The following is a 72,089-nucleotide window of genomic DNA, read 5'->3' as shown; positions in this document are numbered from 1 at the left end:
CATGATAATGTCCGAGACTTGTTAAAAGTCATTGATGATCAATTCGTCACTTCAGACAATGCACTCGCAAGTATCCTAATCATAAGGTTCTCATCCCGAAGGCTCACAAGTGTCAAAGGCATACGGGAGCACATCATGCATATAAGGGATATTGCAGCTCAATTAAAAAATCTCGAGGTTGAAATGTCGGAGTCATTTCTGGTGCACTACATTTTGAATACCCTTCCACATCAATACGGGCCCTTCAAAATCTCTTACAACACACATAAAGACAAATGGTCAATTAATGAACTCATGATCATGTGTGTTCAAGATGAAGGGAGACTAGTGATGGAATTGGATAAGAGTGCAATGTTAGCTACGCGAGGAAAGGGCAAATCCCAAACTAATCAAAAAGGAAAAGGTAAAATACATCCCCAAGCTGATTTCAAAAAAAAAATTCAAGTATTTATATTGTAAAAAGACGAGACATATGAAAGAAGGAATGCGTCAAATTTAATAAATGACTTGAGGACAAAGGTAATTTAATCTCGTTAGTTTGTTATGAATCTAATATGGTTAATGCAAATATTAACACATGATGAATTGATTCTGGATCAACAATCCACATTTCGAGTTTCTTGTAGGATTTGGAAAATCTAAGAAAGTCAATGGGAAGTGAACAAAGCATCTTATCTGGAAACAAGATGGGCTCACATGTGGAGACTGTAGGGACATGTTGTTTAACTTTAAGTAGTGGTTTTGTTTTAGAATTAGAAAAGACCTTTTATGTTTCAAGTTTTTCTAGAAACTTGATTTCAGTTTTAAGACTTGTACCTTTTGGATATTCTTTCCACTTTTTAAAAATATTTTTTAATTTATTTTATAAATCTAATTGTGTTGGGAATGGTATTTTGTCTGATGGTCTTTACTATATTAATTTACAAAACAATATCACTCATAATGTTATGTGTAGACACGTGATTTCGCCATTACGATGACCACATCTACAATGGTTTGAAGTCGCCACCATTCATATTATAAATGGGTGTGAATGGTCACCCGATGTGCATTTTTTGAAAAAGTGACATTTTTGACGTTTTAGTGACTCTCGATGGATAGGAACTAATCAAACAATGAGATTCGAGGTAAGTGGTTCGATTGGAGAAAAGGGAAGGTGTTAGGCACCCTTTTCTCCCCACTAAAGAGTGGTAACCTCAACTCAACTCGGTCATTTTTTATTTAAAAAGGTGTGAAAGACAACGTGTCACGTGTTGTGCATTTGTACCCTAGATAGGGGTTCATTTTCGGCTTGATCATAGGGTCATTCCATTGATGGAAATGACCCTTATAGACCTTTAGCCTTGGGGTCCATTCATCCTAAAAAAAAATGAAGGGGAGAGGGTGATAGAAAATGGAGGAGGAGAGGGTGTAGAAGAGAGAGGGGGGGGATTGCCTTGAACCCACCTTGTATCTTCTTTCTTCTTTTCTTCTTCTTGAGTCCTTAGTATTTTATAAAAAATATAATTCTTGTATGGTTGAAGGAGTAAAGAAGAGATGATGAGAGAGATGAGTGGAGTATAATATTTTTTTTTATATGAGGCTTGAGGATGATTGGTGATAGTTGTTAGTAGTGAGAGTTGGAGATAATTTTGTAGTGAAAGTTGGGGGAAATTTTTGGGAAGAGGAGGAGGGTATTTATAGATGTTGGGGAGTTATTTTAGGGATATAATGGGGTGAAGTGAAGAAAAAAGGTAGAATGGTTATGAGTTTGAGAGAGAAGTAAGTGTAATTTAGAGGAGATTAGAGGGTATTTAGGGAAGGGGGGTTAAATGGGTGAGTTTTGACCCAAATGGTTTGGATCCTACCCAACCCATTTTGGTGGAGTATTTGGTGAGGTGAGTTTAAGATGGTGGTTGTGATTAAATGGTATTTGATTTAAGAGAATGGAGGATTTAAAGAGGTGGTTGATGATATTTTGGGACGGTGAGGGAGATGATGCCATGTGTTAAAGTGGGTGGAAATGAAGGGTTGGGATAGGTTGATGGGAGAGGTTGAGTGTTTGACTTGAGAGGATGGTGTAGGTTTAGGTTGTAGATGTGGGTTTTGTAGGGAATGATGAGGGTAGATTAGGGGAGGTATAGGTTAGGGGTGTGGGTAGATGTGTTTGATTGGAGAGAAAAAGTGATGGGTTGATGTGTGGGTAGATGGGATTTAAAGCAAATTAATGGGGTAAGTAGTTGGGTGAGGGAGGTGAGATGGGGTGATGACATGTGTCATCTTTGATTATCAAGATGGTGATTGGTTGATGTGGGTAGTGGTTGATGGGTTAGGGTTGTGGGTTGGATATGAATTGGATATGGATTTGGGCTTAGAGGCTTTGGAGTGTTTTGGGCTTGGGTTATGAAATGGTTTTGGATTTTAGGAATTGGTTGGGGGTTATTTTGGAATGGATTTTGAGGGTATAGGTTGATTTTAGATTTTGGTTGATGTGGATTGATTTTAGGTTAGGGGGGTAAGGTGAGAAATTGATTTAGGAAAGTGTTGAGGGCTTGTGGGCCTTAGGTGGGCCTATGGTTTTTACGGATTCGGAGGCGGAGCGGTGGTAGTAAAGAAGGGGTAGGCATCCCAAGTCTCACATTTTTAATTTTTTAATTTTTTTAGATTTTTGTAATCATTAGTTTGATCAAAAATGCCACGTGTTGGCGAATCGGGCTTTTTAGGCCCGTTGGTGAAATTTATCGAAAATTTGGCGTTTTTGATTTTGGAAGCGGAGCGGTGAATATTGGGAAAGCGTAAGGTAGGCCGAGTCCTTTTGGTGGGCCTCCTAAACCATTGAGAGGTCTTAAGGGCCTCGGTTTGGTAAAAATGTCACTTTTCAATGACTTGGACCTTTAAGGCCCGTTGGCCCATTTATTTGGAAAATCGATATTTTTGGGCCCTTTCGAGAAGTGGCCCGTTCAAATTGAGGTGTCTACATTATGCATTTTAAAACTAGCACTAAAAGATGTGTTATTAATGAGGATTCCTCTATATTATCGCACCGGAGATTAGGTCATATCTCCATAGAAAGAATTAAAAGATTAGTAAATGATGGGGTACTTAGTACTGTGGATTTTATTAATTTTGAGACTTATGTGAATTACATAAAGGGAAAGCAGACCAATAAGTCAAAAAAATGTGATAATAGGAGTTCAACCATATTGGAAATCATACACCCTGATATATGTAGTCCAGACATTGACTCACATAGTCAAAAATATTTCATTTCCTTCGTAGATGATTATTCACGATATATGTATCTCTACATGCTTCATAACAAGAACGAAATATTAGATGCCTTTAAAATCTTTAAAGCTGAGTAGAGAAACAATGCGACAAGCAAATTAAGATCGTGAGATCAGATAGAGGTGGAGAATATTATAGTAGATACATAGAGGATGGACAAGCACCAGGGCCATTTACAAAATTTCTTCAAGAGCATGAGATTGTTGCTCAATACACCATGCCTAGTTCACCGGACCAGAATGGTGTAGCAGAAAGAAGAAACTGAACATTACTAAACATAATGTGGAGTATCCTAAGCAACTCCAATCTTTCTCATTTCTTGTAGGCTGAAACACTTAAGACGACAATGTATATATTAAACCGAGTTCCAACCAAGGTTGTTCCTAAAACACCATTTGAATTATGAAAATGTTAGAAATCGAGTTTGCGACATATACGCATTTGGGGATGCCCGTCTGAAGTAAGAATCTATAATCCACAAGAAAAAAAACTGGAACCAATGACCATTATTGGATATTTCATTGGATATGCTAAAAGAACTAAAGGTTATAGATTTTTTTTCATTTTACAGCGCTGGGATTGTGGAATCAAGAAATGCAAAGTTTCTTGAAAATGACATGATCAGTGGGAACGATCAAATCAGGACTATAGGTTTTGAGAATGATTATTCAGAGTCTCAACCTTCCACTTTAGGTGATAGATTGGTTGTTATTCACAACGCCCCTCAAGTATAAACTGGTGTTGAACAACCAATCATTGAAGTTTCATAAGCTGTTGACAACATTCCGGTAGATCAGGTTGTTCAAAAGTTGCCCGAGACTTCTGAACAACGAGTTGAACCTCATACTTCCGAGGAAGATGATGGTGTGACATAAAGAAGATATACTAGAACTAAGAGGTCAACAATTCCTAATGATTATGTTGTGTATATGCAAAAATCTAACTATAACATTGGAGTCGAAAATGATCCCGAGTCTTTTTCACAAGCCATGAGTTGTAAAGAATCAAAATTATGGTACAATGTCATGGAGGAAGAGATGAATTTTATGAAGAGTAACGGAGTCTAGAACCTTGTTGAGTTGCCTAATAGTGCAAAAAGCCATTAGTTGTAAATAGATCTTTAAGACAAAGAAATACCCATTAGACAATATTGAGAGATACAAGGCAAGACTAGTTGCTAAGGGATTTACTTAGAAAGAAAGAATTGATTACATAGAGACCTTTTCTCATGTATCTAAGAAAGATTCATTGCGCACTATTTTAGCATTAGTAACCTATTTTGACTTAGAGTTATAACAAATGGATGTGAAAACAGCATTTCTTAATAGAGATCTAGAGGAGGAGGTTTACAGGAAACAACCTGAAGGATTTCCCTCTAGTAATGGTGAGCAATTGGTTTGCAAACTCAAGAAATCCATATACAATTTAAAACAAGCATCCCGCCAATGGTATTTAAAATTTCATAATATAATTTCTTCATTTGATTTTGTAAAAAATATTACGGATCAATGTATATACCAGAAGGATAGTAGGAGTAAATTTTTTTTTTCTTATTTTATATGTGGATGACATTTTACTAGCAACCAATGATAAGGGTTTACTGCATGAGGTGAAACAATTCCTCTCTAAAAACTTTGATATGAAGGATATGGGTGAGGTATCTTATGTCATTGGCATTAAGATCCATAGAGACAAATTTTGAGGTATCTTAGGTCTGTCGCAAGAAACCTATATCAATAAGGTTTTAGAGAGATTTCGGATGAAGGATTATTCATCAAGTATTGATCCCATTGTGAAGGGTAATAGGTTCAATTTGAACCAATGCCCGAAGAACAACCTTGAAAGGGAACAAATGAAAAACATTCCATATGCTTCTGCTGTCGGAAGCCTAATGTATGCTCAAGTCTACACAAGACTTGACATTGCATTTGTTGAGGGAATGTTGGGACGATATCAGAGTAATCCAGGTTTAGACCACTGAAGAGCTGCAAAGAAAGTGATGAGGTACCTTCAAGGAACTAAAAATTACATGCTTATGTATAAACGGATAAACAATCTGAAAGTAATTGGCTATTCAAATTCTGACTTTGCTGGCTGTGTTGATTCACGTAAATCAATATCAGGTTACATTTTTATGATGGCCGGTGGAGCTGTGTCATGGAGAAGTGCCAAACAGACCTTGACTGCTACTTCCACTATGAAAGTCGAGTTTGTTTCTTGCTTTGAGGCTACTTCGCATGGTGTATGGCTTAAGAGTTTCATATATGGGCTTAGAATTATGGATTCTATCTCTAGGCCATTGATAATATATTGCGACAATTCAACTGTTGTTTTCATAGTTAAGAACAACAAAAGTAGAAGTTGAAGTAGAAGTAAACATATCGACATTAAGTATTCAACCATAAGGGAACGTGTCAAAGAAAAGAAAGTAGTCATCGAACACGTTAACACTAAATTGATGATTGTTGATCCTTTGATTAAAGGCATGCCACTGTTGAAATTCAAGAATCATGTAGTGAATATGGGACTTAGTTCCATTATGTAGTTTTTCATTGTATATACAATATTATTTAATGAAACTCTTATGATTGTGATGTTTTCTCATATTTATGTGCACTTTAATTTAATTTATTTTGAGAAACCTCATTTGAGTAGGACCAGAATAAACATAGGGTTTATTCATTAAGAAATGTTATCATATAAAGCATAATATTAAGAAATAAATACGTTGTAATACATGAAAGGTAATACTCGTCATTAGAGGACTTATTGCCATGATTCATGTATTTATTACTTAATACAGATTATTGATGGGTTTGAAATAAAACATTTGTACTGTAGACTAAATGGGAGAATGTTAGCTCCAATTTTCAAGGCAAATCTAAAACCCATCTTTTTCAGAGTTGTTGAAGTGGTCCACTTTGTCTTCAACACTTTTCTTGTAGTTAGGAGACGTAACCCACGAAAGGATCAATGTGTGACAACTAACCAAGACGTGAACGAGAACTTGATGTAAGCCTCGATTAAGATTAGTTATTAAAAAAAATCCGTTTGGTCCCTAAAACTACTCACTCTCTCAATCTCCTTCAGTCTTACACCATCTATTAAAGTGAATCAAGGTTTTGGAAGTGCCAACCGAGACAGAAAAACCACAGTGGAAGTGCGTGAGAATCAATAGTTGGAGGTATGTGTTTCATACAATTTTTTGGGGCATTTTTCAGATTTTGATTCTTAGTATTTATTTCCACATTTTCGAGAATCGATTTTCAGCTTTTACCATGCTTCCATGTGTTGATCTGAGATCAATAAAAGGTTGGGGATGTTGATCCGTGCTGATAGTTTGTTAAGTTGTTCCACCAAACTATACTCACTTGGTCTTATTAACTTTGTGATTTCCGCTACTCTTTGTCTATTACTCCGATTTGTTTTCCTTCTTTGATGGTGAATCCTGTTCTTCATTCTCTTCCACTATGCCAACCTTTTCTCAGCTCTATCTAACTTTGAATCATGTTCTCTGTTTCCACGAACTCTTGGTTTTTTTCATTCACTAGCTATTTCCCTATTATCAACAGTCTTTTACTCCACTCTCTTCTCTGGTCCTTTATAGCATCTTCCTAACCTTGTCATGTGACCCATGTCTGCGATCATGGCTTCCTCATTCTACTTTATCTTTTCTAATGCTACTATTCTTGTCTCATAATTCCATGGCCCAGCTTTGTTGGTTTGATAAGGAAATGACTTAGCGGTGATTGGTGGTGGATCAGGTTTAACATGGAGAATTAGTGGCGGTGGGTTTTAAGGTGGAATGGGAGCATGAATGATGAGGGGTTGGATGGGAGTCAGGTTTGATGGTATGACTAGTGGGGAATAAGAAATGGCGTTTTGTGTGTCTAATGGTAGAAGGGTGGGATATCGTTAAGTCAGCTAGTTTGGTTGTCATTAGGGGAACTTGAGGTGTGGAAGCGCTTACCCGGTTCTGATTGGGTAGAGCTCTCACAATGGGAGTTGCAATTTCCTTGGTAAAGTGAACCCTTGTTGTGGATGCAATGGGCACGATAAACTGGAATTGGTCAAATTCCAGTCCATCATTGACAAGGGTATTAACCGTAGGGCCATTTCCCTCACCATTGTGTGTAGGAAGAGGGTTCTGATTGCAGAGTAGGCACAGTGGTTTCCAAGACGATGGGTTTTCAATCAATCATATTCTGTATCTCATGTTTTAGCTTCCAACATTGATCAATAGAATGTCCCTTTTGCCTAGAGTGAAAATCAGAGTAGAGGTTTGGGTTGTACTTTGACCCTTTGTTGGGGTTAAGGTTCTGAGGGAGCCATGTGACGTACTCTTCTCTAAGAAGAGTAGGTATATTTTTAAACATCTACATCGAAAAATGTGTGAAAAAATTCCATTATTCTTTCATTCAATTGGACAGGTATCACCTTGATGATTTTTGACCAATAGTGGAGCTGGCTGGATTGGCTTAGCCGATTGATGATTACCTTGAAAGAGTGTCTGATAAGGTGCTCAGACTGATGATTGAGGAAGAGCCTGGTACGGAACTAGAAAGAGTTTTTGGTATGGTATCGGATATGGAACCTCAAAAGGTGTCTAGAAAGGCACTTGTAGGGGGTGCCTGTTGCACTTGTTGTCTTACATTAGGTGCTTCTGAAGGGAGGATGGTTGGATTCTATGTTGTTGACATGGTTTTTTTCTTTTTCGCTAACTCATTCTGTGGCTTCTTTGGGTTTACCCTCCCGACAAGGCTCCTTGTTGTCCCACCATTGAGAAGTCATGTCTGCAACGAGAAGCTCACTGGTGTATGTCAAATGAGGTTACTATAAAATGTTGACCCAGCATGGAAATGAAAGTAGTATTCATCTGTTGCTCCATCATTGGTGGTTTAACCTGAGAGGCTGTTTCTCTCCATCGCTGAGAATACTCCCTTATGCACTTGTTATGCTTCCTAGTCATGTTGGTGACATCATGTCTATCCATGACCATGTCTATATTGAATTGGTAGTATGTCATGAACATGTCAGCCAAATTCTATGAAGACTTAATTCGAGAGTGTTCGAGCTAAGAAAACCATCTGAGAGTAGATCAAGATAGACTTTTCTAGAACATTTAGACTAAGAGCTTATCGTTGCCTCCATACTGACATATTCACCTATAGAACAATTTGAGGTTAGTGAGTGAGATGCAACCCGTGCCATTGTATTTCTCGAGTCAAGAGCGCTTGAAGTAAAACATTAGTGCAAAGTTGGGATAAAAGCAGTGACCTTTGAATTCTGTCCCTCCTTAAGAATCTGTTCCTATCAGCCTGTGTAACTCTTCGTTCAAAGCATTGATTCTACTACTCAACCTTTCTTCTTCTGGATTTCCCTCTTGATGCCTTACCCAATTTGATTCTTCTTTGGTGACCTCTGGTTGTGGCATGGTAGAGTACTGGAGATAAGTAGGTGCTACTTGGTATTTTGGCTAGGGCTGGAATTGTTCTTAATCCTAGATATGTTGTTGAGCCTTGGGATGTGGGCGTGGTCGGGATGGGAATTGGAACTTACTTGTGTGGCCTAACCAAATCCTGATGCCTGTTGTTATGGCAAAAGTGCAAAATTGGAACTTCGCACTAGTGTTCTCATCAATTCATCAATGCTGGCCTTTTTTCCCTTTTCATAGCCTCGAACTTGACTTGGCTGTGTTTAAGGATGGAAGTGTAGTATAGGTATAACGATTTCTAGAAGCATGATAGGTGTAACTTTCTTCGACGAACTCATTATGCTTTCTTAGATCTAAAAGACTATAGACACTGGATAGTGAGCTTCCTTTTAAGAGAGGGGAGAGGGGGGGTGCCCTCTGTGACTTTGTACCTTGTGTTGAAAATAAAATGAAAATAAATTGTGGTACTATAGTAAAAAAAAGTAACCAATGTATTACATTTTATTAGGTAAGTGCAGATGAAAACTATCAAAAGGAAACTGACTCGTGGAAGAAATCGACTCAGGATCAGGTGGATTAGTGCACAAGAACAATTGACACGGGGTCAGATGTGCGGGGGTGTGGAAAGGTAGTCGACACATGGTTGACTGCAATGCAGGGAGTAGTCGACATGGAGTCAAGTGCATGATTTCTGAAAAGTAACCGACGCAGGGTTGAGTACAATACAGAAAATAGTCAACATGGAATCGAATGCTTGATTGCTTGAAAACGTAGTCAACGTGAGGTTAAGTACAAGTCAACGTGAGGTTAAGTACAATGCTAAAAATAGTCGACATGGAGTCGAATGCATGATTGCTCAAAACAATAATTGATGTAGGGTCGAGTAAAATGCTGAAAATAGTGGACATGGAGTCAAATGCATGATTGCTGAAAAACTAGCCCACACAACACAGGGTCGAGTGAAATGTAGAAAATTGTCGACTTGGAGTCAAATGCACGATTTATTTGAAAGGTAGTTGACACGGGGTCAAGTACAATGCAAAAAAAAAGTAGTCCATATCTACGGGTGTCAATGGATAGTCGAAATCCGAATCCGAATTCGAATTCAAATTCGAAAAATCGGATATTATCCAAAATTTTAGATATCGAATTCGGATTCGGATGTTATTTTAACATTCGAATGAGTTTCGGATACGAATTCAGATGTTAAGAAATCCGAGTTGATAATATCCGTTTCGATTTAAATACATCTGTTATATATTCATTTCATACAACAAAACTCATTTATATATATATATATGGGAAATGTTCAGCACCCTAAGTTTTACCACACACTTTAAACAAACGTTTTTTGTCCTACATGGGTTAGAAGTTTTGGAATGAGCTGATTTTTGGTGAGGATGATCTCTATGATTAGAAGATCATCCTCCCCAAAAATCAGCCATTCCGAAATGTTTAGCCCCATGTTTACACGTTGAAAAATCGTGAACCGTCCATTTTTGTAAATCAATTTTGATGGGGTTAGAAGTTTTGGAATGAGCTGATTTTTGGTGAGGATGATCTCCTCACCATAGAGATCATCCTCACCAAAAATCAGCTCATTCCGAAACTTCTAACCCATGTAAGACAAAACGCGTTTGTTAAAGTGTGTGGTAAAACTAAGGGTGGCGAACGGGACCCTATATATATATATATATATATATGGGTCCCGTTCAGCAACAAACATTTTGGCAAAACATTTTTCAAAACATGGGTTAGAGGTTTTGGAATGGGCTGATTTTTGGTGAGGATGATCTCTATGGTGAGGAGATCATCCTCACCAAAAATCAGCCCATTCCAAAACTTCTAGCCCCAATTTACAAGTTGAAAAATCGTGGACCGTCCATTTTTTGTAAACCATTTTTGATGGGGTTAGATGTTTTGGAATAGGCTGATTTTTGGTGATGATGATCTCCTCACCGTAGAGATCATCCTCACCAAAAATCAGCTCATTCCAAAACCTCTAACCCATGTTTTGAAAAATGTTTTGCCAAAATGTTTGTTGCTGAACATTTCCATACATATATATATAGGGAAATGTTCAGCAACAAACATTTTGACAAACATTTTGGCAAAACATTTTTCAAAATATGGGTTAGAGGTTTTGGAATGGGCTGATTTTTGGTGAGGATGATCTCTACGGTGAGGAGATCATCATCACCAAAAATCAGCCCATTCCAAAACGTCTAACCCATCAAAAATGATTTACAAAAAATGGACGGTCCACAATTTTTCAACTTGTAAACATGGGGCTAGAAGTTTTGGAATGGGCTGATTTTTGATGAGGATGATCTCCTCACCATAGAGATCATCCTCACCAAAAATCAGCCCAATCCAAAACCTCTAACCCATGTTTTGAAAAATGTTTTGCCAAAATGTTTGTTGCTGAAAGGGACCCATATATATATATATATATATATATATATATATATATATATATAGGGTCCCGTTCGCCACAGTTGATATATATCAACTCATTCCAAAACTTCTAACCCATGTAGGACAAAAAACGTTTGTTAAAATGTGTGGTAAAACTTAGGGTGCTGAACATTTCCCATATAGGGTCCCGTTCGCCACCCTTAGTTTTACCACACACTTTAACAAACGCGTTTGTCTTACATGGGTTAGAAGTTTCGGAATGAGCTGATTTTTGGTGAGGATGATCTCTATGGTGAGGAGATCATCCTCACCAAAAATCAGCTCATTCCAAAACTTCTAACCCCATCAAAATTGATTTACAAAAAATGGACGGTCCACGATTTTCCAACGTGTAAACATGGGGCTAAACATTTCGGAATGGGCTGATTTTTGGGGAGGATGATCTTCTAATCATAGAGATCATCCTCACCAAAAATCAACTCATTCCAAAACTTCTAACCCATGTAGGACAAAAACGTTTGTTAAAATGTGTGGTAAAACTTAGGGTGCTGAACATTTCCCATATATATATATATATATATATATGTATGGAAATGTTCAGCAACAAACATTTTGGCAAAACATTTTTCAAAAACATGGGTTAGAGGTTTTGGAATGGGCTGATTTTTGGTGAGGATGATCTCCTCACCGTAGAGATCATCCTCACCAAAAATCAGCCCATTCCAAAACTTCTAACCCATGTTTTGAAAAATGTTTTGCCAAAATGTTTGTTGAACGGGACCTATATATATATATTCTTATGTATTCGTACTATACAATGAAGTTTAAGTTTTATACCTTTATCTTCTCCAAACTCAAACGCAAGAACCGAGGGTGGGTTTTGCCGTTTCGTTGTTTCGACTGGACGATCTCCATGGTCATCGTCTGCTCCGACCGACGAGCACTCAGATAGCATTTCTTTTCTCTCTCTCTCTCTCTCTCTCTCTCTCTCTCTCTCTCTAAGCAAAACCCATTTTTTCACTATGCGAGTTCCATGATTACCATCTTCTTCGGCCGACGAGCTCCATGACTACCATCTTTTCCGGCTGGCGAGCATCCATGATTCCAGCCAGGTAGATACTTCATCTCCCTCTCTCTCTCTCTCTCTCTCAAAGTAAAATCCCATTTTTTCCTTTAAAAATCCATCTGCTTCAACCTCAAACCAAAATGGGAAAATCGATTGGGTTTTTTTACACATTGAAGAAGACGGTAGAGATCGAATCTGATTTTTGTAGATTTTTTATTGGATCGGATATTCGATATATCCGATCGGATTCGAATATTGGTTAGTGATATCCGATCGGATTCGAATATTGGTTAGTGATATCCGATCGGATACCCATCCGTTGACAGCCCTATCCATATGTATGATTGCTGAAAAAGTAGGGGATGTACATTTTACCCGGAACCCAAACCGAAAAACAGACCAAACCGAAACTGAAAAAAATTGGTTTGAGTTTGGTTTTACCCTTGCAAACCCAGACCGAACCCGAATCGATAAAAACTCGATAATTTGAAGAAAAATAAATAAATTGAAATTTTTAAAAAAAATTTTGAATTCCCTCCACGCTCCAATTGTCAATCCGAACTCGTTTTTTTTTTTTTTTTCTTCTTCCCAAGTGAAATCTCAATCAATCTCTATTATTTTTTTATTTTAGTGTTTAATTTGTATATTATGGATCCTCAAAAATTTTATAATCAAGATTTTCAAGATAGTCCTAACCAAATTCCTACTTTTAATAATGATTTTGATTCATATTCTTACGAGGCTAGCAATGAGCCCGAAGTCTCGTATCATTTGGATTATCATCAACTAAATTATCATTAGATGTGCCACATCGGTGGAATTCCACCTATCATATGGTATAACACATATTTCGCTATAAAAATCCATTAAAAATATTTTTAAAAGAAACACGTAGTAAGACAATTATAGAAGAAAATGATTAGAATAATGCATCTAATATTTGTGATTGTGTTCGAAGTTTTGCCGAAATTACAAAAGCTTTTTCAGGATAAAAATTTACTACCTCCACTGAATTTTGTGTGTAATTAACTCAAATTAAAGAATTTTTAAATTTGAATTTGAATAATAATAATAGCACACTAGGGGTATCAATGAGTACCCATTTAATTGAAACTGAATTGAAACCAAAACTGAAACCCCGATTTTGGTTCCCTTTTTACTAGAATCATTTAGTGTCAGATCTAAAATGGAATCGAATCGATAAGAACCGGAACTATTAGGTTATATCCAATGAGTAACTGTGAATACCTAGAACCAATTTATTTTATCATTTCTTTCCATACTATAGATGATTTTAGGTATTTTTTATTTCAAAATAAATGTTTGTTATATAAAATTCTTTATTTTTTTTTTTAAATCATTAATTTGTATCTTTAATATAACAAATTATAACTAAGTTAATAATTTTCTTGATAATATGTTAATTTTTTGAAAAGAAATTTTTTTTTTTTTTATATTGATTTGAAATACTTTTTTTCTCATTTAATTCTTGAGAACCAAAATCGATGGGTACCTGTGATTTTTTGCAGTTCCGATTCTATTTATTATGGAAGTGGACCTGAAACCGACAAGAATCGGAACCGAACTAAATATAATGGTTATTGTTCTAAGTAGAGGTGCAACTTGGTTCGGATTAGAGCAAAATCAAAATCGAACCGACCAAAATCGGTTCCACTATATAAGAACCAGAACCGAACCGAATTGTTCTAGAATCGAACCAACCCAAATTGACCTTAATTCGGTTTGGTTCGGTTCGGTTCCATGAGATTTATGGTTTGGTTATAAATCGCAGTCGCAAAGAGAGAGAGGGGGGAGGAACCTGTCGCAGGTCGTAGCTGGAGGTCACAGTCACAAGTCGCAGCCTTAGGTCATAAATCAAGACATAGGCGCAAAGAGAAAAAGAGAGAGAGAGATGAGTAATGGTAAGAGTTGGCAATAGGTCGTAGAAACGAGAGAGAGACAAGCCGGTGGCATCCACTGGCAGCTACTGGCAGCAGGTCACAGAGAGAGAGAGAAAGACATGAGCCATTGGCACTAGCAGCCGTTGGCGGCAGATTGTAGAGATGAGAGAGACGAGAGAGACGGATGAGGTTTTATAAAAAAATAAAAAATCAAATATATATATTTAATATTTTATTTTAAATTAATTAATTTGATTTTCGGTTTGGTTCAATTTGTTATATTACCTGAACCGATAACCGAATCGAATTCATCGGTTTTTTATTTTTTAAATCTGAAACCGAACCGAATTTAGTCTAAACCAAACCAAACCAATTCAAATCTCACGGTTTGGTTCGGTTCTCGGTTTGAACCGAATTAAGTTGCACCCCTAGTTCTAAGTTCCTTAGGAATTGACCCGTTGTCGCTCCTATGTCACACAAATGAATTACAAATTAAATAAATATTGAAAAACTATTCCATATAACTTAACATATTCTTCAATTATGAACCATATATTTAAAACTAAGGTTTTATAACTTATTTTTATTTTAAATAGTGATTTTGATGTTGAAACAAAAATACAAAAAATTAAAAAATAATTATTTAAACTTTATGAAATTAAGTATGATTTAATTAATACTACTAATAATAAGACTACTCCTCAGGTAGTATCATCATCTTTTGGTTTCAAATCTACTTTTCTTGAACTTTTATCAAGAGTACCTATAATTTCTAGCAATAATAATCTAACTTCTGAATTTCAATGTTATTTGGATTCTAAATTTCACTTGTTATCTATAAAGGCCCACGATCTACTAATTATTCACGTGTATCACTGTGACTTTAGAATCAGTATTTAGTATGGGTGGAAGAATTTTATCTCAAGGTCAAGTTTGAGATTTGAACCTGAGCCTAACCAAAACCTAGAACTTTGTTCCACTTGCACTAAATATGACTCTGAAGCCACAATAAACACATTAATCGTTAGTAGATCGTGTGTCAATATAAATAACATGCGATATTGCATATTATAACTTTTCCACTAATCTAAAATATTATAATGATTCTCATCCCAAATTTCTACGATATTAAAACCCAAATAACGTTGAAATTCGGAAGTTGGATTATTATTGCTAAAAGTTGAAAAGTAACTGACACTGAGTGAAGTGCAATGTAGGAAATAGTCAACACTGAATCGAATGCATGATTTGTAGAAAAGTAAGTGGCACAAAATCGAGTGCTGTGTAGAAAAAGTGGTCAACACAAAATCGAATGCATGATTGAATGTATGAACTGGAACTTGGAAAGACTCCTATTGGTTGGATGGAATAGATTTAAGTAAACCTTTTTGGGTTGAGCCGCGATGAAATGGACGTGAAACCCCTTTTCGTGGGTTAAATTGGGAAGGGTATGGAGACCCAATTTGGGGGTCGAACTTGAATTAGCTTTGATGGATCCCTTCTTGGTAGGACTGTCAACGGATAGGTAATCGATCAGATAGTGCTATATCTGAATTCGAATCCAAAAAAATTTAGTGATATTCGAATCCAATCGGATATAACTGACCAATATTCGAATTCTAATTTGAAAAATATATCGAATATCCGAAAAAAATTCTACAAAAATTAGATTCGATCTCTACCGTCTTCTTCAATGTGTAAAAAAATCCAATCGATTTTCCCATTTTGGTTTGAGGTTGAAGCAGATGGATTTTTAAAGGAAAAAAATGGGATTTTACTTTGAGAGAGAGAGAGGGAGATGAACTATCTACCTGGCTGGAATCATGGTGCTCGCCAGCCGGAGAAGATGGTAGTCATGGAACTCGCATAGTGAAAAAAAGGGTTTTGCTTAGAGAGAGAAGAAATGTTATCTGAATGCTCGTCGGTCGGAGCAGACGATGGCTATGGAGATCGTCCAGTCGAAACGAAGAAACCCACCCTCTATTCTTGCATTTAAGTTTGGAGAAGATAAAGCTATAAAACTAAAACTTCGTTGTATAATACAAATACATAAGAATATATATATATATATATAATGAGTTTTGTTGTATAACAGATGTATTTAAATTGGAACGGATATTATCGAATCGGATTTCTTAACATCTGAATTCGTATCCGAAACTCATTCGAATGTTAAAATAACATCCGATATCCGAAAATTTCGGATAATATCCGATTTTTCAAATTTAGATTCGATTTCGGCTATCCATTGACACCCCTACTCTTGGTGGGCTAACTTGAATGAAGGTGTGGTCTACTAGGACAAGAACTGAAGTAAAGACAAAGGATGAAATGTAAATGTGTTTGTGGAAGCGGCTATTTATAAGATTTGAATTAAGGTGATATTTGTTTGCGCTAATTTTTTAGCGTTTATTGCTAGAAATAAAATTTCAGCACTTTTTGTCAAAATAGCATATTTGTTTACTCCATATTTTCAATGCTTATTACTGAAAATAAATGAAAATTTCAGCACTATTTTAATGCTGAAAAAAGTGTTGAAACAGTAAGTACTTCGCTTTTTTCGGCACAGATAAGTATGCCCTTCATTTTTTTCGGCACGGACAAGTATGCCCTTATACTTAAAAGGATATTACCTCTTATATCTCATAGATAAGTATATAAGCACCCCACAAATTAATAAACCCACACCATGGATAAATTGTTTTGTCCTATATGGGTTAAAAGTTCTGGAATGAATTGATTTTTGGTGAGGATGATCTCTACAATGAAGAGATCATCCTCACCAAAAATCAACCTATCCCGAAACTTCTAGCTCCATCAAAACAAGTTAAAGAATTGTAAATCGTCCATTTTTTTTTTAAACTAATTTTGACGTGGTTAGAAATTTTAGAATTGGCTGATTTTTTATGAGTATGATCTCTAGATCATATAGATCATCCTCATCAAAAATTGGTTCATTCCAAAAACTTTAACTTATATAAGACAAAAAAAATCGACTATCGTGTGAGTTGCCCTTATTAATTCGTGGGGTACTTTTATAATTACACATCCTTCATTTCCATCGAAAATTATTCATCTCAAATTAAGTTCTTTCAATGTTGATTTCAAATTTTGATGACTTGTATGATTATTGTTTTTAATTTAAAATTTGTGGACTTTAGAAATAAAATTTATTATTTATAAATTGAAAATTTGAGTATTACTTATTATTTAAAAATGAATTGTATTTTAATTTTACAAGAAATAATATATTTTATTGTATTTAATAAGAAATAGGCGTTTGAAACATGCAAACAACGTATAATACGATTGTAAGGGTAAAAAAGACAATTTATTAATTTCAACTGTGTAACAAACATGATTTTGCATCTAAACAAACAATTTTTTCAACACTTAAATTTAGCGCTTACAAGTTTCAACACTTCATGCTATTCATCACTTACTTTTTTCAGTTTAACAATCAACACTTAAGTGGTTTTATTGATTAGTATTTAACAAGAGAATTTAGTGAAGAAAGGATTTTTGAAAATGGTTTCATTTCCAAATGAGTGAATGGAGAGCAAAATCTTCCATCTCCAAAGTTGGAAAAAGTGAGAATTACCAAAAAGGCACAACAAAATTGAAAATTTACCAAATCGACATACTATTCTCTTTAATTCTGAAAATGGTAAATGACCATTTCAGAATTAAATTTTTTACCAAAATGATAAATTTCTGAAATGAGTAGTTAAAAAATTCCTATTCTATGAAATAATAAATACTTTCCCTGTTTTAATTTCAATAAAACAGTTTAAAAATATTTCTATTCTATAAACTGAATTTTTTCCCCAATTTATCGAAAAGTTTTAATTCCGAAAATGGTACATTACTGGTTTTGGAATAAAAATAAACATTGCCATTTGGTAATTTATCAATTTTCAGTGCATGTTTTGGTAAATCACCCTTAGAAAAAAGAGTTGCATGAAAACTGGGCTTTAAAAATCACCCTTTAGACAATGGTCCAACGGCCAAAATCATTCAAAATTTGTAACATTGGTTACATGACAGTACCAGCAACCACCTCTCCAAGAATAGAATATCCAACGACAACTTCGTTAAACGAAGACTTACATCAATGTGTTAATTTTCCATGGAGAATCTTGCAGAACTGTGGATTGTGTTGAAATGTGAAATCAAAATGTCCTAACCTAATTGCCAGGGCAAGTAAATGAATCCTCTAAGCTCCTTTTGAAGGGTCATTGTTGCAGTTTCAACCCAGATTCAAGCCAAAGGCAACATGCCCAAAATCTGCCAAGAATTTCTTTGGAGAAAAAAATGGAGGTTGTGTTTAAGGTTTTGGTTCCATTTTATTTAGGATGGACCAAATCATGGAAAACTGGACCCTTCTTGCACCAAACCCACGGGCGGCGTAAAGAGAAACCTTTGTAAATGCAGTAAACCAAGAACCTCCAGAAAATTTTAAATTTCCCTCTCTGAATGCAAGGTAAAGATAATTGATGTCAGTCATCATTGCTGAGCCTTGAACAAATCAGATGGAACCTGCATCAGGGTAGAATGTTAGTAGAAGACCAGGTGAGGTGAAAAAGTTCTAAAGAGTTGGCACAATAAGAAGGTTATTCCAATAAACCTTCTTTTTTCTTATAATTATAAATTTTATTGAAGAAAAAAGTGGCCGAGGTGGGCCCCTGATACAAGAAGAAGATGAAAGATAATAATGCCCTAACTTCTGAAATGATTACAATGAGGGAATCTGATTTATTGGACGAAAAACCCATGATTCTGTCCTCACAAAGTTGTTTATATATGACTTGTGCATGGACACTCAAGAAGATATCATGCTTGCTTAGGACTGCAATTAAAAATTAGTAGGTTATATAATCCATGAAAATATGCACAGAATTAGTATGATACATGTCACAATAAAAGACTACAATAGCATTATTCAAATAGAATATTATGAGATTTCTATCCTACAAAGGTGTTCATTTGCATTGCTTTGGACCATCCCATTAATCAGATCCCACTCAAAAGTACTAGACTGATAAAATTTTCCTAAACATCAGATTAATGATGTTCTCTAGGAAAGTAGATCAAGATAAGATACGTCCTAGTATTATTATGGTTACGTTCTAATACTATCCATCATTTTTTCTCAAACATAAATCACAAAAAGGGATTAATTGATTTCAAGGATATAAAGCAAAGATGATTGTAAGTATAATCACTCATCCATGACAATGTCTATGCAGGAAGCATTGAATCTACCTTCACGTGATGTGGCATGATCTTAATATCAAAGGGAACACGAAGCCATGCTTCAAGTGAATATAGCAAGAAGTTCTCTGGCTTACTGGTGTACACATCTGCATACTGATGGATGTTGTAGGCAAAAGCTGATTCTTGGCCAGTGTCAGTGAGGAAAGTAGCACCAAAAGAGCTATTAAACATGTTCTTCATCATGGATCGGGCTGTCTGCCTCTCTTCATTCAGCTCCTTCAGAAGTAAATTGTATGTTTCTCCATTTCGAATGTTGGCTACAGTTGCATGGAGTTTCCCAAGCAGTTCTTGTAATATGTGAAATTTTGCCTGGATTCAGAAATAAGATTTAGAGTAAGGAAGAGATTTCATGATTCCAAATCCAAAATCAAGAATTTATTTGAATGGTGGTATAATAAGCATTCTCTTGAATTCACTACTTCATCTCTCTCTTCCAAATGATACCAAAAAGGTTTTAAAGAAAGCTAATGAACCCATCTAGAATTGGAGCTTTGTTTGCCTCTAACTCTCCTATTGATGCTGACATCTCTAATTCATCAAATTACCTCACCAACCAATTTTACTAGGTATTCAAACCTTCAAAATGAAGCCCACCCAAAGATGCTTATAGGATATATGTTCTTTATAGAAGTTCTCAAAGCAAGTACGGACTCCAATTTCCTTTTCATCTTCCATAACCAAACAACATTTTTAAACCAAGAGAGTCAATGTCTCTTCTTCTACCATGACCATTCCATAATTGGTAACCTTCATCAACCTTGATATAAAACTTTAAAATAAACAAAAATATGCACGTGACTTGGTCATACAACCGTTTTTTCAGAAGTACATGAGCCCACAACCTCACCCATAATTAGATCCAACCTACAAACAAAGAGTCCTCAAGAAACAAACCTCTCAACTCTTTTAAGAGACTATACCAGAATAAGGTAAGGACTGAAAGGCTAATGATGACTATCTAATAAGGCTCCTTTCATTTTTCATTTAAGATCCTCTTGTTTCCGTCAAGAGACTCCCAACAGACCATTAATCAAACCCAAATAGAATTCTCTTTTTTGAAAGCTAAGACATGCAAACTTTCAAATAGAGAAAAAGCATATTTAGAAGGATCCACGAGATGTCTAGAAGATGAAGAAAAAAAAATGAGACCAAATATGATGAGTGTGGATGATGCTATTTTGCTAGGGCAACGTGGCATTGATTACTTGGAAAAGGGGCCACATTGCATCACTTTGAGGGTTCCATCTGGAGAAACGTCGCATGACTTGTACGGCACACAAGGACGGCTCAAGGGGGATGTGCATCTCCAGGACATGCACACATAGACGGCTCAAGAGGGATGTTCCAAGACGTGCACACATGGATGGCTCAAAAGGGATGTGCACCTCCAGGACGTGCGCACATGGATGGCTCAAAAGGGATGTGCACCTCCTAGACATGCACACATGGACGACTCAAAAGGGATGTGCACCTCCAAGAAGTGCGCACATGGATGGCTCAAGGGGGATGTGTACCTCCAAAATGTGCACACATGGACAACTCAAAAGGGATGGGCACCTCCAAGACATGCACACATGGACTGCTTAAGGGGGATGTCCACCTCGAGGACATGCGCACATGAACGACTAAAAAAGGATGTGCACCTCTAGGATGTGTGCACATGGATGGCTCAAGGGGGGTGTGCACCTACAAGACATGCGCACATGGACGGCTCAAGGGGGATGTGCACCTCCAGGACTTACGTACATGGATTGCTCAAGAAGGATGTGCACCTCCAGGACATGCGCACATAGAAGAACGGGATCTAGTCAGAATAGGTCCTCCTCTTGCATGCCCAATGGGATGCTCGAAGGCTAGGGCGGACGTGGTACTCGTTCGGATGCAACCTCCAAGATACACGTGGACGAATCAAGGGTTGTCCATACGTTGAAAGGGATGTTTGAAGCCTATAAATACCCCGTGAGAATATTGTTGTAGAGACGAATTTTGAGACAAAAAAGACCTTTTCCACACTTGTAATCTTTATGTATTTTGGACCCAATATAATGAGCAAGATTATAGTAAAGTTGATTGACGAATTCACCATTGGCATAGCAAATACAATGATCAACAACACCAGACCCCACAAAATAAGGTGATCAACAACCAAAAGCTTGTCCAAGACAACTATCCAAATGAAAAAATTAGCTCCGAGTGAACTTTGGAACCCTAAATTATAGAAGCTAGGAAATCATTACAAGAAGGGTCATGAAAAATGCATAAAATACAATATTAAAAACAACCCATTTCGATTTTTCTTCCAAATCCACCTGTCTTCATTCATAAGAACTGAGGTACCAGATGGTCATTTGACTCGCAGAAGCACCAGGAAATTTGTAAAATAAATACCATGAATCTGTGCAAGTTTGTAGCATAGACTAAACCTTAGTTACCAGAACCACTAGGAAGTGGCTCTATTTTGGAAGTGGGGCATCCCCAAAATTAAAAATTAAAGTATTTATAACCGGAAGCAGGAATGGGAGTGGCATGCTAAGTAGAAGTTTCCTGCTACTAGAGACTGGATGGATGTTGGTACCGAACATTGATTTGAAACTACAACAAAACTGATGCACAGCACTTCCATGAGTAAATTTCGTAAATTAAGATTCATTTTTCCAAGTACTTAAGGTTGTTTCTAGTGTATAATATTAGATGGATTCTGAGAAACTGAAATGTTTTAAAACCATATGAACAATAAATAAATAATAGCTGAAAAGTAAAATATGGGAATAAACCAATGCTTTTTTTTTTTTAAGTGGGAGTGTGATTGGCAGAACAAATTTTCGAAAAGGAGCGCTCCTGTTGCATGACCTTCAACAAATATGAAAAAAAAAAAAAAGGCAGATGAAAGTTTTAGAAGCATACCTGTTGATAACGGTAACTGTCTTCATTTTGTGTTCGTATTTCACTCTGTATCGATTAAGAAATGCCTTATAAGAACACACATCTTCTTATCAAAAAACTCTAATAAGAACTAATCATAAAAAACTAAAAGTAAGAAAATAAAAAACTGTGATACACTTGTACTAAGTGTAGACCACAATGGAAAATAACTTGAACAAACAATTGAAGAGGGTGTGGAGATCAAAGCACAATTTCTCCATGAAAATAACTTCATGTACATGCATTTCTTGTTGTCGTTGGTAAATCGTATAAAAGTTCTTGTCTTTGTTACATAGATCCCGACACTGTAATGAAAATAAGGTTTGGAGTTTATTTTGTCTTTCCAGGATTCATGATTTGCACCCAGAATTTATGTGGATATTATTTAGAGACTCACCTTGTGCATGAACTTTCGGGGTTTGATACAGAATTTTAGAAGAAATGGATGGTGAATTGATTCAGCATTCAAATTTTCCACTTAGTATGAAAAGTAAGGTACCTGTTAATTGATTAAGAATAGATAACATTCAAAGGTGCAAGCTTGGATTACGGAGAATATGTTTGCATAATGAAGTTGACAGTTACTATGTGGGGCAAAACTTATATGTGGGATCCACAAGGTGCTAGTTATGCAAATGATGAAACGTTTGACCAAAGGCTCCGTGATGTGTTGTACATTTTTGAGTAATTTCACCAACCAAACGATAGAGTTCACCTTGGGAGTTGCAGCAAAGATTTAAAACTCCAACTCCAACTCACCTCCAATGCTCACTAGTGGCATACCCTTCATGTTACCAGATCTCTTTCTCAACCACCTTTTTTTTCTTAGTTTATCGTGGGTATCCCCACTCTCTGCGTGAGACTAATCCCATGATAATATGCACCGCCCCCTCAGAAAGTCCTACGTGCAACTGATTGAGTCGAGGGTCAACCGATTCTCAATTCATGCCTCTAGCTTATCTCTTCCATAATGGAAGTCCCGTCCAACATAATGAAATCTTTCTCAACCAACTGATTCTCAATTCATGCCCTATAGACATGAATGATTCCAGAAACAGCAAGGATACTTCTAGATTAAAAATTCCCCACTATCAGACTATTAGTTATTCTTTTAACTCCTAACATATTTCTAGATTAAAAATTCCACACCATCAGAATAATAGATGGGTAATCCATGTCCATACCTGTGTCTTGGATTTTATAAGACAAGTAGTATCCCTATTTGTCATACAAGTGCCTATATCTGAGCATCTTACATTGCATTAATAATTCCTCCTAACATTAAGCCTTGAGACCCTTCTCAAGACAAGGCACTCAAAAATTCCTCAAGAATTCAAGGAGAAGTCCTATTTCCTAAAAGCCTAACAACTTATTCAAGGAGATATTGGAAAAGCTTATTCAAGGAGACATGAATGAACACACATTACAACTTATTTAGGAAACATATATGAACAGGCATTTCTTCTTGTCATTGGTAAATTATGTAAAAGTTTTTGTGTTTGTTAAATAGATCCTGACACAATAATGAAAAGAAGGTTTGGAGTTCATTTAATTTTAGAACTTATTGAAGTTTATTCCACATTGATATTTTTCTCCCTATCCCAAACTTACTCCTTTGCTTCTTCAAGTCCTAGTGTAGTGTCATTCTACTTTTAGTAAGAGTGATTATGAAATTCCAGTGTTTTTAGTTTGAGGGGAAAATAGAAAGTTAAAAATATGAAATTATTGATGTGGTTCAGTTTTAATTTGATTTCAATGAATTTGTAATTTTGGTTGTGACATTAACCTTTGGAATGTAAACTTGTGAATTCTTTTTCTCTTAATTCTCTTTTATTGAAATTTTTGCTATTTATGTATTTGCATACTTGACAATTTATCTATTTAAGAAGTGCACACCCATGAGGTTTATGCTCTACACCTCAAGGTCTTGGATAGTGAAACACCTCGCCTCATGCCGCAACATTTAAAAACTTTGGGTTTAATTACAAACTTTTTATATAAATATTTCAATAAAAAATAGCAAGGTTTGGTAGGACCCGGAGGGGGTCCCACCAAACCCCAGTTTACGAAAAAAAAAATGCTAAAAAATCTCAACGCAGGTATTATTGGATGTAAGCAGCGGGCAACAGAAATAACTTATGAAACCAAGATGTGTAGGATATAATTCATACTTCTAGTTCATGAATGATGGCAGCAGTACGCCAACCAGCTTTTGAAGGACCTCTTAGGTCACTAAACAGATGATCCCCAAAATATATCACCTAATGAAGAAAAACAAAACAATGTGTTAAAGACACATTTAGGGGCTAATCTTATAAAACCAAGGATACATTAAGAGAGGAAAATGTCTGAAGCCAAGCTCTTTCCCAAAGTTCATAAATTTCTCACTATCACTTTATTTTGGGGATCCCCAATTCCTGCTAATCTGGCATTTTCATGTGGGTGGCATCCAAAAAATTCCCATGATTAATCACCTGATTAGCAGAAAGAAGCAAATCCCCAAAATGTGTTTCATGTGAAAGTCATTAGCAATTCAACAGACCATTTGTCTATCCATTGCAAGTTCACAAGAGAATGTGAAGTCATTTACAAATTTTGGGATATGATGGGTGCCTAAAGTAATGGTGTCTGCTTTTGTGGCTTGTATGGTGTTAATGGGAAGGCTCTTGGGAAAATTATTGTGTTGGGACCTATAAAAGGAAATAAGCATATAAACCTTTAATGGCATATCTAGACAGACATCGAGGTTTACAACTAAATATGGAGGTCTCATGTAAAGTTTTGCTTGTTTTGGCCTGCCAAAGCTAAAAGTAATTAAAAGTCCGTTATTGAAAATCACACCCAAAATACAAATTGGAAGAAGCACTATCAAACTCAATTTATTAAATAAATTAAAAAAAGCTATTTTGGTAACCCAGGTTTGACAGTTATACAAGGGAAAGGAGCTAAATATAGTATGAAATGAGATCAACACTCCAATTGCACGCTCCAATTCAACCAAGGTTAGATGCATCTTTTAAGACAACTTCTCAAGTCCTTTGGAAGTGGAGGCAGACTCAACCAGCACAACTATATGGGTAAAAATGAAGAGACCTATCTTTGCAGATTGGAGAACTTTGTGGAAGAGCATACGAAATTGGCTAGAGGACAAATAATCTTCATTCATACATATGAAAAATAAATAAATAAAATGAAAACTACATCACAATAACAAGGGCACTAACAATTGGAGTACCTCAGTGCCATTCCACTTCGTAATTTGAAGGAAAGATTTAAGGCATCCATGGTAATAAACTTGCTTTGGAAGAAATGCATCCACCTTTGAGAAAGCTAAAGTGTCCTTCTCAATGTCATAGCAACTACAGGAATGTTTTTAAGGGAACAACAAATAGAAGACAAACACCAACAAAGTATTAGTATAATAAAGAATGGTTACCTTTTCATAGCTATGTTGTACTCAAAAATTTTAAACATATTATAAGTGATGAAACCTTATACTACCAACGGTTCATCAGCTAATTTCATTGAAGCCAACAACAGTGGGGTGCATATGACTTCAAGAACAAAATGGTGCACCATCGCAAAAACTAATCTATGACTAGGTACTTTTCTCTAGCAACAAAATATATGGCTCTAGACTCTCAGTTGCTTGGATAACAGAATTCAACACATTTAAGAGCAAAGGGTCCAAGAAGTACATTGTATAAGCAAAACATGAGGCTACAACACTAGTACCACCCAGAACCCGATACTTATGTTGATCTTGAAAAGAGTTAGACCTCAGAAACCCAATAGTTAAAAAAACCAACCATGGTCATCACGTTGTGACCTATAATAGCATGAAGTGCAATCCCCACAAACATAACCCACTCTAAGTAAATGCAAGCTAAAGAATAAGGTAAGAAAATACAACTCAAATTATGGAGGCTTTGTGACAAGCCTTATTGCTTCCCAGTTCCCAATTTGTCAAATTATATACAAAATTTCTCAGACGACTACAAAGTATAGAGATATTCCCAAATAACTCCATTACATGTTATTTGAGGACTTGAATAAAAAAAAGGCTACATAGTTCAATCCAATCATCAAGATCATACAAAACATTTTTTGAATCCCAAAAGAAATTGTGAAGGGGTTCCAACACAGACAGTAGAACTTAAAAATATCACAATTTGACTAAATGAAAACCGATGTTTCCAAATAGCATATGCTGTCAGCATATGATATGTGCATATGTTATTGCATAATAGCATATGCAATCTCATATCACTAAAAAATGGGGGAAAAATTACAATTTCTACCAAAAAAAAGATAGGTAAAGAGTTAGTGGTTTGCAAGGTGAAGTTGGGTTCAAGGGGTTTTAAACCTAGGACGTGGGAATAACACTCCATACGTCTTACCAACTTAGCTAGGTTGGCACACAGAATATATTTGGATTTTCAATTTCACTATAATTTATTATATTTGAAGGTTTATTTAGTTTGTAAGAATGCATAAACTCAAAAAGAAGGGGAAAAAATGAAAAAACCATGAAATATCGATTCTTGAATGTTGCAAAAATCCTTCAATTTTGATTCTTGCTTCTAGGCCTTAATGTGGATGATTTAGAGAGTAGAAGGCATAGAGAATGTAGTTAGATTATATGTGTGTATATATATATATGGGGACAGTTCGAGGGACGTGTTAGAAAACATATGAGAAGCCTATGTTTCTCGTGCGTTAGATATTTGAGAAAACAACGGTTGAGATCTACACTTGTAATTAAAAGAGACTTTACAGCTGGTTTGGACGATCAGACTGAATGACTGCATATTTCGAGACTGCATATTTCAGTATAATTCGGTCTTCATCCCTCTAAAAGTTTTTATTTAAAAAAAAATAAAAAGTAAATTTAAAAACAAAACATCACGTTTACTCTTTCATTTTCGTTCTCTCTTCTCCAAAGCTTTGACCTGTACATACATATATTTTTTATCCAAATTCAGTTTGATTCACTATCAAATGGGGAACTTTTTGGAAACCCAAATCCTTGATCTGGATCCTGAGCAATTAGATCAGGATGGATTGGATTTTGGGACTGATCTAAACCATTGACAGCCTAGAAAACCCTCCTTAAAAACCCACTCATTCACTGAATTTTGACATAGTTGAACTACTTTTTAAATCTTTATTTCCAGTATAACAAATCAAATACGTGATGTACTATGAACTAAAAGCATCAAATCTGTTACAAATTTATGATAAATGCATTGAATGTTTAGAGTTCGTCCTTAAGAGGAAGACGATCCTTTGGGAGAGCACTTGATGAAAAAAAAATGTCTCCATAGCTATCCCACACAACCCCTCTTTAGCAAAGATGTCATAGTTCATCCTTTATGATTTACTTTGTGAAAATTTATAAACAATTTGTCTCTCCATGGCTATCCCACACAGCCCCTCTTTGGGTTTTCTGTCGAGACGAATGGGTTGGGTTTTCTGTCGAGACTCAAGAGAAAGAGAGAGAGAGAGAGAGAGTTTAGTCGATCGAGAGAGAAGAGAGATGGTTTTCAGTCGTTCTGTCGAGACGAAGGGTTGGGTTCTCTGTCAAGAGAGAGAGAGATGATGTTAATTGAAACAGTGAGTTTATTTTTAAAAAAAAATAAAACGAGGGAGTTTTCTCTAAAATTCTATAACTTAAATTTTAATTTGGACAGCTGTAAAGTCTCTTTTAATTACAAGTGTAGATCTCAACCGTTGTTTTCTCAATATCTAACGCACGAGAAACATAGGCTTCTCATATGTTTTCTAACACGTCCCTCAAACTGTCCCTATATATATATATATATATAGGGTCCCGTTCAGCACCCTAAGCTTTACCACACATTTTAACAAACGTGTTTTGTCTTACATGGGTTAGAAGTTTTGGAATGGGCTGATTTTTGGTGAGGATGATCTCTATGGTGAGGAGATCATCTTCACCAAAAATCAGCTCATTCAAAACTTCTAACCTCATCAAAATGGTTTACAAAAAATGGACGGTCCACGATTTTTCAACGTGTAAACATGGGGCTAAACATTTTAGAATGGGCTGATTTTTGGGAGGATGATCTTCTAATCATAGAGATCATCCTCACCAAAAATCAGCCCATTCCAAAACTTCTAACCCATGTAGGACAAAAAACGTTTGTTAAAGTGTGTGGTAAAACTTAGGGTGCTGAACATTTCCCATATATATATATATATATATATATATATATATATATATCTGTTCAAGGGACAATAATTGTGACAATAATGGTGACAATGGTTTTTGTAAACCAATTTTGATGGATTAGAAGTTTCAGAATGGACTGATTTTTGGTGAGTATGATCTCTAAATCGGCCTATTCCGAAACTTCTAACCCATATAAGACAAAAACTGTTGTCACCATTGTTGTCACAATTGTTGTCCCTTGAACTGCCCCGATGTATACATATATATAGGGAATGCTAACGTCTAAGAACTCATGGGGACGTTAGCATTCTCCACCACATTCACTTTCCAATAATATCCTTGTCCATTTTGTCTATTAGTGAAAAAGACAAGGCATTGATTGTCAAAGCAGTTATTACAAATAAGGCATTTAAATCGAAAGACTAAAATGCCCTTAGTATTATTATGTAAAAGATAAGCATTTTTTATGTAAACAAACATTTAATATGTAAAAGACCAACATACCCTTGTTTTTTCAATAAAAGGCCATGGATTATTATTGAAAATTAAATGTAGTAGAGAATGGTAACGTCCCCATGAGATCTTGCTCATACAATGTGTTTTATATGATGGAGAAAGCCCCAAAAAATTTGATATACAACACCAAGCATATGACTGACATGGGAGGAAAAGGCTATAAAGGAGGAGAAACCGGTGTCATACCAATACCTCTTCTTTGTGTGGGGCTCAGCTAAGAGAGGGTAGGGACTTAATGCCCTTACCCAACGTTTCGATAAATATTCAACATGTTGGTCAATATTCACAGGACTTACGTACAACCTTTGATAACTGAGATAGGGGAGATTTATTAGGAAGCCATTGAAAATACAAAGGGGTTATTGACCTTTCGAAAGGTTGCAAAGGTAAGATGTTGTACAGTATGATTTGCAAGTCTGGAAATAATGATGTCTCTTGAATTAAAAAGAGTGGGTGAAAAGATTGATTTCCTTTTAGTATGTCTCTTAAGGAGGTTTGACAAAGAGATGGTGGATGTAAAGGTCGTTTTGCAAAGGGCTAACAAAGTTTTGAGAATGAATATTAGTGCTCATGTAAGCAAGCTCTCTAAAGATTTTTTTATGTTCTTGTTCTTATCTAAAAACAAGGCCTTGAAGACTTTAAGAGAGGAACACAAGACATAGTAATGTAGGACAACCTAGGTTTTATTAGGTTTAGGTTTGTTTCACTTTAGGAAGAGTGGGGAACACTAATTACATGGTGATCAAGAAGAAAGAAAAATTATAAAAAGGGTTTTATGCCTAAAAGGTTTTATTTGACCTTGTAAAAGATTTCAAAAAGGGCAATTGAGTATGTGAAATACAAAGTTTGGCAATAGGGTATTGTAATTAAATTTAAGAGTATAAAATTGGGTGGTTTGATGGAGGCAGAGTTTGAAGGTTGTAACTTAGGTTGTGGGTTTAAAATCTAAGTTTAGAATGAGTTTGGAAAGGTTTTGTCTCTACTAGAGTAGGTTTGGGTGGTTTCTTGTGACCCAAGAAGAGTTTGGTTGAACTGTTCTATAGGGCTCAAAAAGGGGGGGAAAAACAAGATTAAAAAGAAGATGATAGACTTACTATGAAATCACACCAATGATTTCCAGGGCATCACCAAGTCAGATTCTTCCCAAATCCAAGTAAAAAAGAAAAAACAAAAACTTCTTTAAAAAATTTATTCAATGTCTTCCTAAAACAATCTATTTCATTAGTTAAATAGAAAATATTAATCGCTAACAACCTAAAAGGACTTCAAACTTGTACTCGGAGGTAATTTTCCCGAAATAGAAATTTTCTAAAAATAGTAAAATTTTAAATTCAACAAAAACACTTCTACGAAACTTAAAATACCTAATATTAAACTTTTAAAACTAGTAAGCCTCAAAATAACCTAAAGACACATAAAAAAGACTCTTATATCCCTAAAACTCGTCCAACTCATTAATGGTTATAAAATCTACTTAATGACGGCCTATGATCTCTGATGATCCCTTGAATTAGACTGTTGACTTGATGTTCATCCCGCATTACATAGGTATTGTGTTTTTGGTGCTAGGCATCTAGAGCCTTGGGAAGAATGCTCTTTGGTAATAGAAAATAGTGTGCGGCAGTCTAGGGTGTTTAGCCCCCCATTCCATCCTTGGAGCTTACCTACCTTCCATTTTAGTAAAAACTTCCACGGGGGCACTTCGATGGTTGAAAGTACTTTGATGGCAGGAAATGCCTGGTTGTTGGGGGATGAGGGGGTCATTTTTTCTCAAAGATAAAGAGGATTCCTGTTGGATTAACCAACCTAGATTACTTTGTAATTTAAAGCTAATCAGTTTAAATATTACAAAGGTCAAACTTGCTCCATGAGTTTTCAAATGTAAGAGTTGATAAAAAGTAAGTAGATATGATGATGCAGTGCATAAGTTTGTTGTCTTCTAATCTAGACTTAGTGTTGCGTGTTAGTTTTCATTTGTTTGTTATTTTTGTTATAGTCAATTGTTGGAGTTAGCTAGTTAATAATTTTTTATTTCTGTTAGCAACAACGTGAAATAGTTAGTTGTCGGAGTTAGTTAATTAGTCTTGTTAGTTTCTCTTTAGTTTTCTTTTTATTACTTTAACTGTTCATGTAAGGGTAGTGTAGTCATTTCACTTGGGCTGTTACGTTTTTGTTTTGCCTATAAATAGTCCATCGAATGTAGTTGTAAATCAGTTTTTAGTTGAATGGATTCTAGAGAGAGAGAGTTTTCTCTTCCTACTTAACTTCTCTTGAAGTTTTCACACAAACTAATCCAAATTTTCAGATCTGATTGCATCATTTGGTATCCGAACAAAGAGAATTCAATCTAATTTAAAGAGAAGTTCAATCTAATTTCAGATCTGTTGAAGATTGCAAATGTTGAAGTTACAGATTTTCAGACTTGTTTCCAACTCCAGATTAGTAAGGTTGCTGATTTTTTTATTTGCTGAAGATTGCAGATTTTTTTTATTTGCTGAAGTTTGCAGATTTTCATATATGTTGAATGTAGCAGACTTTCAGATTTGTTGAAGTTGCTGATTTTTAGATATGTTTCCAACTCCAGATCTGTTGAAGATTACAGATTTTTTCAAATCTGTTTCAATTTCAGATTTATTGAAGATTGCAGATTTTCATATATGTTTCCAGTTTCAGATCTATTGTAATTGCAAAAAACTTCAACTCAGCTGAAATTTTAGATTTCCAGATCTGAAAAATTTTGGAATTCAACTATTGAAGATATGCCATCAGATGTTCGAAATGAATTGACAACCACGAGGACGAAATCAGTGTGGTCGGCAACATGTCAATGTAGCTATTAATCCGTAAGAAAATGTGGCAGCACAACATCCTAATCCATAAGTTGAGATGGAACTTCTTCATCAACAAGTTCAGGCACACCTTCGAAGACAATTTGAGGCTTTAACTGAAATGATTCAACGCCTTCAATCTCCAATAGAGCAACCTCAAAGGCCTCAAAGTCCTGGCTCTATGTTCAAAGACGATGATACTTCTAACTTGAACTCCTCTGGTTTTGAAAATTCTTTAGGGATGAATTGGAGTAGTAATTTCCTATTGGAGAATAGTATCAAATTAGTTCAATCGGAATTTCAAGTAGTCTCAAGGATGAATTTGATGATCGGATTAATACTTTGAACAAGTATTCGAGTATTATGAGGTTTTCGATGAGCGGATGGTGAAATTAGTTTTCATCAAGCTCATGAGAAGAAACTCCGCATGGTGGGAACAATTGCAAGTGAGTCGAGTTCAAAGATGTAAAGGGAAGATCAACGATTGGTGCAAAATGAAGAAGAAACATAAGGAGAAATTTCTTCCTTTCAAACTATGTATAAAGCCTTGCACAATCTTCAACAACATGAGAGTGTGTGGTTGAATAGACAAAGGAGTTCTATCAATTCGAAACAAGAATTGATTTGAACAAAATCGAAGAACAAATGATTGCAAGATATCTTAGTGGCTTGAAGGTTTCTATTCAAGATATCCTTATTCCACATGTTTCGGAAGAGCTTTGTCGGTGGAGAAGTAACAAAATAGGAGTATACCAAGGTATGTACAACAGTCCCAAGTAGGAGTATCGATAGATAGTCAAAAATTCGAATCTGATTCGAAATCGAATTCGAAAAATCGGATATTATACGAAAATTTTGGATATCGAATTCGAATTCGGGTAGTTTTATATATTCGAATCATTATCGGATACGGATTTGGATATTAACATTTTTTTTTATTGATCGATAAAGATGAATTTATTGATAAACAAGGATATTAACATTTCAAATCCGATAATATCCGATTCAAAATAATATATGATATATATTATTTTATTTGATTAATTTTTATATAAATAATATAATATATATTATTTTATTTATTTATTTATTATATAAATAATATAATATATAATAGTTTTTTTTTTAATAATGAAAAATCAATTTGGTAAGGCAAAAATTATGTTTTTTTATATACAAATTATTCGTATTCTAATCGGATATTATCCGATATCCGATAAGATAATCGGATTCGAATTCGGATAGAGTTTTAGAACATCTGTCAGATTTGAATTCGAATTCGGATATCAGATAAAAATTTCGGATTCGGATATTGTTGTATCCGAACTAATAAGCATCCATTGACAGCCCTAGTCCCAAGCAATGTTGTTAAATAGCATATGCGACCAGCACATGTTGTCCACATATGTGATTTCACACTTAGCATGCTTCAAAACAAATTGGGAAAAAATGCAGAAAATGCTAAAAAAATGCTGAAAACTTCTAGAAAAGGGCAGAATAAATTAAAAAGTGCTCAAATAAATCATAATTCCATTTCCATTCATATATAATAATAAAGACTAAAAGTAGTCAACAATAAGTCAAAAAGAAATAGTCATACAAATACTCAAAGAGAAATGCCTAAGGAACTAGATATAGTCATACAAAGTCAACTCTCTCAAGTATTGATGATGAATATTGATATTTGAACTTGAATCTTGAATTCATGATCAATCTTGAAGGTTGACCTTGAATGTTGATTCTTGAATAGTTGAATCTTAATCTTCAAAATCTTGCTTCTTGATAGCTTTCTTTGTCTTTAAGTCTTGAGAGTTGAGAATGAGAGTGACCTGAGTTGAGACTTGAACTTTGAGAGTAATGGGTAGAGTAGAGATTAAAAATTATTTATAATTATGTGAGTGTAGTAGAAAATATTATGAGATTTAAGATTTTGAGGTTTTGCGAGTAAGAAAGAGATTAGAAGGTAGAAGAGATGTTGTAAAAGGAGAGAGGATTAGAAGTGGGGTATTTATAGAAGAAAAGTGAATTTAAGCTAAAAAATAAAAATGAAAAATTGTGTGGACAATATGCCATCGCATACTACAGTATGCCATCACATACAAAGATATCCCATTGCATATTATGCAATGGCATGTTTTGGGTCAATGCAATGATAGCATATGCGATTTTTATTTTGAAAATAGCATATGCGACCGCATTTGACAACACTGGTCCCAAGGTGACTCTAGGGCTGGCAACCATTCTGAGTTGATACCAAGGTAGACAAGACGTATAGTATGAGTAAGAGTGATGCTGTTAGAGTTGAACAACCGGCAAATTCTATTCCTACTGCCCCTAATCAGTCCCATACAAATCGATTAGGACTCGAAATCAGTTCCAAGGTGGCAACTTCAAGTTCTAAAAATTTGGTAAGCCCGAGCACCAGTCTTCGGACTGTAGGAAGGCAAATGGTGCTCGCAATAAAGCATTTTTATTGGAGGAAATGGTGGAATCAAAACCAAATGAAGAGCTACCCATCTATGATCAACCTCCCAATAAGGACATTGGCCTTGATGGAGAAGAAGGGCTAGCACTCATGATGAGGAAAACTCTCCTTATTCTTAAGCATCAAAGTGAGGAAATTGTGAAAATAAAACCAGTAGAAGAGCTCCCCATCTAGGACCAGTCCCTAAATGAAGAGATTGGTGGAGATCTTGAAGAAGAAGCACTAGCACTCATGATGAGGAAACTCTCCTTGTTCCTAATCATCAAAGTAAGGGAGATTGGACTTTGCTACCAATGAAGGATAAAGTGAGTTCTAAGCCTCACATAACCACTTTGCTTACTGCCAAGAGTTTTATAAAGGAGTCTTGAATCTTGGTACATCTTTGCCTTGATTCCAGAAGAAGAAATTGTTGTTTCTGAGGTGCCAAAGGATGTTGAGGAACGGAGCAATATGCTAAAGTTTTCTCTCGAGAATTGCCTCTCAAATTCCCTTTTATGCAAGATATTAAATATTGTATTGATCTAATACCCAGTTCAGCACTTCCTACTAAGGAAGCTTATTGAATGATGCCTAAAGAGAAGGAGCTACAAAAACAGGTTGGGGCACTTCTGGACAAAGGTTATATTCAGCCTAGTCTTAGCCCTTGGGCGGTTCCAACCCATTTGACTCCCAAGAAGGATAGTACTTGGAGAATGTGTGTGGATTTGGCTCATTTACCAATTTTGAATAAGATAAACAAGGAATGGGGTATGGCAACATATATGAAGACTGCTCATGCTCAAATGAGGGCCAAAATTGAGGAGTCTAATGCCAAATGCAAGGCAACTGCTGATGTGCACAGACGAAAATTTATTTCATTAAAAGAGATCTTGTATGGACGATCTAGAGCAAAAAAAGACAACCACAAGGAAACTTATATGAAGCTAAATGCTAGAAAAGTGGATCCTTGCAAGGTCTTGCGAAAGATAAATGACAATGCTTATAAAGTAAAACTTCCTCCACATTTAAATAGTTCTAATTTCTTCAATATGAAGTATCTTGTACATTATTATGCTGCTGACGTGGGCGATACTGATGCTACTCCAACTTGAGGACAAGTTTTTCTTTAGAGGGGAAGTCTGATGCAGTGGATAAATTTCTTGTCTTCTACCCTTAGTGTTCTGTGTTAGTTTCCATTTGTTTAATATTTCTGCTATAGTTAGTTGTTGGAGTTAGCAAGTTAATTAGTTAGTTAGTTGTTTGTTATTTCTGTTAGTGACAATCAAAAATAGTTAGTTGTGGGAGTTAGTTAGTTAGTATTGTTAACTTCTCTTTAGTTTCATTTTGTTGCTTTAAGTCATTCATATAAGGGTAGTGTAGTCATTTCACTTGGGCTGTTATGTTTCTGTTTTGCCTATAAATAGGCCACCGAATGTAGTTGTAAATCAGTTTTTAGTTGAATGAAATAGATTCTAGATAGAGAGTTTTCTCTTCCTACTTAACTATTCAACTTCTCTTGAAGTTTTCACACAAATTAGTCTAAATTTCCAGATCTGATTGCATCGTATGAGGAAGGTGTGAGTTAGAGAAGATGCTAAAATTGCAAGGGGTTTACCAAATCTTTTCAATCACTTGTTCCCAAATAGATTTTGCCCAATGATCCTCCCCCAGTGGCAAGCCAAGGTAAAACAATGAAAAGCTACCCACTTTACAACCTTGAATTTGAGCAAGACCACTTATGTCACGAAGAATTTACACTCTATACAATTTTTCCTTTTTCCATATTTATTGCTAAACATGAGACAATCAATGCAATAAATTAACCCTATCAAGTATCCAAGTTGATCGCTTACACCATCCACAAAATGAGTGTATCAGTAAGCTGCAAGTGCAACACCATGATTCGTTCTTTATCAACCAGAAAACCCCCCAATCTACTCTAGATCCACCACTGTCGCAGCCATCTTTCCCAAAGTCTCCGCCATTAAAAGAAACGGAAAGGGGGATAATGGATCTCTTTTACGCGAACCCCAAGAGCTCCAAAAAACCCATTGGATTGCTATCAATCAGGGTCAAGAAATAAGTAGAGGAAATACATTTCCCGGTCCATCTTCTCCACATCCATCCAAATCCCAACCTACCCAGCGTACAATCCAAAAAAACTCCAGTTTGCATGGCCATGGGCCTTCTGCATATCTATTTTGCACACTGGTTCAGGCTTGCCTTCCTTTCCATTTACCTTTTTCCCTTATTGTGGTATATGGATTAACATTGATTGATACAAATTATGAGTTTATACCTTTTTTGTGGGAATTTTCCCTCCAAAAATATTATATATATATATATGATATCTTGTTTATAGATATTTGATAGATATCACAATATACCCTATCTCCTTCATTATTCCATTATGTCGAAATAGTTACTTGTTCTAAACCAGTAAATATGTTGTCTTTGAGTCATCAAATCTTATTTAAGGGTTTGTCAAACCCAATAATTTGTACCCATGTTAGACATAAACCCCCATATACCCACATCCATGAAACATAGCCAGATCAAACACCATTACATAATGTTGTTTGATCTAGGCTATGTGACCTAATTACACCATTAGATAATGTGTTATTAGGTTTCACACAAAGATAATTGATGTAATTATACAAATCATTCTACTAATCGAAAAAACAACATTAATTCCTAGGTCAAGAGAAACAAAAGCACATAAAATCTTCTATGTGCACGCATAAAACATGTAAGGCAGATGAAGTTCATACCGAAATGGGTGCTCTGATGTGTAAAAAGTTGGCTTATTAGCTTTTGCAATCACAACGTCAAAAAGATCCCTCCAAGAGTCATTGTTACCCATTGAATCCTATTAAACATTTTGCATAAACTTGCTCATAAATCGTAGTACAGTTTCAATGTAACCAAGAATAATTATCAGAAATTAAATTAACATCAAATCTTTAAAGAAAACAGCTCACTACAAATTATTATTTTTGATAAGATTGAGATTGATTAATAAAATAAAATAAAAAGGGAGGTCAAGATGAGCATCTAAAAAGGTATAAAGCAGAAGAAAACTAAGAAAACTCTAAATTACAAACCAAAGCCCATCTAACAAGGATATCCTCCAAGAAAACCACCTTGAACACCTTAAACAACTTTTTCCACAAGAAAACAACTCACAACAAATTATAAAAATAAAATAAAGTAAAACAAAATAAAGAAACCTCCCTTCAATTGACTGTTATTTAGGGAAAGGGGGGGGGGGGGGGGGGGAACCAATATTCAATTAAGGTAAAATGTGTGCCTTATCAAAGATATTGGATTAAATAAGTTTAAAATTTGTACTTATGATTGCACCAACCCAAGTTTCTTAATCATTGAAAGAGATTCCAACAATATATTGTATTAACTTATGGGATGAAGATTTCTTGAATTTTGGGGGTTCCGTTTTGAAGATTTCTTGTTCATGTGGGAGAGATTTTGTAATGGGTGATTTCAGTTTGGGGTTGCTTTTGTTCTTTTTTGTTTTCCGTGTCTTGTTTTTTCGCTGGTTCTCTTTGAGGACTCCTTCTCCTCTTTTCAATAAAATTGTTCGTTATCAAAAAAAAAGAAAAAAAAACTTCATGGGATGAAGAAAAGATAATGATCATAATAAATCATAAAGGAGATTCACAACATAGTCGTAACTCCGTGAGTTCAAATATCTTGTTTGTTGTCATTCCTCTGTGAGTATTGGGCGGATTCGTTCGCTAAAAAAGGGGTAGGGTGTCAATTTCTTAGTAGTAATAATTTTTTTTTTTTTTTTTTTGATCGATAAAGATAATTTTATTAACAAAAACCAACGAGGGGGGTCGAGGAGACCAACCCAAAACAGAAAAAAGAAGCAAAGCAAAAAAATACAACAGCCCAACAGGACCAACAAACAACTCTCACGACAAAGAGCAAACCATATCCCATCTCACAACAAAATCTTCGAAGAACACCCCTCTAAACTCCTTATTAGTAGGGGTAGTATTGTTTTTTTTTTTTTTTTTTTTTTTTGTTATTATGTTATGATATATAGTAGATTGTGCTGCTAGGGTGGCGTCAATTTTGACTTCTCTTATGTTTTTCCAATCCCATCTTCTTCCATTCTTCTCCTCAAACTCTTAAATCTAGATGGAATAAAAGCAAATCATAACAGTGTGAATCTCTTTTTTTCTCCTTTATTATTTTTACTCCTTCTCAATTGATTTGTAAGAAAATCATATTCTTCTTGATCTAATTGAAGGTTAATGATGAGTTTGTATCTAATCCTCCATGTTGAGGTACGATTGTAGTTCTGGTTGCGTGTAAATCCTTATGTGAGCTAATCTAAGGAGTCCTTGACAGTTGATATTGTTTTCAGGTAAGTTTTGTAATTCTTCCATTTGGTGAAAGGTATTTGCAGTATTGTTTGGGCCCTAAAATCAATTCTTCAACCACTTTTATCCTGTGATTTCATCAGGAGAGATTTCTTAGAGTTCTCTACAGTTTTTGCGGGATGCAATTTCACCAAGAGAGTTTTCTCTCAATTTTTTGAAGATTTCTCACAGATCTTGGCTATAAGGATTCGTGTCAAGGAGATTTTCTGCTAATAGAAAATCGATAGAGAACCGCATCCAAAAACCTCTGAATCCCACGAGTAAAACGAAGGGGAGGACTTGAAAGAAAAATAAAATTAATTTTGTGAGGGAAATGTGAAAAAATCTTGGAGAAATTTTACTGCGTTCTCGTAGTTGATTTATAGAGTAGAAAACAAATACGAAGATTTCTCAAGACTTTATAAGGCTTCAGATGACTTCCATCAAACTTAATGGAAGCAATTACATTCAGAGATCTAAAGCAGTAAAGTGTTTTTGAAGGCAAAAGGAAAACGCAGCCACTTACTAACAAATAAGCCTACTTCCAAATATTTGAATGTGATAGATGTACGAGAGCAAGAAAATGATTAGATCGTGACATAGCTATGAAATAGTATGGAACCAAATTATGTTCTTGGACATCGCAAAAGATGTATGGGAACAGTGAGACACATGTATTCTGGATCAATTAACATCACCCGGATTTATGAGCTCACAACGAGTACTTTTCTATGCAAGAAGATGACAAGACCCTAGAGCAAGTTTTTGCTTCTATGATGTGAATGCGTGAAGAACGTATTCAGTACCAACATATTACTAGCAATATTAGCATGATGCAGGAAAAAAGTGAAGATATGGATGTCATTCACATCCTCTCCTCTCTTCAACCAGAGTGTAAGGCAATTAGATCTCAGATCTTGGTAAAGAGAATCTTCCATCTCTTACAGATGTTCTCTCAACTTAAGAGAGCCACATTATCGGATAGAGAAAATGTTGGTGGTGATTGATTAGTTTTAGCAGTTCTTAGAAATCACGAAAACCAATATCATAGTAGATGAGTAGTAGGAGATTTAGGGGGAGGACGAGGTGGAAGTCGTGAAACCCATAAGAGCACTCACCGTGGCCTTGATAGAGATAAGTAGACTATTGCTAGGATTTACATGGTAAATCCCCTGATCATCAGGTTTTACCATCAGTTCAAGATTCAAATCATACACCTATTTTTACTATTCTAACCAACTTGTGCACCTGTCTCTTATTTTTTCAAGGAAGAGTATGATAAACTCATTGCATATTCGGTTCCAACTCAATATCCAATTCCATCTTTAGTAGAATTACTTGTTACTCTTCATAAAGGTACTCGTTCTTGTGTTACTAAGCAACGCATTGCAAATTTTGTCTCATGATTCATTGTCCTTTGACTATTCTTTGTCTTTTGTTTTTATTCCTAAGTTTCACTAGTATCTTTATTTTATCCGCGGAGGACAACAATGGAAGAAGAAATAACAACTCTTTACAGTAATTGTAAGTGGACCTTGTTTTTCTTCCACCTAGAAAGAAGGTAGTAGCATGCAAATGGGTACATGTTTAAGTTCCATCCTGATAGAACAGTTGATAGACTGAAAGCATGGCAAGTGGCAAAAGGTTATACTCAGACATATGGTATTGATTATGCAAAGACTTTCTCTCCTATAGCTAAGATCTCCGTAAGAGTTATTATCTCTTTGGTTGTAACGTTTGGGTAGCCTTTGTTTCAGCTTTTTTACATGTTGATTTATAAGAAGAGGTGTATAGAGCAACCACCTGGTTTGTTCCTTAGGGGGGACGTAGGTGAAGTGTGTAAGCTCATAAAAGCACTCTATGGTTTAAAACAATCTCCACAAGCATGGTTTGGAATATTCAATGATGTTTTGGAGTTTGGGATGTCAAGGTGTAAAACAGACCATCTGTTTTTCATTTACATTTGGTTTGTGGACGCATTCTATTGGTTGTGTATGTACATGACATTATTCTGACAAAGGGTGGCATTAATGGAATTGAGAAGCTGAAATCCTTTTTACAGCTTTAGTTTTATACAAAGGACTAGGGCAGGTTGCACATTCAACTAGTGATATTGGTTTCTCACAGAGAAAGTATGTCCTCGATATACTAGAGAAGGCTGATTTACTGGGTCCAAACCTATGGATACTTTCATAGATCCAAAACAGAAGTTAATTGTTGATCAAGGAAACGTATTTGATGATCGGTAAGTACAAGCAATTGGATGGGAAGCTAAATTATCTCACTATTACCAGGCCAAACATTTCATTTGTTGTTAACATTGTCAATCAATTCATGGAAACATCTAAAGTTCCTCATTGGGTAGCAATGCAACATATTGTTAGGTACTTGAAAGGCCCTCTAGGGCGTGGTTTGTTGTACAATTCTTATGGTCATTCTCAGATAAAAGGGTATACAAATGCAGATTGGGTTGGTTCCCCTTCAGACATGAGGTCCACTACAGGATATTGTACGTTCCTAGGTGGTAATTTTCTGACATGGAAGATCAAGAAATAGTTAATTGTTGTCAAATCCAATGTTGAGGCACAGTATAGAGCTATGTCACATATAGCTTGTGAGTTAACCTGGTTGAAACATTTTCTTCAGGAAATAGGCTTCTCAATAGAGACACCTATGAATCTCTTTTGTGATAACTAAGCATCCATACACATAGCTTCTAACGTGTGTTTCACAAGATAACAAAACATATTGAAGTTAATTGCCATTTTGTTCAATGGTGAAGTTGTTACTCCCTATGTGAAGTCCAAAGATCAGTTAGCTGATTTGTTTACCAAACCATTGGGTTATGATCTATTGGTTATATTTGTAACAAGGTGGGATTATATGATATATGATATATATTCTCCAGCTTGAGGGGGTGTGTTGAGAATGCTAAGTGTTAAAGGGTGTTTTGTGCAAGAGTATTTTTGTCATTTCATATTTTCATATACTATAAAGTTACAGAGGAGACGCTCTTCTCAAACCCTAATCTACACCAGTTTACAAGAAAAATTATAGAAAACAGTTTTAGGCCCAAAAGATTTTATTGGTAATTGCAAAAGGTTTCAACAAAGCCAATTGGGTATGTGAAATGCAAAGTTTTGCAATAGGGTGTTATTCTTAGGTTTAGGTGTATGAAATAGGATTAAGTTGGATGAAGAGATAGTTTTAAGGTTGTAGATTAGGATGTGGGTTTTAGATCTATGTTTTGAATGAATTTGGATAGGTTTTAGATGCACAATGGGTAGGGTTGAGAGGTGTATAGTGGCCCAAGAAATGTTTGCCCAGGCTGATGTCTCATAGATAAACAAAATAAATAAATAAATAAATAGAAAATGGATTGAAAAAAAATATTGAATTACCTTGGAATTACACCAAAGGGTTCTTGGCATCACACCAAAATGGCCTAACAACAAATCCAATCATTGGAAAAATCTTAATAACAGAACTGTAAAATTTCTATTTATTCCATAAACCAAGGGAAATCAATTACAATAGCCATGTATAGGCTCTCACATATTAAAGTCAAACCCTAATCCCAACATGAATTATACGTTGAACTTTTGGGCCTTGAAATGCAAACCCCATGTAAAACTGATCCTCTATTAGTATTTTGGTCATAAGTTCTCAAAACAAATTGGATTTGTAAAATCTTAGGCTCATTAAATAGGTAACTAAATAACCTTTCAAATGACACAAAAATCAGTATAATACGACAAATTTCCCTCAAAATAAAACCAAAAAAAGCAGATGAGAATAGTACTCAATCTTAAATCAAACTCCTAAAATAATCAAAAGACTACTCAAATCTAGAAAATAACAAATCTAACTAATCCCAAAAAAATAAAAGCGATAAAAAAAATATTTGTACCCAAACAAGCAGCAACCTAAATAATTACAAAAGTGCCATTAGAACCCGTGACTATGGACTCAATTTGCATCCCGCATTGAAAAGTCAGCCAACCATCTTTTGATTCACTGTCTGCATGCCCAGATTGTGTGGGGGGTTTCTTCCTCACCCTATTAGGCCCTTTTTGATTACTCCGAAGTATATAGTGGATGCCTTCGTATTCTGGCCTCGTAATTTTTTGGAAGTAAAGGGAGGATTCTATTAGAGAATCATCAATATGGGATATGTATGGAAGCAATGAAATCAGAGAACGAATTAATGCCAAGAATGGGGATTCCAAATGTGTGCAACGCTAACGTTCGACTCCAAATTGATTGAACTACAATTATCGTATCAGAGAACAAATTAATGCCATGATTGTATCATTATTTTCAAATAACTCTATTTGTCAATATATACGTAAATGACCCAAACAGCAAATTCCAGAAGACATGAAACTAAATAAAGAAGAAAACCAAGTTGACTACAAAGATCATAGTTTGCATTTGTATTGTAAACAAGCTTAAATGAGAACTATAATGATATGGAAATCACCTCCAACATAAAACGCATCCCTCCATCCACAAAATAAAATGGAGAATTAGTCATCAGGAAAAGTTTCTTCCCCTTTTCCCTTAACATCTTCAGAAAGCGTAACACTTGGCCCTGAAGTAGTCACCAATATGATATTGAGTCTACAAGATACAATTTAACAAAAAAGACCATAACATTTTCTAGACCGGCTTTCTCTTCAACAGTTAAAGAACAACTAATATCAAAATTTATGCCCAAAAGATGAGATGGTCGACCACAGAAACAAATTTCTCAAAAAATCAAATAAAGAAAGTAAATCCAGCACCAGAAACACTCACATTTTTTACAAGGTACCTTTGTGGATCAGAAAGAATTTCTCTATGAACCAAACCACTTAGGTGAACATGCTGAATTGCACGATTTACATCTTGATAGATGTAGCTAGCATCAAACTCCAACTTAGCATCAACAAAATGTTGAACAATATCTGCAAGAAGGCATGCCTACACAAAAGAAGATCTAATGTTGTTAAGGTGTTAAAAAAGAAGACCAAGAAATGGAATCTGATCCAACTAACAGGATTGAATAATATCTGAAAACAATTCTTCTTTGAAGCCCTTATTCATGGTTGAATAATGCAGCAAAAGGTGAATTCGAACTCCACATTACATCCAATGCAATAAACTTTGAAAGGAAATTAAAAAAATCACAGAAAAATGAAAATCAATGTGCTTCATGAAAGAAGCTCAAAGTCAAAGTGAATGAAAACTTGCTCTTGCATCTCTGTTTCATAAACTATGAACATGGAGTTGATTTTTGTGCAAGACGGGACATGTGATTCCCTTGATGAAGAGGAATGTCTTTCAAAATTACATGTTAAATTTTTGGACACCCATATACGCAAAGTATTTGTCATTCAATATAGTTTTGAGTATTTGACCACAAGGATCCCACCATGTGCATCTTAGACATAAGCATAACCAAGGTTTACATGACCACCATAAAAAAGGGAAACAACGTATCTCCTTGACAAAAATGGAAATATTATATAGCAGCACAAGATATGAAACCACCACATATAATAGGAAGTAACCAAGGTTATATAGATTGTAAGAACAAGGGAACACAACAATAATAGAATATTACCTCGCTAAAGCAAAAGAAATCCATCAGCCCAACAAGTCCACGTGCTTGATCTCGGCCAATATGTCGTGTGCCATATATTTCTTCTATTTCTTTCTTGTTAAGCTGTATGTCAATATGAAAAGAAAATGGTATGAAACAATGAGATTGTCTAGGATATTTTAGAATCTAAGAATTTTTAAGTAACAAATAATGTTCAAACTTCAAATACTTAAAGTCATAGTGAAAAGAGAATAGTTGTCTTCTCACATGACCAACCTATTCTTTCCAGCTTAAACATCTTTGAGGCATTACTTGCTGTAGTCTGGCAAATCAACAGCCTAGCAGTGACAAAAGAGTCAATCCTATGTCAACTATTTAAGTTCTCTTTAACTTGTATAACCCAAAGAGCCTGATGAACATTTTTATTCTTGATAAAGAACAAGTAGTTCTTGTAAAATTGATCATTATGAATACAATAAATATACGTTTTATAAAGATGTAAGGTATCATTCAAGGATTCCATTATACATACAAAAAAAAATGTTTCCATCCATGGAAAGGAGATGGTCTCCCCATTAGAATGAAGATGATCAAGCTTGTATTAGTCTACATGCTTTGACCACCGATAAATTCATTGTGGAACAATACAAGCTCGACTCCATTTTTTTTGTATACTAAGCAAGTATTCATCAATCATAAAAAGATCCAAAGAAAAGGTTGCTAAATAGGAAACAAGAAGCAGAATCCGGAAAAAAAAAACAAGAAAACCAACACATGATCCACTTATGGCACAAAAACGAGTCGCATCAAAATACACCCAGCAACACTCCTCATGCCATTAAGGAATCTCACCAAAAGGCTCCAAAGATTTCTTCTTTATATATATATATATATATATATATATATAAATAAAGAAGAATTAATTATAGATAAAAAGGGGAGGTCGAGATAACCAACCCAAGCACAAGGGACTCACAAACTTAAAGGCTCCAAAGAATTATACATCTAGCTTTACAAGTTTTGACTCTAGTATTCGCTCAAGTGAAGGCACCATCCCGGTGTTACCTATTCTACTGTAATATCTTTTTTTCAGTCGCAAAGGTTGGTTTTGGCAAGAGACCTACCAAAATACTTTTTTTAATTAGTTGCCAAGAAACTCAGAAGGAGACGTCACAAAGAAACACAGAAGGAAACAACAGAAATCACTTTCATTGGACAGAAAACTACATCCTCTTTTATGTAAATGAGGGCTCTACGTTGTTTAATTTTATGGAAGGTTGAACAAACTCATTGAATGAAATGCAATTCCAAAATCTTACCAATCACGTGAAAAATGCCATGTCATTAATCACAAGGATAACTCATAGAATTCAGCTACTAATATTCTTTCAATCATTATTTTGAATGGGTCAAGGAGACCCCTTACCTCTTTTTTCATTAGATAGTTGATAGAAGTGCAAGGAAAAACCTTTCCTAAAATTGCTACTTGGGAGTTAAAATACCATCCAAGATATTATTCTTTATTTTGTTACTTGACCAATAAAAAAATCCTCACCATGGACCACATCATAACAAAAAGAGTAACATTTGTAAACTTCTACTTTCTTTGCAAATCAAGTGGGGAATTAGTCAATCATTTGCAAATCCATTGTTCTTATGCAAGGGAGGTATGGGCTCATTTTCTACCATTATTTTAAATTTATCGATATTTTCCATATTCAATCATATCCATATTTCAAAGTTGGCATATCAAAGCATCCATAAATAAATAAAGATTTGCTTGGACCTTAACCATGTTTTTTGTGTGTTGGGGAATCTGGATGGGGCAGAACAGTAGGGTTTTTGAAGGGAATAATCATTCTCTTCAGGAGGTCCTTCTGTCCATGGTTGGGCTAATATTCTTTTAGAGCAAAATCTTTAAGGAATTTAATGGAGTCTTTTTGAGGATTTTTATATTTTAATATTTATTATGTTCAGCTTGAATCTTTTGTATACCTGCTCTCATTTTTATATTTTTATTTCTATTGTATTGAAAGCAGACCAACTGGGCCTCCTCTCTTTTTCAGTATCATTAATAATATAAAAAAATTACCTATCAAAAAGAAAATGTGAGCAAGTACCTCACATGACCCTGAAAGAAAGCAAAGAAATTAAAAACATACAAGACTTCCCCGCCTAAGCATGAAGCTGTCAAATTTAATGGCATTAAATTCCCCCAAAGATAGAAGTCCAATCACTTGTTTGCATCTTTATTGCAAAATGTAACCATAACACTCCTTCCAAGTGGATAAAAGATGAAGGTTTCTTAATTTATACTGTTTGTTTACCAATAAGCACAACAATCATTGAGATAGTATAGATAGTGATAACATGGCATCAAACAAACAACGTTTTTGAAAGTACTGTGGTTCTTTTCGTTCAACCATTATCCTAGAGTACTTAACTCTTCTACTTCAACTGCATCAACTGCAAAACAGAACATCATCAAGTGGGGGATGACTGTGATGTCTCCTCACATTTGGGTCACCAAACCTTGACCATATGCCATATGGAAGTATTACGATTCTACCATACCTCTCTTTGAAAGCATTTCATTTTGCAACTATTTTATCAAATTCAAAGGACCTAGTGCTTAAGAGGTATAGTGATACAACTACCAATCTTCAAAGAAAGCTTCCAACTACTAAGTATCGTGTTTGACCTCCCTAATCATTTGCCCCACTCAATTGACTCTTCCCATTAGATGGTTGGAGCTTGTAGTTGAAAGTATCTTTCCCTCATAAAATGTATCAGCCAATATGCCCCTTCTAGTAAGTATCATGCATGTAACAAAAAAATAAATTTAAGGAATTAAAGTTAATCTTTACTATTATAATGAGAGAAGGCGAAGTACAAGTGGTTCGACACCAAATTTTGGATCCCACAAATGCCCTCACCTTTACATTTACACTTAATATAATCAAGTTCATTTTATTCAAAAGCCAAGAAAATTGAAGCCCACCATCCCAGAATCACATGGTTAGTTATGAAAATTATAAAAATATCATTTTTTATTATGCAATATTCACAAACCCTTTAACAGTGTTTTAAATTACAGACAAACCATATTGATACATATGCCTTTGCACATGCCACCTTCTAGTTTGTTATAAAGATCAATATCTAACATCACATATCAGTATATTTTTATTAGTCATTATCAAACAATAGTTATGTTTTTCAATCTATATTTTCATCTGATTTGAAGGGTCTCATTCCATCAGCTAACCAAGAAAACAAACCAAGATTTTGAACCTCTGTTTCAAGTACTTGAGCCCAAAAGCAAGTTGTTTAAGATGAAACCGCGTAGCTTACAATACAGATAATTTAAAGGAACCCAATTTTAAGACGGATTATTCACGAAACAATATGAAAATAAAAATGAAAAAGAGAAGTTTTGATGGCACGGACGGTACCTTTCGACGCCCAAAGAAACAACCATCAGGCTCAATAGACCCAAAGAAATCAAGCTTTAAGAGACATCCCTTCAACTTATCATAATATAGGCCTCTGATCGGAAAGGCCGGATCATATTCAAATTTCAAGCAACTCTTGGGATATCTAAGCTGACATAATCCCACAAACAAAATTCACTAAACTTTCCATAATTCCCTAAATCACAATAAACACAATACCACCATCATACTAACCTCATTCACGATATGCTGTTTTGCGAGATCATATATCAAAGTCTGTAAATATGTAGAGTAATGTGCCAACGTATAGTCATAATCAAATCCATAAACTTGTATATTGTCCAATTTTAGGTTCTTATTGACGTATATACCTAAATTCCACAAAAATTTATATTAAAAAAAATAATAATTAGAAATAGAAAATTTTATGATGATGTTTCATTAAATTAAACAGAAATGAACAAAAAACAAGAAATTAACCTTCTGGATTCATTTTGGGCATTTCTTTAAGAGCTTCAGGGATCTTGAGAAAACTCTGTTTGGCAGCATTGAATTCGTGTTGGATTTTCGCGATCTCGTCTTCGAGAACCTCGACACCTTTTCCTGATTCATATTTCAAATCTCCCTCGCTCGATGGTATTCGAGCACTAAAGTTTCGAAAAAATATTTCGACTCCGAATCCTGGATTCGATTAATCACAAATATTTGTGTGAGAGAGAGAAAGAGGGATAGAGAGAAGAAGAAGAAGAAGAAGGTGACCTTCTTGTATTACTGACGAAGAAAAGGTTGGTCTCTGCAGGGGCAAAAACGTAATTATGAGTAAATACGACGTTTACAGAAAAACTATTATGTCTGAAAAAATATGGATCAAACATAATTATTTTTGTCTCCGAAAATAACTGAAGAATATGAAAATAACTGAAGAATATATATTTATTGTCTCCGAAAATAACTGAAGAATATATATATATATATATAAGAAAGTGAGAAAAAACCGGAAAAGAGGAGTAGAATGGACGAAGAAGCCTTCGAAAAGAAGCCATTGAAGAAGAAGCCATTAGCTATTTTTAGCTATGCATTTCGCATCTAATCTTTAGGGTTTCTGTCTGCGATTCTTTCTTTCTTTGTTTTTTTCACTGTCCTAATTAGACTTTCACTCAAATATAAGGAAGGCAACTTCATCATGATTCCTAATATATATAAGAGGTGTTTTTTTTAGTCGTGCTTGGGTGAGACAAACGGAGACACAAAGGAGACAAAATGATGTGGTGTCAAGCGCTACCGTAGATGCTTTTCCGCGAGATACAATTATAAAGCATCTACGGTGATGTGTGGGCCACCAAATCATTTTTGTCACCTGTGTGTCTCCATTGTGTCATTCCATCATTTTCCTCCTTTTTTTTTTTTTTTTTTTTTTTTAAGTACTTTATATACCCATATACCTTGAATATTATTTCTTTCTAAATGCACCCTGACTTTTGGCGAGTTATCTTAACATATGATTCCTTAGTGATAAGCCCTTATATCCTTAAATTATTTTTTTTAATGTTGACTTAGATTGTACTTCTTATCCTTAATCCTCCTTTTACATTCATTCTCCTCCATCCAATATTATATCTCCTTTGTTAATTAAATAGATAATTGGTGTGTTTCTTGATTAGAAACTCAATCCATTGAAATGAGATAGATATAACTCATTTTTATTTGATTTTCTTTTTTTTTAAGAAATGAATGCAAAGGGGAGTTACTCAACACGTAAGTTACATTTCAAATAACTAGTCATAACATGCACAATGAATCATTCTAAACATCTGTGTTGATCGTGTATTAAAAAGTGATTTAAATAGAGTATCCTATCAACTATTACAATAAGACTATATAATACAAGCAATGATAGTGTGGTCTATAAGAACGTTGAGAAATCACGACTAATCTTACAATCTTAATCATGGCAAAATGAATGTTTCAATACATAAACAATATGGAAACCCATATGTTATTTTCTGATTTTGTGGCATGTTGATGCATGTACCACTTTTGGGTGATTGTTTAGCCAACTCAGGATGACCATTGATCAAGACCTTATACAACGGATTAATCATGGAGGTCAATCATTCAATGACTGTAAATAAATAGTGCACATTAAATAATTCAGATGCAGTGCCCCTTGCATCCAAATACCATTCTTGTAAACATGTGATCCTCAAACATCCCTAGTCTTCCACAACAACTATCTTTACATTAAAACTATTATCTATTAAAGATAGAAATGAAAATCTCGAATCTCAAAAGTGATGTTGTTCTCTTGCATCACAGATTGCATAGAAGATCAAGCGTTATTGTTATACTAGTTTAACTTGCCGCTTTATAAATTAACAAGTTACTCACATTGACATTCACAAGCTCTTTAATAAATCACTACTACATATTTACAACAACAAAATTCAAAACATTTTATTTTCTTGTTTTTCAAATAAAACTCTTAAACACAAAATAACATGCCATATATGCAAGTTGAATACCCAATAATATCTTGTATAACCAAAACCATCCATGACCAAACTATAATTCCAACCAATTTTCATTTTCAAATACCATTCTGATCCAAAATCACATTTACCTATGTTCTCAAATTCCAACCAATTTTTTTTTTCTTTATTAATCTATTTCAAACCTTTTATCTTTACAAATGAAAGAATTTTCCTTCATATAATTCCAAATCTTGAAACCAACTTGATCTAATCTAAAAAAAAACCTCTTGTATGATTAACTCATCTCATTGAGTTCTTCAAATAATTAAAATAACCTTTTAAAATCCTTGGAAGAAAATTCACAAAGCTAATTCTTTTTATAAAAATTAAAAAAAAAAAAACAAAGCAATAATGCTTGATCAAAAGTTAATCACAAAACAACAAATCCAATAAATGGGTAACTGACCTAAAACATTAAGAGATCCGTTTACTTTATTACTACATTTCATGTTTCTTTAAAAATATTTAGCATACATAAAAGACAATAAAAAAACATGCATGCATTTTGAACATACATGCATTAATGAAATTATTGTGGACAACTTTAGTTTATAAAAAAAAAGTAACATAAATTTTCTCTCTCTTTTTCGTTCTCATTGACTTCTCTTTTTATTGGCTTTACAAGAACTACCCTTCTAATTTGCACATCAACCCAAGTTTGGGAATAAAATCTTCAAGTTGATCTCTCTTTCAATATTTTTCTTCTAATGGTCTTTGAGTTGATTTGATTTAAAAATTTGTTTTAGATTATAATATACTTAAAGAGTAGACGAGTTGGAATTTGAAAAAAATTTGAGGAAGATTACAAAGGAAATTGAATGATAAAATGATAAAGATTTTCTTACTTGAAGATGTGAATACGAGACTTAAAATTACAACAGAATTGAAAACGATTGAAAGAAGTTGAAACTCTTGTCAGATTTATTTTCTCTTCAAATTGGACATCAACTAGTGTTGGTAATCGATAATAATTTATTTATTTTTGAGTATAAATTTGATTGTGGTCGAGAATATTTTAATTTTTAAAGTTTATTGATTTGAAAAAAATTTCTTTGTCATTAATACATTAAGATTCTATATTTTTATTATTAGAGAATTTGTAGAAAAGAATAAAAAGAACTCCCTTATTTTGACTCTTCTCTTGATTGTTCTAACAATATATTTATTTTTAAATTTCCTAGAATTCTTTTGGTTATTTCTTCCAAAAATGATGAAGTTTCTATTGAAGTTAATATTTTTTGAAGATAAAAAGAATCTTTAATTTTTAATTTAATTGTTGATGATTCTCCTATGATTTTTGTATTAGATTTTTTGGATAAAGATCCTAATTGACGAAGATAGATGTTAATATAATTATTTTGTTTAATTAGGTGAGATATATCTTTTTGTGTACAAGGAATTTCTTTTTGAAATTGAACTTCAAATTTAAGAGGTGTTACTATTAAATTCATTGTTTTTATAGCTCTAAGGGAGAAAATAGTGATTCAATTTTTGTATTTTTTTACTGTTACCCTTATTTGTATTTTTCATTTTAACATATTTACAGAATAAGATAATTTTAAGTATGTTTGGATTTTTAACCATGTAAATAATAGAACATGAATTTATTTTTTAATCATCTCATCAGACCATTTTTTTTTAATCTTCTTTTGTTTCATTTGAGAAAAGTTCTTAAAAAATCATTTGTGTGACAAATTTTTTAGGATATCAACTTTTAACAATTCTTTTTTTATTGTAAACTTTTTATTTTCAAAACGAATCACATTAACTTGTTTGAGTAAACTATCAAAATCAGATTCAATAAGATTGTATTTCATTTCAACTTTTTTATGTTTTAGGTAAACAGAATAAGAAATATGAGTTGAAACAATATTATATGTTTTGTTGGTCATTTGATCAAATAATTTTCGATAAGATGAATTTGTTGATGGTCTTAAAATGATATAATTCTTTTGACTTAATATGTCAAAATTAATTTCAATACTGCCATCAAAATGTTTAATAATATTTTCTATTTGATCATCTTCTTTTGGGAGAGATTCGTGTGCTTCTTTTATTTTCCAATAACTATTGAGATCAACGATATCCAATTGAATTTGTTTTAGAGTTATTACCATATTTATAGAATTTGTTAGAAATAGTGTAGTCAATCATTTTGTTTGACTTTGATATGTTACGTTTGGAATTAAAAACATCATAGATTTATAGTAAATTATATAAATTATTGTGATGTTTTCAACGTTTGGCATATTAAAACCTTTAGTTTGAACTCCTACAGTTAAGGATTTTAAAATAGTTGGATATGTTAGAGAGACACAAAATTTTGGAAAGCAATTAAAAAAAGATATAACCATTATGTAAGGGTGCCTGAATCATTCCTATTAATTGATCTGAAATTTCATATGTCTTCAGTTTCTAGCATGAGCCAAGACGGAAATATTAAGGTATGTTTTAGTAAATGATACTATTTCTACTTGAATAAAACCAAAATGGATATAATTATATTTTGAAATTTTGAAATTTTTCTAATAAATTTTATGGAGATAAAGAAATATTTTTCATTTTTGTAGAAATTGATATAGATTATTCTATTGTATTTATTATATAGTCATTTCTTAATTTTGATTTGACTTTATAAATTTTATTTGTAGGGACTCTAGGAATTATCCAATTTTTTATTGATTGTTTAATATTTTTATATGAAATTTCATCATTTTATTTGATTGAAATTATTTTAATTGGGTCTGTTGAGGAGGTATTGCTTACTTGTAATTTTTTTGTAAAAGACTTTAAAATTATTTTTATTCAAACAAGTTGAATTTTAAATATCTTCATTCTAATGGTTAGTCAAGGATTTACTACTCATTTTACAGTAACATTGTTTGTGAGTTTTACTACCCGACTAGGAAGTCTTGAATATAGATTTAAAGATTTTTTAAATTAAAAAATAGTTAAGAGAAAATAGAGTATGCAATCTAAATATAAAATATGGATATTCATCCGATATAAAGTCGGATTCTTAGGTTCCTGACATAATTTTTTGCTTAGGGTGCTACTGTAAAACCCCAAGTTTTTTATTCGTATCTCGAGAAAAAATAAATAGTTAAATTTTGAAAAAATCCTGAAAGTGAGATTTAGGGTAAAATTATAAGATTTTATTATGGTCATTTTTAATGAATTTGATTTTACCATTGGATTCAAAATGATCTAAAAACATATTTTAGCCTATAAAGCACATTTAAATGCGAGTCCGAATATAAAAATTACAAAACCTCGATTACCGAGTCGGACTAGGCTAAAATAGTGACTTTTTGTTAGAGCAAGAATTATTAAGATTCGATTACACTATTTGATTTGTAACAAAAAATTATTGAACATGGACTATTTATTTGTCATTTTTGGAGCACAAAAAGTCGAATTATCGTCAAAAACGAAAATGACATTAATTTTAGGGGTCACCTTAGGCCAAAAATGTAAATTTTTGTCAAAGACAAAATTTGTAGAAATTGACCATACCATTATATCCGGAATAAAAAATTAGATAAAATAGAATATTCATTTGTCAGTTTTGGAGTTCGGATGGTCAAGTTATTGTCAAACGAAACAATAAGTGAAATACCAATTTCATCCCAAAATTTATATAAATAATTTTTTTTATTTATATTTATTGTCTTCCCCAACTAAAGCCACGACATTTAAACGATATTTTTATTTTTCTTACTAATCTTCAACCTTAAATTCACGACAAACGACTCGTCATCGACGACCGACGCAGAAGGGAGAAATGTCCGCAGCCTCGTTCTCTACAAAACCCACCCAACATTTTTTCGTTTCATTTTCTTTTTTATCCCGTATCATCAAAAATCAATCATATTTATATACGGGGGTTTTGAAACTTTGACCTCGGATTTCATCCGTTTCAGGATCAAACCGTCCTCCACTGCAGAAAAGAAAAAAGACGACGACGACGAGATCTTCGAAACTATCGGGTCAAACTCAAAAATCAGCCACCTTGAAATTTGAATATCCTCAATTTTCATACCGATTGCCTCAATTTTCACGCACGTGTTTAAATTATTTCGCATAGAGATTGTAAGGAACTTTCAATTTCTATTAGTAATCGTAGATTGTGAAAATTGCATTTAGGATTTTATTAAAAAATTCGTGGTGAGTTTTCAAAAATATAAAATTCAATTGGTTATTTCAAATTTACGCCAGAACTTACATATTTGATATGTTTAATTGTATTTTATAAAAAATTATACGTAGGTAAGATATTTCAACGGGTTACTTCCGTCAGTTAGGTCATGTGCACCGCATGGATCCCATTTTGATTTAAGTTTTGTACTTTTTCAATGTTATTGATAAAAATGAATTTTATAGTTGGAAAAATGATTTAATATTCAATGAACTCATATTGAGTTGATGAATATCAGAAAGTGAATATTTTGTTTGAGAAATTTAAAACTATAAAAATTGAAAAAAAGGAAAAAGGGTATAAAACGGTAAAATGTCAGAGTCATACCCAATGGGTGATGTCTGCATTTTACATTCTTGTATTGTGTGTAGGTTGGTGAACGAATATTCAGGGATAATGTTACTGGTTGCATATTTATTTACTTTCTGTTAGCGCGATGCGCTGTTTACTTTTCTGTTTTATTATTTATTTTAGGCTAAGTGGCTACACTTGCATGGTAGAAAACTGGATATTTATTCTCAATCTTGTATTGTTAATTTCTTTTTTGTTTTCAAATGAAAATAGTATATATATATATATATAGATATACATGTAGCTATTTTGTAAGCAGTTAAAGAGTCTGTGAATGCTTGAAAAGATAATGCGTCATATCATCTGGAGTAGTGTACTATCCTGGGATATACGGTAGGGACCACCAAGCTCATATGTGGTATGGGACGCGTATGAGAGTGGAGTCACAACTGGAATCTAGGTTTATTCTTCTCTATCTTTTCTAGTGAATTTGTAATGTAAAGGTGGTCGTATACGAATGGTTTGTATATTTGGGAATCACATGCACGCCTGATAAACATAGACGAAGATAATTAGTCAGTGATCACTAACAATCTATAGTAGTCGAACGTTCTGACATATCGAAAAGAGACCCATTGCTTATGGTCACGTCAAACGACCAGCCTGAGCCAGATAAATGGTCCCACAAGTGTGGTAAACAACGACCAGCCATAAAATCAGGAATTACTACTTTATTATGAAACATCATGTCTCGACTGGGAACGATCCAGTCTTGAATCTCAACACTCTAATTCCAGTACTCCACCATTATGTATTATATATCTATTGTCTTATTTTGATATATAAAATGAAATGTATGTTTAATGTTTCCATTTGATCAATTAGATTTGTATAAAAAAAATGTTATAGTGAGTAATGATTATTGATGTAATGTGAGTTTTAAAATGTTTAGTTACTCATCCCTGACTATATATACCAATTAATCGTAGTTTCTTCTGTAAAACTTTGCATATTTTAAAATGATTCAGTATGTTTATTCGTTCATGTTAGGAGAGGTTATTGACAGAAATTATTTGCTTTCCTACTGGGTAACCATTGTTACTCACTATTTCCTTATCCATTTTTTTAGTTTTAGATTCAGAGCTTGGTGAGGCAGGTATAGAGCACGAGTGAGGATCATCTGGTGGGTCAGATAGACAACCAGAGTTCGTCACCTAGTGGGTATTGGGGCTACACCCCCTAATGGTGTCGATTTGTCTAGGAGTATTATAGATGTTGTTTTAAGCATTAGGACTTTTATTAGAGTGAAATTTTTTTGTATAATCCCATATATAAATTTCTTTTTCCGTACTCTAATATATCGTATGTTATTAGATGTATATAGGCTTCCGCTAGCATTTTATTTTATATGTATATATGCAGGATTGTATGTCGTTTATCAGGTGTAGGTTGAACGCCTTGGAATACTAACATAAACAGAGGAGACCATGCCAAAATTACAAGGTGTCACCTAGTACTTCGAGATCTGACATGGGATTTATATTAGCATTTGACGGGGTGCCACAGATGGTATCAGAGCATAACATTAGATCCGTATGGGATACTGATCTGTTATGTTTATAGGAGTTGGCTGATACTATAGATATTAGAGCGATAATTATAAAGTGTCATTAGGAGTTCGGTATCCGAGTTCATTAGTAGTTCCGTATTGGAATTACGAGTTCTTCCGTGTCTAGAAGTCTATAGAGCTTAGTAAGCTTATGATAGGATTCTAAGTTTGTTCTGTTAGTAGTGGAAATGGAGTCCATTATTAAGTTCCAAGCTACGGTAGTAATTCATAGTTACGTAAAAACGATTTTGGCCTTATTCTAATAAATGCTTTGTTACGGATAAACACAAGCTAGAGGAGTGGACGAGGCAGAGCCCGAAAGGCAATAGAGACTAAACAGATTCTGGATCAGACCACTGATCCGATAATACATCTAATGGCATTTATTGGATAGATGGTTGAGTCTTATGTTAAGTTCAAAGATAAAATATGAATAATACAACCACCACCACTTTGAAGCCAAATGGAAGAAAGGCAAGAAGTATCTAATAAGAGACAATCAATTATGAAATTAACAAATTCATAGGAAAAATATCATACCTGAGGAGCGAGATGATAGGCATACCAACTCAATGGATGAAAGAATTTTATAAGAAACAACAACATATACTACTAAATCAGTCGAAAGAAAGAGTTGTGATATATTATGAATATGGCAAATTGAGACATAAAGGTGAGCAATGTTCGGGTCGACGTCAATCGATTAAGGATGAGTGGCTCAAAAAGATGTTAAACAAACCAATTCAAAGAACAATAAGGCCACCAGATTTTAATAAAGTTGATAACGTACTCATGCCATCCTGAACAAACAAGACTAGCGATCGGAAGTGGGAAATGGTACAAGACTTACCACAATTACAAGATGTACCACTAATTCCAAGAAATGAGGAAGCGCTGGATTTCTTCCCAAGAGGCAAATACTATTCTACCTTAGCGACCACTTGTAGACACCCCATTTTTGCACTTGTCTGATTAATCAATTCGTCAATCCGATTACAACGATTTTCAATGATGGATGTTTATTCCAATGCTCTATTTGTTACTAGATATGTTTCAGAAATTCAGATGAGGTATTTCAAACTAATAAAACTGTTGAAACCACGTACTAGGAAAATATAACCCAAAAAACATAGAAATCATCATTTTGTAGATAAAAAGAAGTTCCACGATAAAAATCACTAAAAATGACCAAATTATCAAAATACCCCTAACCTTAAAACATCCCTAGAGCCTACATTACGCTTAGAAAAACCCTTTTAAACACATAAAATAACAAATCGAAACTAAATAAACCATTTTACCAATTTTCACAAATTTTGATAAAATTACAAAAATTCTCCTCATAAAGTTCAGGACCATTTTGCACAAAAAAATTCATAAATGACACAAACCAATATTTCCATTGAATTTCTTACGAAAAATCAATTCCAAAACATTCTGAAACATTGAAAAACGACTTAAAATGCAAAAAGTCATCTCCGAGGGTAAAACGATAATTTTATAATTTTAATAATTAAAAATTTTAAAATTAATAATTAAAAAATTAATTAATATAAATTGAAATCGTAATTAAAATTAAAAAATTTTAAGTCAAGTCAATCAAGTAAGACTTAAGTCAAAACCCTAAAGTCAAGTCAATCAAGTAAGACTTAAGTTAAAACCCTAAATTCTAGTCAATCAAATAAGACCAAAGTCAAAACTCTAATCAATCTAATATGATCAAAGTCAAATCCTAACCTTAAGAAAATTCTAATTAAACTCTAAAACTATCTAAAAGAAACATAATTAAACTCTAAAACTATCTAAAAAAATTCTAATTAAACTCTAAAACTATCTAGAAGAAATATAATCTAACTCTAAATCTATCTAAAAAGTTCTTAAAAAAATCTATAAATTGGGTCTCTATAACCTATTTTCGTATCAAAGAAAAAATACTAGAAAAGGTAGGTCAAAGTGCCTTCACAACCTTCCAAAAACTCTAATTTTGAAGTCCTAACTCCTAACCTAACATCCATACCCCAACTTTAGCTCAAAAAACACTCAAAAAACCTTCTAAAACACCTTGAAATCCATAAAAAAAATCAAAAATTCACAAATCTAAGAAGAAGATATCTCAACTTGAAGATCAGAAATCAGATCCGGTGACGGGCGAATAGTAAGGAAATACATACGAGGATACTTTTCGCCAGTGCTGAGGAAATTGTTGTAATCCATGAGATAATTTTCTTTTTATTTTATTATTATTATTTATTATTTTTTTGGTCTATTACGCAATGTAATCATTTTTGGGAATTAGTAGAGACTGACGTTTGTCGGGCGGGGTTGGTGCCTTACACCTTCCAACCCCGTAATGTGATCCTTGGACTCAGTATTTTTTTTATGAGATTAGTAGTTTTTCTTATCTGTTTAGAGTCGATGTTCGGTTCCAAGATCGTAATAACTTGGTGGCGACTCACAAACCTCAAAGGTCAAAAGCGGATCCGCACACCCCGCAGATCGAACGCACTTTCAGTGACGACTCCACTGGGGATTATTGAGGATCAGACTTGAAAAACCCCAAGTATGGGAGCATTGCCAGGATGACCTAGTTTTATTATTATTATTTAGTTCGATTTATTTTATTTGTTTATTTATTTTTTTATGGCTTGATTGTGGATCATTTATTTGGATTTTGGATATTATATTTTTATTTTTTTTATCCAATTGAGGGTCACTTTTTAGTGACCCTAAATAATGAAAGATTCAAATTGACATATGAATTGAGAACGGAATGATGGTGATTGGGATGAGAGTTATGGATTTAAAAAAAAATAAAAATCTTGTATGAATTTTTTTTAACACGTTAATATGCATGAGTGATAAGTTGTGAAAATAAATTACTTGTGAGTGATGCGTTAAGAAATAAAAAAATTTCCTTTTTTAATGTTGTTTGTGATGAAGAGAGAATTCCAAGAAAAAAAATTGCAAAAAAATTGTGAAAAAAAAGTATTCTTCTGCATGGTGTTACGTTAGTAGAAAATAATTTTTTATTTGTCATCTTCTTCTCAATTGTGAGTGATGCGCTAATAAACGAAAAAATTACCTTTTTTAATGTTGTTCGTGATGAGGAGATGATTCCAAGAAAAAAAATCAGAAAAAAATTAAAAAAGTTTTTTTTGCTTGGTGTGCCGTTAGCAAAAATCCATTTATGCTGTTTTCTACCTTCTTCTCCACAAAGAAGAGGATGAAAAATAGCAAACGGAGAGAGACATTTCTCTCCCTCTCTCTCTCTTTCTCTATCTCTCCTTCCTCTTTCATCTCTCTCTCTCTCTCTTTTTCTCTCTGCTCTTTTCAATTTCATATCTTCGATTTTGGTTCTCAAATTGCGAATCAAAGAACTAAACTACCAAATCCCAACCGTTGGTTCTATTTCCTTCAAGGATATTCCAAGCAAGCTTCATCTCCACAGATTTCCTCTTCAATCTTTGTTAAACCTTACGTTTTCTATGGAATTGTCTCTGTTTGATTCGTTGCTGAACTTGAAACTTAGGGTGCTGTTCAACTCAAACACACAACAAGCGGCTTTGATGAAAATCCAATCCTTACATAAATGATACCTTACAGCTGAGGTGTATCTCCATTCTTCAACTGTGATCTAGTTTTTTTACTGTGAAAGAGAACAACATGGATCTTAATTGCCACAGATGTAGTTCTTCAATAAGAAGACCTTTAACCCTTAGATTAAGGAACCCATCATGATGCCTCGAGATGGTTATTTAATGACGATGTAGCAGCCATGGACAACAGCGATGATGGAATGGGGCTTTGAAGAGGTAGCCTAAAGCTCCATGGACGTATTGCACATTAGATTGATATTTATCAAGTTGATAAATTGTTCGATCAATTTCTTATTGTTGAGAAATAGGTGCTTGAAGATGATAGATTTCTGGGCGAGGATATTGGTCAGACTTAACTGAATTTCTAAGTTGAATAATCTGAATTTTCGAGTCGATTCGCAGTAGTGCCTCCGAAGCGTACTCTGACTGAATCACCTCAAATCCAACCAAACTGAGTTAGTATGAACCCATGATGAGTAAAATTACTATGAGACAACCCAAATTCTAACGATTTTTTTAAAAACATTTTTCTTTCGGTTCTTCATGATTCTCCAAAAGATTTTTTAATGTCTTTTTCGCTATTGATGAGTTAAGATCAAATGAATTACATCCCTTTGAAACGTGGGGGAAGCAAAATCACAAGACTATCATGAACACGTGAGTGGTCATGATTTGATGATTTTTTTTAAGAAATTGTTAAGTATGATCTCTCAAAAATATCTATCCATCTATATATATATAATATAAAAATAAAAAGAGGGGCAAGAAGTTTATTGATGAAAGCCTTTAGGAGTTGTTATTAACATACCAATTTACTTGTAACGCACCAATCCCCATGTAAACAATATTTTTATTTTATTTTTTATTATTTAGGTCTTTTTAGCAATGTAGTTTTATTTGAAAATTAGTAGAGACCGACGTTTGCTGGGCAGGGTTGGTGCTTAACACCTTCAAACCCCGTAACGTAATCCCTGGACTTAGTATTTTTTTAAGTAGATTAGTTATTTTTATCCGTTTCGAGTCGATATTCGGTTCGTAGACCGTAATAACTAGGTGGCGACTCCCAAACCTCGAAAATCAAAAGCGGATCTGCACACCCCTCGGATCGAGGGCGCTTTCAGTGGCGACTCCACTGGGGACCATTGAGGATCAGACTTGAAAAGCCCCAAATATGGGAGTATTGCCAAAATGACCTAGTTTTTTTTATTTAATTTAATTAATTAATTAATTTATTTATTATTATTTTTATTGTGAGTTGATTGTGGATCGTTTATGTGAATTTTGAGTATTATTTTATTTATTTTTTATCCAATTTAGAGTCACTTTTTGATGATCCCTAAATAATGAAATATTCAAATTGACATATGAATTGAGGATGGGATAATGTTAGCAGTAAAAGTTTGGATATGATATTCTTGGATACTTAATTTTTGTGGTCCCAGTCAAAGGGTTGAGACTCTAAAATAATCTAAGAATTTTCAAAAGAAAATAATGAGACAAAATAGATTGATGTTGTTGGCATACGATTGATGAGATATGAGGTGATGTTAGTTTTTTTTATTATAAAAAAAAGAAAAAAAAATATTAAAAAAATGTTAAAAAAAAGAGAGAAGAAAACGTTTTTTTTTTAAAATTAAAAAATAAATAAATAAATAAATAAATAAATAAAAGTTTTAAAAAAATCGTTTAAAAAAAAACGTTTTAAAAAAAATTTAAAAAGAAATAAACTTAAAAAAAAACGTTTAAAAAATAAATAAAAATATAAAACGTTTAAAAAAAACCGTTAAAAAAACGTTTAAAAAAAGAAGAAAACGTTTTAAAAAAAATTAAAAAACGTTTAAAAAAATAAAATAAAAAAGTTAAAAAAATTAATTTTTTTTTTTTAAAAATGTTTAAAAAATTAAAAATTTAAAAAAAAAATGTTAAAAAAAATTAAAAAAGAAACTTTAAAAACAAAAAAGAAAATGTTTCAAAAAATTAAAAAAATTAAAAAAAAAATAAAGTTAAAAAAGAACATAAAAAAAAAACAGTTTAAAATTTTTTTTTAAAAAATTAAAAAAAAAAACGTTTTTAACAAAATTAAAATAAAAAAAAACTTTTATAAAAAAAATTGTTAAAAAAAAATTTAAAAATTCTTTAAAAAAAAAACATTAAAAAAAAGAAAAAAAAAACATTTATAAAAAAAAATTTCTTTGTTTCAAAATTTTTACTTTAAACAATATTCGATTTTTCTTTTTAAAAAAAGGGGAAATTTTTTTTAAAACTGAATTCAATTTTTCATTATTTCTTTAAATAAAAAAACATTTAAAAAAAATCATCACTCTTTATCTTAGCATCTATCATTATATCCTCAATTTAATATTCTTTGAGAATCTCGATCTGTTTAGGGCCACTCAAAGTGATTTTTGATTGAATCTCAGAAATAAAATTTTTTCTTTGATTTATTCTTTTTTTGAAAAAATTCTTGTCATCTGATTGATTATTCTTGTGCTATGATTTATGCTCATTTAACATGATATAACTTCTTTAGATATATTTTGATGTACTTGATTTGATTATGATCTCGAGGAACTTTGTATACTTTGATTAGTATTAATGTGAGATTAATTGTGATGATTTGATCTGCCCCATGGGCCCATTTGTTTGGAAAAGGCCTCGATCACACCCCCCCTGTTTTGCACACACCACTGGAACGTTTATTGCTTTGCATTCTTGCATGTCCTATATAGCCAACGTGGCACTGGTGTGTGGCCCGGTCTCTTTGGAGATGCGACGTCATTCATGAAAATTACAACTCCAGTCACGTACCTTAGGGTATATAAAACTGGGGCATCAGTACCATTTGATCAGGTGACTCTGAAAGGTATATCGATGCACCCAGGCTGGAGCGACCTGAGCCTTTGACCTATAATAAATCGTACAGTTACATGTCCCGATTGCCAACGTAGTACTAGTACGTGGTCGGTCCCCTCGTGAGATGCCAAACCATTTATGAAAGCTACAACTCTTGACTCGTACCTATAGGTATATCAAAGATAATATTAGTACATCAATTGCACTTCTTGGTCAAAATCAGTGCCTAAGCGAGATCCTGCTCCGATGTACTACGGTAGTAGGAGGATAGACTACATCTATTCTAGAAAAAAGGTGATTTAAGAGTGCTTTTGCTCAAGCACTGTGCACCACCTCTGATTTGGGGTTTAAACTGACTGCTTTTGACTTCAGAGAAGTTAGTTTAAGTCTTAGATTATCATTTATACGGTATATCAACCAAGTTACTGAAATTACGGGCTTTGTACCGTGTCTAAACCTAGAGGGGGGGTGAATAGGTTAATTAAAATTTAAGTCTACAAAACACCCCACGAAGTTTCAACTTTCTCGATTATACTAAAATGTATACAACTTAGAGATGTACAAGAATAATATCTTATGAGCTAAAGCCTACATCATACATCATACATCACAAGATAAGTATTTTATCAAGCATTTGATGAGCAAGTAGTTGCATTCATATAAATTAACGCTTAGAGCATAATCGTAAAGGAAACACACGATTTATAGTGGTTCGGCAACTTGCCTACATCCACTACCAAGTACCCTACTCTTGGGTCTTGGGTTCCACTATCAAAATGGAGGTTTATGGTTCACCCCGAAACCTTACACAGAATTTTTTAAGCCTAGGACAAATTCTAAACCTTAAGATCGAGAAAATGACTTTCTCTCGAAATGGGATTTTTCTATCGGTAGAATCCCCAAACCGATTTGTTCAAATGAGGTACCACCTCATCCAAACACTAAGTTTTGTTCTTTGGAAAACTTAGAACCTTGTTCTCATGAGTAGAGTCCTCAACTCTTCTCAAGAGCTTGGTTTTAGGATGAAACCAAGAAACTCCTTTTTGGTTGTAGAAAAATAGAAATCTAACAACAACAAATCATACTCACAAGGACTCGACTCAATGGATCGATCTACCACGATGTAGCGTTGAGTTCTTTCATGTCCTTGAGAGTGATATCTTCATCTTGTTGTACTCCTTGCTTCAAAGAGATGCTTCAAGCTTCCTTTTGGGTTCACCAATGTGTGCACAAGCAAGGGTGTGGTTACATGAAGAGGTTCACCATTGAATAAACTTAGATTAAGGTTGTTCAACTAAGTATGTAGCCTATTCAAGCTTAGAGAGAGCAAGGGGATGTAAATATGAAGTGTGAGCTTTCTCTAGGGCTAGAACCATAAGAGAAATGAGCCAAAAATGCCTTTTTAAAGTCATTTTCGAAGTTCCAATGGCTCTTTCGGTGGAACCGTGCTCCAACAGTGTTCTATCATGCTCAAATGGTAGTTGCTGCCGGTGCTACCGTGCCTAATGAACAGTGCTACCGTGAAAATTACAGAAATGCCATTGGAGGAGTATTTTGGCCATAACTTCCAAACGGTAAGGCCATTTTGCATGCCGTTCGGGGAGGAGATAGATCTTACTATATAGAACATCCCCAAATTGAAACAAAGGGTTAGATCTAAGAATAATGAGTGAAATGACCAAAATACCCTTTTTACCTTTTTGGATCAAATTGGACTTTCGGGAAGGCCGGTGCAGAAACGGTTCGAAGGTGTACTAGATATTATCTATATAATACTACCTTAAAAACACCAAGGTCAGAAAATGGGATTAGGATGATTAAATCGTTAATGTCCCCTCTGTAGCCATTTTCGATTCTCGAAAAAGCCTTTTTACCTTTTTGGGTCAAATCGAGCTATCGGGAAGGTTGGTGCTGAAACGGTTCAAAGGTGTGCTAGGTATTTACCTATATAATGACACATATAAAGCACCAAGGATAGAAAATGGGTTTAGGGTGGTCAAAACTTTAATGTCCCCTCTATGGCCATTTGGTTCCCGAAAAGTCCGATGATAGAATAGGTCGAAGAACGAGTTTCCCTATTAATTATGGGTCGACCTATCATTCATCTAAATGTTGGAAAATGGTCTTGGGTGGTCTCATTACCTTTTGGGCTTCTTGTACACACAATTGAGGTTTTTGTTGAGCCACGTGCGATTGAGAAGCTTTACCGGAGTCTTCATTAGTCTTCAATGGTAGATCGATCCGACACTCAACATATGTCTTGTAATTGACAAAATATGGAATTAACAGTTACCACGTATCGAGAGGTATATAGGTGTACTTGGGTAAGGATGGCCAGATAAATTGCATTGCATGTAGTAAACTTAGAGTCTAGGATCCTTCCTATAGGTTATGACTCGAATCGACTATGGATGTTCCCAAGTTGCTATCAATCCAACCAACAGGTAAGTGGGCGAACCAATCCAGACCGTTCAAACTAGACCCGCAATATCGATCTGACCCAATGTGTAAAATATAAATCATTTGGCTCAATCAATAAATGTATCAAACTGATCAACATCAAACCGGTTGAACTAATTGGTTTTACTTTTAAAGATTCAGACTATTTTATACCAAAAAGATTCGATCTTAGGGTCAAATTAATTGGTATGATCAAAGGTTCTATCCTAATCAGGGGTAAATCTGTGACTAATCTTTCTCACATTCTTGGTCAATATAAACTTATAGTGTATTTGGATTCGATATTTCCCATCGGATGGTTAATTTATATCAAATTTTAATTATGTGGTTAAGAGTCAAACCTTCAGAATCGATGGTTAATCTTAGGTGCCCCTAAACGTTTTAAACCCTCATCTGTGTCATTTTGGGTCCTTCAAAAGAGTCGTCTAGTCAAAGTACCAATGTCAAGTCCAAGTAGGCCATCCACCCAGAAGAACCTTCTCTCTTTGTAGATAATTGTCCCTAGTTTTCTTTGAGTTTCAATCCAGTTTTTGTCAGTCTTTAAATTCAGTTAGTTGTTTCAGTTACGTTAGTCTTTCTTCAAGTTTCAAGTTTTAGTCGAGTTTGTCAATCTATACTTTTCAATTCTAATAAAATATAGAAGCTTCTGATTATCATGCGTGTAATAATGATTTGAACATAATATCTAACATGAGGATTGACTTAGAGTTCACTAATCAAATTTAATAAATATTGGAATTAAATACTACACTCAAGAAGTGTAAATTGGTGATACATTATTCTCAAGGGAACATGAGAGAATAATAAATTTACTTGAGAAATTCAACAATATTCCTGCATGGTCTTATCAGAATAGATTGCACCAGAATAAATCAAGACATAAAGTCGAGGGTGAACTTCAAAATCGAAGTTTATCAGTCAAGAATGATGTGAATGAAACTATCGACAAAGATGTTAAGACCCACAAGAAGGGATCTCTCATGTTTTTCACTTGAGAGAGAGAGTTCTCATTCACAAAAGAATGAAAGATTTTCTGGAAGTTCTAGAAAAGTTGAACAGTTAAATACAAAGAACTCAATCGCACTCAATTTTGTAGAAGAAGATTTAAGGTTACACTTTCTTAGAAGAAGATTGAAGATTTCTCATTCACAAAAGAAGACTTTACTCGACAGAGCCATCAAGACATCAAGTTTCTAAAACCTTGACTAAATCAAGTAGTATTTCACCAAAGGAGGCCTTCTTTGATCGAACTATTTTCCTGTCTTACGAAGAAAAAGATAACCTTCTTTAACCCCTCGCAACCTTAAAAAAAAAGAATCAATAGTCTTTTCTTTCTAAATCACACCGATCAACCTTGGGAGGGAATCTTAATATGAACTACGTTTTGACCTGATCCCAAAAGAAAAAAAGAAATATTTGGGGAACGTAGGCAACCTGAGAAGTTACTTCAGGCCTGGTTACACAAAGAATATGTGTATTCTATTAAGAAAAGTGTCATCTAAAAGGAAAATCCCCTATTGAAAGGTTCAAAAGAAAAGAATGTCAAACTAGGAGCCTTAGAAAAAAGAATAAAAAAAATTGAGAAAAAGAAAAGAATGCCAAACTAGGGGCATTTAGAAAAAAATAAAATAATTGATAGAAAAGAGAGAATATCAAACTAGGGCATTTTGGGAAGTCGAGCCTTTTACCATTTCTTTCTAAACTATGTCCTAAGCTCACCTATTAAGGCTCATGAATGCTGATGAGTTGAATATTCAAGATCATCGAGAAAAAAGATAAGCCCGCTAAGTCGAAAACCTGGAAATGTGACTTAGGCAAAAGTTAGGGCATGACCAAAAAAAAGCCTGCTAGGTTGAAAATCTAAAAAGGTAACCTAGGCAAAAATTAGAGTATCTTTAGAAAAAGAAAAATAAAGCCCGTTAGATTGAAAACCTGAAGAGGCGATCTAGGCAAAAATTAGGGCATTATCAAATTAAAGGAAATGTCTTATCAAAAAGAAAAATTCAGAAGAAAGCTTATGCATAAACTAGGAAATGCAGAACCATTCAAGCCACAACATTCGATAAAAACAATGTTGAAGTCGAAGAAACTCAGAAGTCATTTTGAACATTGTAGAATATTTAGGAGTATGTTTACTTGTTCAAGTGTTCGTCAAAGAAAATGTAGAACCATCGACTACTTTGAAGAGAGATCTTCTATTCCATTAATTATCAAGATTTTTTAAGTCTAGCTCAAGCATTTTTCAAAAGAAATTCGAAAGAAAATGATCAATCCCTTATTGTTCATATGATAATCTTAAGAGTCTTGAAAATTTAAAGGAATGTCGATTCTTATGTCTGTCATATATCAGAGTTCATAGTTGCTCGTTCATATTTTCAAGTGCAATCCATTTCATCAATTTCATAGTCAAGTTCCAGTTGTAAGCCAACCTTGAAACTAGGGGCATTTTTTAGAATAACTATGATTCAAAAGTTTTTATTCTTGATCACATGATAAAAAGAAAATCTTACAAAAGCTTAAAAGTCCGATGAAGTCCAATGATAATTATGAATCCAGATGCATGATAAGCCAATAAAGGCCCGATCTTTCAAACTCTGAGCTCGATTTTGAATCATATAATGAATTAATAGGATTGTTTTAGTTCCTATAAATCTGAGCTTGAGAAACGTGGCTTAGTGAGTTCGAGTCCGAGAAACGAGACTCCAACTTTTTTTTAATCATAGAATGAATTAATAAGATTATTTAAGTTCCTATAAATCTAAGCTCGAGAAACGTAGCTTAGTATGTTCGAGTCCGAGAAACGAGACTCCAACTTTTTTTGAATCATAGAAATAATTAATAGGATTGTTTAAGTTCCTATAAATCTAAGTCCGAGAAACGTGGCTTAGTAAGTTCGAGTCCGAGAAACGAGACTCAAACTTTTTTTTGAATCATAGAATGAATTAACAGGATTGTTTAAGTTCATGTAAATCTTAACTGGAAAAGTGTGGCTCTAATAAGTTCGAATCCGAGAAACGAGACTCCAATTTTCTTGAATCATAGAATGAATTAACAAGATTATTTAAGTTCCTTAGCCTGAGAAGCGTAGTTACAATAGGCTCGAGTCCGATAAACGAGACTCAAACTTTTTCGAACTTTAAAAAAGAATTTCAAATAGGATTTAACGAAGTTCATACAATGTTATGAATCCAATTACCTCATTGTTCAACCTTGCCATGATTGCTTTCGTTGCTAAAACACATTTCAATTTTGAATCATTATTGTCAGTGAGAGAAGATCTCTAAGACCTGACACATTTGTACTCAGTAAGCATCACACCATTGCACACACGTGCACTTTTGCATTAGTCAGGAAGAATTTTTTAAAATTCGAGGATCTGACATCGTTAGTGAGAGTTTAAGCTCGAGGATCTGACAACCTTTTAGTTTGAGAAGAATTTTACCCTCAAGGATCCGAACACCTCGACAAATTGTTAAATCAGGCTGTAAAATGAACTGTCACTAGCTTTGACATTTTGATATCGCACTATCTACCAAATAGATTTGCTATCTAGTTTGCTTCAACCCTCTACCAAAGAGGGGCATCTGTAGACACCCCATTTTTGCATTCGCTTGATTAATCAACTCATCAACCTGATTGCAACGGTTCCCAATGATGGATGATTATTCCATTGCTATATTTTGTTGCTAGATTTGTTTCAGAAATTCGGATGAGGTATCTCAAACTAACAAACCTGTAAAAAGTACGCTATGGTAAAAAAATATAATCCTAAAAGCCTAGAAATTATCATCTTATAGACAAAAATAAGCTTCACGATAAAAATCACTAAAAAATGATCAAATTATCAAAATACCCCTAACATCAAAATATCCCTAGAGCGTATAATATGCTTAGGAAAATCCTTTCAAAAATATAAAATAACAAATCAAAATCAAATAAACCATTTCGTCAATTTTCACAAAATTCAATAAAATTACGAAAATACCCCTAATAAAATTCACGACCATTTCGCACAAATTTTTTTATAAATGACAAAAACCAATATTCCCATTGAATTCCTTACGAAAAATCGATTCCAAAACATCATGGAACATTAAAAAATGATTTAAAACGCAAAAAGTCATTTCCGAGGGCAAAATGATAATTTTATAATTTTAATAATTAAAATTTTTTAAATTAATAATTAAAACATTAATTAATGTAAAGTGAAATCCTAATTAAAATTCAAGTTAATCAAATAAGACTCAAGTCAAAATCATAAACAAGTCAATCAAGTGAGACTAAAAGTCAAAACCTTAAAACAATTTTAATTAAACTATAACTCTATTTAAAACAATTTAATCTTACTTTAACTCTATTTAAAACAATTCTAATTAAACTCTAACACTAACTTTATAATTCTAATTAAATACTAACTTTATTTAAAATAATTTTAATCTAACATTAACTCTATCTAAAAAATATCTAAAAATATCTATAAATAGGGGTCCCTACAACCTATTTTCGGATGAAAAAATAAATCCTAAGAAAAGTAGGTCAAAAAGCTTTCCTAGCCTCCCATAAATCCTAATTTTGAAGTCCTAACTCCTTACCTAACATCCATACCCCAACTCTTACTCAAAAAACATCTAGAAACCCTTCTAAAATATCTAAAAATCCATATAAAAAAACAATCAGAAAACTCAGAGATTTAAGAAGAAGATACTTCATCTTAGAAGATCAGAAGCGTATCCAGTGACGGAAACGAAGCAAAGAATCATAATCAAGGGATCTCTCCGTCAGATCTGAGGGAATCAAAACCGTTGCGTTTGTAAAAGTAAATATTTTTATTTTATTTTTTATTATTTATGTCTTTTTAGCAATGTAGTTTTATTTGGGAATTAGTAGAAACCGATGTTTGGTGGGCGGGGTTGGTGCCTAACACCTTCCAACCCTGTAACGTGATCCCCGGACTTAGTATTTTTTAAGTAGATTAGTTGTTTTTATTCGTTTCGAGTCGATATTCGGTTCCTAGACCGTAATAACTAGGTGAGACTCCCAAATCTCGAAAATCAAAAGCGGATCCGCATACCCCACGGATTAAAGGCACTTTCAGCGAGATCCAGCTCCGATGTACTAGGGTACTAGGAGGATAGACTACGTCTATTCTAGAAAAATGGTGATTTAAGAGTGTCTTTGCTTAAGCATCGCGCGCCACCTCTGATCTGGGGATTAAACTGGTTACTTTTGGCTTTAGAGAATTGAGTTAAAGTCTTAGATTATCACCTATACGGTATATCAAACCAAGTCACCACGTACCGTCTGATTGAGCATGCTCGAGAGGTATATAGGTGTACTTGGGCAGGGGTGGTAAGATAAATTGCATTGCACGTAGTGAACTTAGAGTCTAGAAACCTCCCTATAGGTCACGACTGAACTTATTATGGGTGTTCCCGGGTTACTTTATTTAATCCAACCAAAAGGTAAGTGGGTGGACCGATCCATACAATTCCAATAGAACCCGTAATATCGGTCCAGCCCAATAGATTTAATTGATGAGACATACTGATCAATATCAAGTTAAACAAATTAGCCCAATTGGTAAATGGATCTTATGGATCAACATATGGATCGGTTGAACTTGTAGATATGTGATTTTCGCGATTACGATGACCACATCTACTATGATTTAGAGTTGCCACCATTCATATTGTAAGTGGGTATGAATGGTCACCCAATATACATTTTTCAGAAAAAATGGTATTTTGACACGTAGTGACTCACAATAGATAAAGTACTAATCAAACCTAGAGATTCGGGGTAAGCGGCTCGATTGGAGAAAAAGGAAGGTGTTAGGCACCCTTTTCTCCCCACCATGTGGTGGTAACTTCAACTCAACTCGGTCATTTCGATTGAAAATACAAAAATAAAAATAAAGTGCCACGTGTTGATAATATGTACCCTAAGTTGGGATTTATTTTTGGATTGATTATAGGATTATCCCATCGAAGGAGATGATCCTTATAGATCCTTAGCCTTGGGAATAACACATTTTTAAAAGTGTTGACGATGACTATGGATCCATTCTCACGAGTTGAGAAGAACCCAAAAACTGGTTGCCTCAAAATGATTTGATGGGTTGAATCGATTTTATTTTTTTTGAAGGTAGTTACAACCCTTATACTTTCGATCAAACCGAAGTTCGATCTACCGGAGATAAGGGAGGGGAAACATTACATCTTAGGGGCTATCTAAAATAAAAATTAAAGAGAGGAGGGGATATAAAAGAGGGAGGAAGAGAGTAGAGAGAGAGAGGGGGGGGGTATTTTGTTGCACCCACCTTCAAGTTTCAAGGTTTTCTTTTCTTTCCTTCCTTTTTCTTCTTCTATGTCTTCTTGAGTTGAGTCCTTAATGAGTTATGAGAATATAACTCTTTTGAGATTAGTGTGAGAGAGTAGTGAAATGATGAGTAGAGTTTAGAGTAGAGAGTGGAGTGATTTTTTATGAGACTTGGTAAGAGATTTTTGTAGTGAGAGTTGGAAACCATTTTTGGGAAGATGAGGGGGTATTTATAGATGTTAATGGATTATTTTAGGGGTATAATGAGGGTAAAGTGGGGTAGAATAGAGAATGACACATGTTTTAAAGGTGGCGGGTATGAAATTAAGAGTTGGGAGAGGGATAATTATGTAATGAGGGTAAATGGGTTGTGTTTTGATTCAAATAGTTTGGATCCTACCCAAACCATTTGGGTGAAGTGTTTGGTGAGATGAGATGATTGGTGTTTAAGAGGGTGGTTGATTGATTAAGTGGTGTTTGGTTTAAGAGAATGAGGGTGTAAGAGGGTGGTTGG

The 72,089-nt window shown here is 34.1% G+C and overlaps 1 protein-coding gene across 1 annotated transcript; it reads right to left on the bottom strand.

The window, feature by feature from the left end:
* Window positions 1–18,047: 18,047 nt before the first annotated feature.
* LOC147410778 (HAD-superfamily hydrolase, subfamily IG, 5'-nucleotidase) lies at window positions 18,048–48,884 on the bottom strand. Its single transcript, XM_086440023.1, has 14 exons — window positions 48,715–48,884; window positions 48,479–48,512; window positions 48,200–48,400; window positions 47,954–48,090; window positions 47,720–47,869; window positions 44,286–44,387; window positions 43,478–43,642; window positions 43,161–43,271; window positions 37,061–37,158; window positions 25,521–25,644; window positions 24,457–24,546; window positions 22,268–22,312; window positions 19,352–19,672; window positions 18,048–18,625 (listed from the first exon to the last, which is right to left on the bottom strand). Exons 1-14 carry the CDS (start codon window positions 48,775–48,777, stop codon window positions 18,593–18,595), a joined length of 1,674 nt encoding a protein of 557 aa, XP_086296149.1. The 5' UTR covers window positions 48,778–48,884; the 3' UTR covers window positions 18,048–18,592.
* Window positions 48,885–72,089: the final 23,205 nt, after the last annotated feature.

This window comes from Akebia trifoliata, chromosome 1 (genome assembly GCF_017979445.1).
Source record: "Akebia trifoliata isolate Shusen 1 chromosome 1, ASM1797944v1, whole genome shotgun sequence".
NCBI lineage: Eukaryota > Viridiplantae > Streptophyta > Magnoliopsida > Ranunculales > Lardizabalaceae > Akebia > Akebia trifoliata.
Note: the sequence above shows the minus strand (reverse complement) of the source record. Positions and strands in the feature narration are given on the sequence as shown.

What these genes read in the sequence shown, in the direction of transcription:
- LOC147410778 (XM_086440023.1), bottom strand. Translation starts at nt 48,777, where the DNA reads ATGGCTTCTTCTTCAATGGCTTCTTTTCGAAGGCTTCTTCGTCCATTC. An exon ending in CATTCTACTCCTCTTTTCCG is followed by an intron (nt 48,513 to 48,714) that starts GTTTTTTCTCAC and finishes TTGCCCCTGCAG; the next exon opens with AGACCAACCTTTTCTTCGTC. An exon ending in GCCCAAAATGAATCCAGAAG is followed by an intron (nt 48,091 to 48,199) that starts GTTAATTTCTTG and finishes TGTGGAATTTAG; the next exon opens with GTATATACGTCAATAAGAAC.